The sequence below is a fragment of the Euleptes europaea genome, chromosome 3 (genome assembly GCF_029931775.1).
Source record: "Euleptes europaea isolate rEulEur1 chromosome 3, rEulEur1.hap1, whole genome shotgun sequence".
Lineage (NCBI taxonomy): Eukaryota > Metazoa > Chordata > Lepidosauria > Squamata > Sphaerodactylidae > Euleptes > Euleptes europaea.
Window position 1 is genome coordinate 31,834,534 of NC_079314.1, and position 72,089 is coordinate 31,906,622.

Consider the following 72,089-nt stretch of genomic DNA (forward strand, 5'->3'; position numbering starts at 1 on the left):
CTCTGCCTCAACACCCCCTTTCCCCCCTGACATCTTGTAATCTCTCCCCAGAAGATTCCCAGTTTGATACCTGAAGAAATGAGCTATGACTCTCAAAAGCCCATAGGGACATTAATGTTGTCGGTCTTTAAGGTTCCTCTGGATTTCTGTTTTATTTTGCTAGAACAGACAAATATAGCTATGCCACTGAAACTGCCTCATTGGTTGCCCCTAAATTACAAAAGTCCCCCTCTTTAAAGAAACACTGAAGTTTTATCCTGAGGAGCTTAAGGCTATACTGCAAGAGAGCCAGTGTAGTATAGTGGTTAAGAGTGTCAGACTAGTATCTGGGAAACCCGGATTCAAATCCCCACTCGTGCCATGGAAGCTCACTGGGTGACCTGGGGCCAGACCCACTCTCTCAGTCTAACCTACCTCACAGGGTTGTTGTGAGGAAAAAAATGGAGGTGAGGAGAAGGATGTAGGCAGCTTTGGGCCCCCAATGGGGAGAAAGGCGGGGCACAAATCAATTAAATAAGAGCTTCATACTAGTTGATGTAGTTTCTGGATATGTTTTTTTTACACAGAGCCAGTATGGCAGAAGAGGTAAGCTACGTTTTTCAAACTGATAAAACTGGACATAATTCACAGTGGGTAGCCGTGTTAGTCTGTCTGCAGTAGTAGAAAAGATCAAGAGTCCAGTAGCACCTTAAAGACTAACAAAAATATTTTCTGGCAGGGTATGAGTTTTCGTGAGCCACAGCTCACTTCTTCAGATACTTCAGATTCTTCAGGTATCTGAAGAAGTGAGCTGTGGCTCACGAAAGCTCATACCCTGCCAGAAAATATTTTTGTTAGTCTTTAAGGTGCTGCTGGACTCTTGCTCTTTTCTAAAACTGGAAAAAGAAGGCTCTGTGCTGTATAGTATGAAGAAGACGAAAACAGCACAAATTTCCAATGCAATTAAATATATTAAGTGCAAAAAGGTGTATAGTGAAAGCACATACAACAAACAATACACAAAACACAAAGGATCGAAGAGATAAGGTAAGTACTAAATGTTGTTGCTTATCAATGACTTGACAATTTCTTTTACAGAGTTCAAACTTCCAAGTAAGTGCAATTATCCAAACGTTTTGAGGACATATGAACTACTAGAACAGCTGGAAAAGGATGTCCTTACATTGATTCATCATTAAGCCTGTGGGCAGTTGGAATTGCACCTATTATGGTCATATATTTGTATAGAATTCTTATTGAGAAACTGATCAGCTGATGAAGCCTTGGCGAAACGTGAATAATGATCTAGACAACATGTCCATCTTCATCTTTTCCAGCTGTTCTAGTAGTTCATATGTCCTCAAAACCTTTGGACAATTGCACTTACTTGGAAGTTTGAACTCTGTAAAAGAAATTGTCAAGTCATTGATAAGCAACAACATTTAGTACTTACCTTATCTCTTTGATCCTTTGTATTTTGTGTATTGTTTGTTGTATGTGTTTTCCCTGTACACATTTTTGCACTTAATATATTTAATTGCATTGGAAATTTGTGCTGTTTTCGCCGTCTTTTCTAAAACTGGACATAGTGTTACTATAGCGACTGATATTTTAACCTGTTAGAACTAGTCCTGAATGTTGTGATAACAGAAAATAAACTTCACATTTTTTAAAGCGTCAAAGATCCAGCTCTACTTAGATTTCCCATTTAACCACAATTCTTAACCCAAGTTCAAAGCTGACTGGCAAACCCTGGTTAAACAGGCAGCTGGCTAATATCAAACCACCGCTAACTGGGTAACACCACAACACACACAGGGCAAATCAAAGTCACATCTTTTTAAATCCACTGGCCTCAGTGGGCTTAGAAAGGTGCAACTCTGATTAGGATCGCACTGTTAACTACTCTAAGAGAGGGCAATTAGCTGAAGGACAGTACACAGTCTTGGTTAGTTTGCTAATTTCTTAGCTGCAATTCCGTCTCCACCAGTCTGCTGTGCTCATTCCGCACTTTCCCAAGCCCAATTATTGCTACCCGTAAATACAGTAACTGTAACCATACCCCTGCAAGACTTTCTTTTGCTGGTTGAGAACTCCCACGTTCTTCTGCATCGCTGATCTCTTTACCATTTACCACTGTCTCTTTCCTGACCTCACTGCGCTTGATATTTGTAACAGCACTGCTGTGACCTCCACTCTGCATCTTTTGGGACATGTTTTCTTCACATGTGCCATCCATGGGGCCTCCGGCACCTGAAACTTCATCCCTTTCGACCTTAAACCAGCAACTATCATTATTTTCCTCCCCAGGCACGGGCCTGGTTTTGTTTAGGGCATCCACAGTCACTTGTTCTTGGATCACTACTTCAGCAGATGACGGCGTAGAATACTGATTCCTTCTTTCTTCTTCAAGTATCTTAAATGTGTTTTTTCTAGGAAACTTATCTTTCAAATCTAACTTGAGAGCGTTCCCTGGAAGCGATGAAACAAGGTAAGGCTCCGACTCGCTGACAAGAGACAGCATAGATGAACAAGCAGAGTTAGTTTTGGGAATCTGCAGACTTTCTCCAGGAGATACAGGTATGTTTATTCTGCCGGACGGACTAGTACTATCAGTAGAGGTTTCTAATGAATATTTAGGTACAAGCGTATCTGTTCTGAGGGACGATTCTTTCCCCTGTGTTTGTTTAATAATTTCTCCATGCTTCATGCACTTTTCAGTGGGTTCAAAAGATACATCGTTCTGTGTCTCAGGAGTCAGTACAGAATCTTCCCATAAACTCTCTGCTCCTTCTTCATTCCCTTGAACATGACAAAAGCCTGCAGAAGAATCTTCAAGGTTTGATTTTATTAAAGAAAACTTGGCAAAAATATTATCACACAGAATGGAGCTATCTGGAAAACCGGCTTCTCTTTCTGCTTCGTTAACGTCATGATCGGTATTTGTTTCATTACTTACTACTTTTGCAGAACTGTTCTGTTCCAAGCCACTTTCCATCTTGTTGACTTCTTTGTTTTCTGGCAGAGTAGCAGGATTTGGGGGCTTCCTTTGTGTTTTAATGCTGTGTCTACTCAACAAGTCATACAAGCCAGCTTTCAGTGCTTTAAAACTAACAGTCTTCTTGGCCTTTCTTATTTGCTGGGGCAATGCCTTTGTCTTGGGGGGTATTAAACAACATTTGTGGCTTCCTTTGAATTCACAGTCAATATTTTTGAAAAGCACATTACAAGGTTGTACTCTGCTCTGTATTGTTACTTTTGTTTTACTACTACATGATTTGGCAGACTCTTCAGAGGGGCTATTAGCCAGCGTGGTCTCTCCCTCAAAATGCGCTTCATCCATTTCCTTTTCTCTGCCACCAAGATTGCAGGAGAAATCCTCTTCAGATGCTAGGCGTTCCTTCTAAGGTGGTCTTCACCTTCATTTGGATGGCTTTATTGGTCACACTGTTGTTTCCCTAAAATGCGGGTACCGGTGCATGTCCTTGTTGGTTTGTTTACAGCCTTTGCATTCTGTGATAGGTTATGACAGCTGCGGTATGAAAAAAGAAAGAGTTTTTAATTTTGCCTGGGCGCTCCAGGATGAGTAACAATAGGCGCTTTCACACATGCCAATATTGCCCTTTCAATCCACTTTCAATCTGCTTTAACGATCGTTTGCAAGTGGATTTTGAGATTTCAAACAGTAAAATCCAGCTGCAAAGTGGATTGAAAGTGGATTGAAAGTGGATTATTTGGCATGTGTGAAAGCGCCCAATGAAAGACAAGGCGTTGCCCAACTTCCCGCCCACCACCTTTAACATCTTTCCCTCTCATCCTATCAGCCAGCTCTGAACACATGACTGAGGATCAAACGGCACAGGACGGCAGATCTCAACCTTTAACATGGGTGTGCCCCAACCACGTATAAAAGCAAAAAGTGGGGGATGCAACTGAAAGCGTGAAAGGAGAACACGATGCCAAACTTTCCCCTGCCCACTACAGCCCCTCACCGCTCCATCTTTTCCCGCCTAGCTCACTTGCAGCATCAGGCAAAAGGCCCCATGACTGTCGAGGGTGTGACTCTGCAGAGAAAAATGGTGGGTTGGGGCAAGGTTCAACATACTCTTTTGCATGACTAGAAGAAATCCACACTTAAAGACGTAGGCCCGCCACCTCCTTAAATATGGGGCAGTTTTATTCAAATTTGATTCTCATTCTCCCCTGCAGTCTCAGGCTGATCAACATTTAAGTAGAAGAATAATCAAATACAATACAATGAATTAATATAATCCCATTTGCATATCCCCAACGATCAAACAACTGCCAGCCAAGCCCCAAAAAAGTCCTTGTGAACACTCTGAAGAAATGCTCAGGTAAACCTCCAAGAGAAGCGAGAACAAACAGGAGTCTTGTGATGCCTTAAAGATGAAAAGATTTACCGGTACTGTGGTTTAAGCTTTCGTGATCTAGAATCCATTTCACCATGAAGTGAATCCTCAGTAGGCAGAACACACATACACATAGATCACACACGCTTACAGTCTTCTTAGCTTTGCTAACATTCATAGTGCATTAGAAATGCCTGATCTGGGAAATGCAAATACATTTTTGGAAGAATTATACTTCTAACAACAGTGAAGTACAGAGACTTAGTCACTGGCAACAGGGTCTTGTGGGATATTATAATGTCCTGCCACTAGTTTCTGAATACTGGCTTTTCTGTCAAGGTTGTGCCCTCCTGCAAACTCGCTGACCTGTTTGTTATATTTGCCATGCTAGCAAACAGTGTATTACGAGTGGGGCCATGGCTCAGTGCTAGAGCACCTGGAGAAAATTGCAATTTCAATACCCAGGATATTCAGGAGGAGCGGGAGGAGGACAGTTGGTTTTTATATGCCGACTTTCTCTGCCACTTAAGGGAGACTCAAACCGGCTTACAATCACCTTCCCTTCCCCTCCCCACAACAGACACCCTGTGAGGTAGGTGAGGCTGAGAGAGCTTGAAGAGAGTTGTGACTAGCCCAAGGTCACCCTTCTGGCTTCGTGTGTAGGAGTGGGGAAACAAATCCAGTTAACCAGATTAGCCTCCGCTGCTCATGTGGAGGAGTGGGGAATCAAACCTGGTTCTCCAGATCAGAGTCCACCACTCCAAACCACTGCTCTTAACCCTACACCATGCTGGACCAGGTACTAAATGAAGTGAAAGGCCCTACCTGAGACCCTGGAGATTCAGAGTAGATAAGACTGACCTCGACAGACCTGTATTCTTTTTTTTTTTTAATAATAATTTTATTGGTTTTTATAATACAAATTTCCATGATAATAAACAACAATAAAGGTAATATGAAATTCAGAATTCTAACTCAATGTTGTTATTGTTTCTTAAATTCATAACAAAAAAAACAATTAAAGGAAAATTTATGACTTCCCCTTCACCTCTGTCCGCCTCTTAATAAAGTATTCATCCCATCGTAATTGGTCTGATCTTAACTATTCATAAACTCATTTAACTTTCATAAAACATCTTCTATTAATATAAATGATTATAACTCTTAATATTAATTGTGTCCTCTAGATCAGATTAATAAGTATTCTTCCATTTTCCCCAGTTTTAATTCATATTCACAATATTTCATCCAATCCTCCCATTCCCCTAAAAATCGAACATTGTCTTTTTCGTTTAAAATGGCTGTAAGTTTTGCCATTTCCACCAATTCAAACATTTTCCCAATCCAGTCTTTTTTCCCGGGAGTTTCTGCCCCTTTCCATTTTGCTGCATAAAGCAGTCTCGCAGCTGTTGTAGCATAGATCAAAAAAGTTCTTTGTGTTAGCAAATCGTCAGGTATCATACTTAATAGCATCATTTCTGGTGTTTTGGGTATATTTTTTTGTACTATTAGTCTCAATTCATTGTAGATCATATCCCAAAAATCTTTAGCTTTATCACAGGTCCACCACATATGGTAAAAGGAACCAATTTCCTTGTTACATTTCCAACATTTAGGGGATGTCACTTTATATATCTTTGCAATCTTCTTAGGTGTTAAATGCCATCTATACATCATTTTATAAATGTTTTATCGAATTGATTGCGCATTTATTCCTTTCAAATCTTTTGACCATAGTCTTTCCCATTTGTTTAAAGCGATATCATGTCCCATATTTTGAGCCCAGTCAATCATAGTTGGTTTAATTGTCTCCTGCTCACATTATATTGTTAAAAGTAGATTATACATTTTAGAAATTAATTTCAGATTGTTCTCTAGTAACATCTTGTGAAAAGGGGACTTTTCTTTAGAAAATCCATTTTTCATATCTTGTACAAAAACTGATTTGATCTGACAATATTGCAACCATTGTAAATCCTCTTTAAGAAATTGAAATTCCTTTAATGAACATTTTTTCCCCTCCCAGTTAATTAATTCCTGGTAAATTATAAATTTATCCGGTCTAAGTGGGCGTAGTGTTAACATTTCTTGCGGTGAAATCCACATCGGTGTTACTGGTTCCAGAATATGTTTATATCTCATCCAAATACGAAGTAGAGAGGACCTGATTATATGATTCCTAAATGATGCTTGTATCTTAATTTTGTCATACCACAAATAGCCATGCCATCCACTAATATTGTTGAAGCTTTCAAGCTCTAACAGACGTGTATTTGATAAAGTTATCCAGTCTTTTAGCCATGTTAAGGCTACCGCTTCAGCGTAAAGTTGAAAATTAGGTAATGCTAAACCTCCTCTAACTTTGAGGTCCACCAAGTATTTATAAGCAATCCTCGGTTTTTTCCCTTGCCAGATGAAGTTTAAAATCGACAGACCTGTACTCTGACAGCTTCATGTGTTCATGCCATGAAGAGAAAACACAGATTTTACCTATCATCTTCCTACATATGCAGAAACATTCACACTGGCAATGGAGCATCCACACCAGAGTTTTGCGCACTTTCCTCTGCAAGCCACTATTTTCTCTCCATTTTTCCCTCTTTCTACCACCAGAAGGCTTAAAAAAACCTGGTAATTGTTACTGTACAAACGTTTCGGGCCACCGCCCCCTTGGCCCCACAAACTCAACCCCAGTGCCCCCTATCCTATAAAAAGCATTATTCAAGGGGTTTGCATGACTCACTAAAGAAGATAATACCAATAAAATTTCAAAACAGTAACAATTAATTGCACGGCTATTCAAAATCAAATTAAAACTTTTTAGTTGAAATTTATTCAACATAACTGATGAACTTGATCCAGTGATACCAGCTCTTCAAGTCTGGGGGGAAATTCTGATCGTTTCCACCAAACTTGTGGTGCCATAGCTTTATTGTAAATTAGTGAACAACAGTTGAAGGGGCCCACTTCTAGCGCCCCCCTGCTGCCCCCTTGCCTCTAAGTGCCCCCCTAGGTAATCCCACCGCCCCCCAGGGGGTGGTACTGGCCTCTCTGGGAACCACTGTACTATAGCATAGTAATCTTACAACAATCTACAGCCACAACTTTCCATCTTTCATTAAAAAAAACAACTATAGCCCTTTTTGTTGAGGTGATTTAAAGGGAAAAAATGAAAGCTGGGAATCCAGAGGAACTAGTAGATTGTGGCAAGAGAGATTGTTATAAAGTTGTAGCACCACAGTGATCTAATAAAACCCTCTAGTCTAGTGGCATTGGGGGGGATGACACTAATGTGAACAGGCGCTTTAAGAATGTGCACTTTGCCCCAGCATGAAAACATACTTTGATTGCAATCTTTAAAAAATTCAAACCAGATTTAGGAAGGATGGAAGTAAAACAAATGAAACTCTGAGAGACAATTGGAGGGTATCTGACGAGGTGGGCTTTCCCCCAAGAAAGAATCTGCCATCATAAATCTATTGGTCTTATAAGATGCTGTCAGATTCCTGTAAATTTATGCTGCAACAGATTAATATGGTGCAACTCTGGAATTTGCTTCAGCAGAAGAGTTCAAACAAACACAAAACAACTAATAGGAATGTCCCTCTACGACCTTGACGTTCAGTGTTTTTGCCTTCCTCCACAGCGTGGGTCTTGGCAGCGTTGCTGGGATTATCTGCTATGAAGTCACCTTTTCTGCAGTGCACCTGCTATCTGCTTGTGACAGACACACGGATTATCTGAAATGATCTAAGATCTGAATGGTGGACGAGTCATTGGGAAAGAGATAGATGACCTTTTCCATAATTATGGAAATTATTGTTAGCATGGTTCTTGGAAATCAGAATGCAACACAGGGTAGGAAGGATATGAGGGGGCGGGGGGTTGGATTTCATTGCCAGGAGCAATCAAAAGTATTATCCGGATAGCATATATCCTTGTTAGATTACAGAGGATTTGAAAACTGGCAGACAAAGGGATTCACAACTAGGATATGTCTTGAAACCTGCATTATGAAAGTGTGAAAAGTATCTAGCAATTAATCCTGAAAAACTTGAGCCAACATGGGTCAGAAGTATCTGATTACAGCCTGAGTATATGTTGATTGCCTTTTGCATCTGAAGCAATTGGTGGACCAGACACAGTATCCGTCTCCTACAAATCCCAAAGGTGTTCAGAAAAGCCAGCATGCATAGTGCAACTTTTCACCTGGGTTTTGCACCTGGTTAAAGACCACTGTTGTTTTGGCAACATCCAGAACACCCAGGGCCATTTCCCATAACACCATCACTATGTGTGCAGTCTGAGCCTTCAAGCCAGTCTTCTCTACTATTACATTTCTCATTTTCCCCTACTGTTTTGACCCCTGGGATTATCCAACTGTCATTTTATTCTTCAATATAGCTGTTCTCTAAAATGCCATCAAGATACGTACAGCACACAAGGAATTCTTCACTCAAGGTACTGCTGCTTCCCTGATATCTATTTTTAAGAACTTCTTATGCCTTGTCAATCATAACTGTCTTTTTTTCTCCAGATATCTTTGGGCATTCTATTTTTGCAGGAATTATATAAGGGTAGACAACTGGGGAGGGCAACGGCAAACCACCCCATAAACTAATGTCTGCCTAGTAAACGTTGTGATGTGAATCTCATCCTGTGGGTCAGTAATGACCCTTTACCTTTATGTAAGTTCAGGTGCATTCATATCTTCACCTGCTATTCCGAGTTAGTGCCAAGTGACATTATCTTTCTGGCAAATATAACCATCAGGCTTATTTCTCTCACTATCTTTCTAACTCAGAGCGTGCCCCTGCTCAGAGGTTGTCCGGTCTCATACATAAAGAACTGGTTTTAAATTGAAAGGGAAGACATTACAGTAACTACCGTAGCATAACCCGCGCAGCAAAGTGAGCTGTGTTCCGGATCCTCAGGCTGTGTTCCCCTCTTCCTAAACGTTATTTCTCTCTACCTACCCCTTATTTGCACCGGACTCTTTTCTCATTTTTGTCCTATTTTCCACAAATCCTTCCCAAAGCCCACAGCACACAAAAAGGTTAAGCAAGGATCACAGAATGAAATCTCCAGGCAGCCCCTGAAAAGCGTTCAAGGCACTCTGCCTATCTGCAGCCGGACAAGGGACTCGCTTCTGTACGTGCACATACTGGATTCAATACTTGGTACCCATTCCATGCACATATTCTACTTGTGCCTCAGCACAGAGACCCCTCATGAACACTTGAAGCTGCCTTATACTGAATCAGACCCTTGGTCCATCAAGGTCAGTACTGTCGACTCAGACCGGCAGCAGCTCTCCAGGGTCTCAGGCAGAGGTCTTTCACATCACCTACTTGCCCTTTAACTAGAGATGCTGGGGATCGAACCTGGGACCCTCTGCATGCCAAGCAGATGCTCTACCACTGAGCTATAGCCCCTCCCCATCTTTAGCATGACCTGGGGATGAGAAATTCCTGGAGATTTGGGGGGTGGAGCCTGGAAGGACAGGGTTTGGGGAAAGCAGAGAGCTCAGTTGGGTACGTGATGCCATACAGTCCATCCTCTGAGCTGACATTTTCTCCAGAGTAACTGATCTCTGTAGTCTTGAGATCAGATGTAAATTTTGGGAGATCTCCAGGCCCCGCCTGCAGGTTGACAACTTGAAAAAGTGCATTCTGGCTCCACAAGCATATAGAATGCGAGCTATATCTTTATTTCCTGGCTCAGTACAGACGATATTTATTTCTTAACTGTGCTTTTTTGAAAGTGCCCGTACTCATATATAAGGTTGCATCGATTTCCACCAATTTTTTTTCCCATCGGGACTTGGGAAAGCACCCAAAAAGGTGCAAGTAGCGGTGAGAAACGCTACAGGAAAAAACCCCTCTAGTGTAGAAAATCCCTAAAGGTTTGAGAAAGGGGGTTTCAGCAGAAAATACAGCATGTAAAATTACGAAAGGACTAGAGGAAATAAAAGTGATTAAATTCAATGAATTGGAACATAAATTTTTTACAAAATGGTACAAAACACCAGCGCAATTAGCGAACATGTTTCCAGGACTAAGTTCCATGTGTTGGCATTGGTTAGTGACTTTTGGACACAAATATTAGAAATTATAAGGAGAATATGTAAAGTATCCTTAACCATAGATTTTAAGCTAATGTTAATGAGCACAACAGGGAACTCGGGCGTAAATAAGAGGGATCAGGCCATACTCAAGGCTATGCTATTAGCAAGCAAAGCAGTAATAGCTCTGGGTTGGAAGGATAAAAATAAATGGACTATAGAAATCTGGCACAACTATCTGAATTTATACAGTCGGATATCGTCGAGATGATGCGCCAGGCGACTTCATGGGAAGACAAAAGCAGGGAAACCGCAAGTAGATGGAAGACCTACTTAGAGTGGATATCAGTGGAAGGAAGAAAAGACATTCGGTGGAAGATCCAGACTTTGTGCTCGTGGCTGGGGACAAGAGACTAAAAATTACAAGAAGGAGTGGGGCTAGGGAGGGGGATGGGAGGGATGGGAAGGAATGAGAAAAGTATGTTATACAAACATTGTATGTAGAATAAGAAATATATAATTGAAATTTGGCCTGACCTGGATGGCCCAGGCTAGCCTGATCTCGTCAGATCTCAGAAGCTAAGCAGGGTCAGCCCTGGTTAGTACTTGGATGGGAGACCACCAAGGAAGACCAGGGTTGCTGTGCAGAGGAAGGCACTGGCAAACCACCTGTTAGTCCTTTGCCATGAAAACCCAAAAATGGGTCGCCATAAGTCGGCTGCGACTTGACGGCACTTTACACACACACACACACACAATTGAAATTTGTATAAAAAGAAACAATAAAAAAAAGAGAGAAAGGGGGTTTGAGAGGGAGGGCACCTTGGCCATCTTCTGGGCATGGAGTAGGGGGGTCACTGGGGGTGTGGGGGGGGAAGGTAGTTGCGAATTTCCTGCATTGTGCAGGGGGGCTGGACTAGATGACCCTGGTGGTCCCTTCCCATCTTCTGTTCTATGGTTCTATCACCCTAAGCCTTCCTTGCGCCTTGCCTTCCGGGAGGTTCCTTCCCTCTGGAAAGGCCCGCCTCGGGGCCACGCTACCACGGAGCGGGGGTGGGTCCACGGAGCCCTCTGCTCGACGAAACGGTGGCTTTCGCCCCTCGCCCAGGCCCCCTTTGCATGGGAGGTGGGGAGAAGGGCCGCCGCCCACCTCCGCCCAAGGGTTCCCGCACGTGCCTCTCCCCCACGCGCCGGCTAGAGGCCCCCGCGCGCGCCACCGCGGGGGGCGGGGCTTATCGAACCGTTTGACCGTTGGGCGGACGAAGTGCGGGCGGGCCGCCCGGTAGGGGAGTTGCTCTGCTCTTCAGGCTGCGGGTTCCTGAGCGTGGGCAAAGCGCCTCCCCGCCCTCTACGACGGGGAGAAAGCTGCCTTTCCAAAACATAAGGACAACTTATCCCTGGTCAGGTCGGAGGCCTCCCCCCCCCCTCACAAAAGAAGTTAAGAACTATTCCTTTTAATAGCTTTACATGCCACCTTCCAATGAATCGATCAACCTTTATTAAAAACAGCCATAGACCAGCACAGCTCTTCACAATTTAGCATTAAAACCCTTAGTGTTACGCTCTACCCACAGGTTAATACAAATAGTAAAAAAGTTGTTTGGACTCTGAAAACTGTATAAACCCCCCATTAAAATTATTGACACCTTTTTGCCAAATTATTATATAGAATCATAGAGTTGGAAGGGACCCCCAGGGTCATCCAATCCAACCCCCTGCACGATGCAGGAAATTCACAACTACCTCCCCCCACACCCCCAGTGACCAGAAGATGCCCAATATGCCCTCCCTCTCATCATCTGCTTAAGGTCATAGAATCAGCATTGCTGACAGATGGCCATCTAGCCTCTGCTTCAAAACCTCCAGGGAAGGAGAGCTTACCACCTCCTGAGGAAGCCTGTTCCACTGAGGAACTGCTATAACCCTATGCCATCTTTCTGCCAAAAAGTTTCCTGAGCTGGCTAACAGCACACAAAAATGTACATTAACCACAGGTGTGTGTTTTTAAAAAGTTGTTTCAAGCCCTGCTAAAAAAGCTGGAAGTCTTGGAATAGAAATTGTAAATGTGCACCTACATTTACAAACTTCTGGGTGGGGCCTGGAGCGCTGTCAGAATTATAACGGGCCACCAGATATCAATTCCCCCGGCCGAAAGGGCAGGTCTGGAGGATGAACGCTACCACTTCCCATCCCTGCCGAGCCCCCTCCCCAAACCTCCAAGAATTCCTCTAGCCAGAGTTGGGAACCACTGTTAACACCAATAAGCATTAAACAAGACTAGGGTTGCCAGGTCACTCTTCCCCACCGGGTAGGGTTGCCAACCTCTAGCTGGAGATCTCCTGCTATTACAACTGATCTCCAGACAATAGAGATCAGTTTACCTGGAGAAAATGGCCGCTTTGGCAATTGGACTCTATGGCATTGAAGTCCCTCCCCTCCCCCAACCCCGCCCTTCTCAGGCTCCACCCCAAAAATCTCCAGGTATTTCCCAACCCAGAGCTGGCAACCCTACCACCGGGAGATTTTGGGGGCAGAGTCTGAGGAAGGCGGGTTTGGGGAGGTGACGGACTTCAATGCCATAGAGTCCAATTGCCAAAGAGGCCATTTTCTCCAGGTGAATTCCAGGTGATCGGCTGGAGATCAGTTGTAATAGCAGGAGGTCTCCAGCTATTAGCTGGAGGTTGGAAACCTGAAATAAGACCCACCCCAATCAATTGCCCTAGAACAGGCGCTGTCCCACAGTCACTCAACTCAACGACCTGGAAAATAAATATCTTTAATTTATAAGTACTAGAAGCAAAAATCACAGCTGGGATACAGAATGGCCTTGCTCAACAGGAAGGGCCATGAGGATTCTGTAACATAGTTAGGGCACCTGAAGCATGGATTACACTGCAGGGCTTGCCTCATTTTTGCCACTGGAACTGCTGGCAGTGGAAACAGGAGCTGGCATCGAACTCTGCATTCTCAAAAGCGTGCAGGACCCAGATGAGGCCGTCAGGCCAAAGTAATTGCCCACCCCTAGTCTGGTGGCAACTCCACAAAGCCTTGGCAATTGTGCTCCTCCTGCTGGGTTCTAGAAAAGACTGGCACCTTCCCTCAAGCCTCCATTTCCATCCCAACTTTGAAAACCTTTGCTTCGATCAAAACTTGACTTGCTTGGTGCAGTAAATGACGGTTGCAAGGGTGACATACCTTTAAGGGGAGGAAAGTCCACACAATTTAAACTGCTGGGTGGGAATGTGTGCTGAGTGCAGCTATAAATGCTGCAAGGTACTTGTAAAGTTCAAAAAACATTCTTCCCATCACAGCTGAGGAGGGCGTAACTCAACTGCCACTGCCCAGAGGGGCAGATAAAGGCCTCTGGTTCCTTCCAAGCAACTGTATTTCATCACCTTTAATGTCCGGCTCCCTCAACAGTTCCTGGGAACAGACTGATTGAAACTGATTTATAATTTGTATTACATCAGAACACACATCCAAAGTCTCTGTAAACAAGTTTTCAAAAAGCAGTCATTTACATACCTTGAATATTCAACATTGACCTGTTTGTGACTGCTGAAGATGCATGCACACAGAGGAATGTGGAGGCACATGAAATGGGATTCTTCCAGAAGATCCTAGGCATGCCATCTGCCACAGAGTATTATAGATGTGTCCTCCTCTGTCCCGCCATAATGACTGCACTGATCTGAGGCAGGGGGGCAGCTTAACCCTAAATCATGAAGCGTGGGGTCGTTAGAGCACTGCTCACCTAAGAGATTGAAATGCTTGGACATGTGCCGGCTTGCAGACAGGGCAGGCACCAAATCACTCCACCCTTAGCTGCATTCACACATTCTGGTCTTTTGCCACCCGTTCTTTTGTGCAAATATGCAACTCCTGTACTTTCACAATTGGATTTCCAAGTCCCAAATACCATTGTGCCTTGAAGTGCCATCCGTACGTTGCGCAGGGGGGTGGGAACAGGATACAGATGTCTCTGCTTCTTGTAATAAGCACAAGACACTAGTGCATCTGATTGTTCATCCAGATGAGCAATGCCCTCAGTCCAAGAACAGCAGGCGTCACTACCCCTGGTGCAAACAATACCCTGTAACTACCAGTCTGCATGGGAGGTAGCATCTCAAGCTTCTTCCATGCTTCCTGTTTGCAGATTAGCTGTTGGTATTCTAAGGACACAAAAGAGCAGCCATGATCAATTAGGAAGGGGGTACGGCTACACACCAACCAAATCATTAGGCATCCATGACAGGTTCTTGTGCCCTGAACATTCACTGCTTGGCCTTGATCCCCCCCCCCAAACACACACACACATTGCTACATTAACAAATATCAGTAACAGCTTTCAAAGAGAGCCAGCCAGGCGACTCTAATCTGGAGAACCGGGTTCAATTCCCCACTCCTGCACATGAAGCCTGCTGGGTGACCTTGGGCCAGTCACAGTTCTCTCAGAACTCTCTCAGCCCACGCAGAGGCAGGCAAAACACCTCTGAATGTCTCTTGCCTTGAAAGCCCCAAGGGGTTGCCATAAGTCAGCTTTGACTTGAGGGCAAGAACTAAAAAAATAGCTTTCACAGATGTATTCAGTACCTATAACGCTCTGCAAAACTGCCTCCCACACTCCACTCTACAAAAGGTGAATACAGTAGACCCTCACCATTCACATGGGATGTTTGCAGGATCAACTCAAAGGGTGAAATCGGCAAATGCTGGGGGGCCAGGTTCAGCTGGCCCGATAGCAACACAGCCAATTTCCCCATAGCATTCAATGTCATGATAATGACGATGGCGTTAGGTGGGAATAAAAACAGGCTGGAGACATCATGTGATCAGACCACAAATATGTGAAATTGCAAATTAGAAATGGTGAAGATCTGCTGTACCACCTTGTTATTATGTGGACACACCACCAAATCACCTTTTGGGGAGTGGGGCTTGCCATTATCTTGAACATATGAAGCTGCCTTATACTGAATCAGACCCTTGGTCCATCAAAGTCAGTATTGCCTACTCAGACTGGCAGCGGCTCCCCAGGGTCTCAGGCAGAGGTCTTTCACATCACCTGCTTGCCTAGTCCCTTTAACTGGAGATGCTGGGGATTGAACCTGGGACCTTCTGCATGTCAAGCAGAGGCTCTACCAGAGCCACAGCTCAGTTCCAGCTCTTCACATCCTAACAAACCTAACCTCCTGAAACTCCACAGCCCATCATATAGCCCATTTGCAGCATCCCACCAATTCAAGGCCACGTGCATAGTAATTCCCTTTTATCCCCCACCAGTGACCTCAGCTGCAGTCTCACAGTATACAAGGGCTTCACTGTGGGACTAAGCTCCAAGCACGGGTTGCTGTTTTTTCTTCCCTTGCTCCTGCATTGGAGCAAAAGGCTGGTGGTGACTGAGAACAGCGTTGCTCATTCTGAAATCTGAAACTCATCCTGGATTGTCTCTTTGGGCAACTGCCACACGCGTGGATCCCGGATTAAAATGTGTCACATATGGCATGAACTAGCAACGTGGCTCGGCGGTCCCTGCAGTTCCTTCAGCAGCAGATTCAGGCATGCGGAATTCTTGGCTTCCGTTTGAAGAGGGCTTTACAAAAGCACTCAGCGTGTGACTGAGCAAACCCCACATGGTTCCTAGATGCTTCGTGGTGGTGAAGAAACTATGCCTTTTGCTGGAAAACGTTTCCAACGAGACATCCAACGAGCACACCTCATTCAGCAGAGTCCAGACGTGGAAATCAAATCTCATACTTGTTGGTGTGTTTTTGATTCCTGAAAAGATCAAAATATGAACAGGACAGAGAAGGCTTCTGGTCTGCTCAGTAAAGCCATTCACATATCTCTGCCCTTATACAAACCACCACAGCATGTGGTTGTAACAAATTCACTGAGAAGCAGGGAGGAGACTTTATACAGGTAGAAACTTTATTGCACCGTGTTCGAAGTGCTGAACCAGAAATTGTGCCTGTTGAGCCTAACAATGAAGCTCGGACATTTCTACTCTATGACAGAACATGCACCCTTGTGCATTTATAAACAGCCCTGCTTTCTCAGTTCTGTTAAGGTTGCAATAAAAGCCGATATACCATAATACAAAGTAAAACTGAAGGGGAAGAAATAAACTTATACATAAGTGACTTTAAAAAATGTTCTGTTATATTTGGGGATTTTTTTTCATTCAGCTGCAACAGATTTAGCCATTGTTAAGTCTTGTCAGGCAACAGAAAAATGGCACATTCTAAATTCTGTAAAAATGAAAATCTACTTGCAAGAATAAGTTGTACCTTTCTTTGTACACTGGGCAAGAACCAATCCTGTATCTTTAGTACCGGTATTTGCTATCCAGGGCCATATTTCCAGATAAGCATCTTTTTGCAGAACTGCCATCCCTGCCCCTAATTGTGTGTATAGCAACAATGCCACACTCCCCACGCCCACCCCAATACATATCATATTAGACAAAAAGAAGGAATTGTAGTTTTAGACTTAAATCTGTTATTCATCCAGAACTGGAATGGTCGGCACAATATCCATCAGCACTAATTGCAATGTAAGCATATATGGAAATGAAAGACTACGATCCATTTTCTAGTCTTGAAATGTTGGAGCTGTATTAGTCAAAAGTCAATTATATACCCTGTTGTCTTAGAGGGTGGCATGGTGTCATCCATAATGGAAAAGTTACCAGCCTTGTCTGTGCCTACTAAAAGAGCTGATGTTTGAAAGTAATCTTGATCCTTAATTTCAAAATGTAGACTTGGGAGAAGAGGGACTTGGGATTCTGGGAGAACCGGAAACGTAGGCCCACTGTAAAATTCAATTCTGGTCTAGATGGCCCACACGCACCGTCCTCTTGTGACTATCCTCCAACATGACACACACTAAAAACAGCATATGCGTATGAGGCCTTGGTGGTTGTGTAACAGCAAGTCTCCCTTAAGAACCTGGTGAGAAGGGCAGAACAAGGCCAACCAGTGGTTAACGGGAACCAAGATTGAGACCCGACCGGGGGGGATGCCCATACAGATGCCAAGTGGGCACCAGAGCCCTATCTGAAGTAGCCTTCGTTCGAGTTTGTTCCACTAAGAGACAATGGTCATCCAGACAGCAAGCACAGGGCCTGTAGGACAGAGATGCCCTTTTAACTATGTTGCTTACCTGGACACTGTAAAACATGGCTGCCTAGTGCTTTCTATACATATCTGCCAAGTTTCAAGTTAACTTCCAGACCAAGTCATTTGGAGCAGTGCATTAAGCAAATGGTGGGCAACATTTCAGCACTGAGGACCACATCTGCAGTCGCATAATCTGGATGCCTACACAATTGTAGGAACTAGAACTCTAGTTTTAAACAAGTATAAGAATCCTCAGAATTTGAGAGCACACCAAGGAGTCAAAGTGACGTTATCCTCGTCTCTGACGGCCAGGTGCTTACCTGTACACTGAACGATGTTTAAAAATATCATCCAGTTAAGATAAAAGGACTTCAACCCAGAATGTTGGGAAGCCTAACTACCATAAACATCCTGTCAGCTGCAAACTGGACGTACAAACTCCGCTATTACTACACGCATCCAATTGCGCTTAAGGCCGCTGACAGCTCACGTACAGCTACAAAGACACCACTTCAATTCTACCTGCCAGCACGAGGAAAGCAAACAACCATTAAAAATCCAAAACTAATCCCCATACCAGGACCTATCTGAGGGATGCTGTTTCATCCCAAGATTATGAGATACGCACAACCTTGATACTCTTGTTTTTCTTGAGACATAAAATTGATTTTATTAGGGGGGTTTTTTCCTCCAAAAAGTTAAAAATACAGAAGGTTCAAAGAACTCTTTCTCTTGGCAGATGATTAGACTGCGACATGAGAAGACAATCCTTCACTGAAATGTTTCGTTTCAATTTTATTTTTTTTATCACAATCATCATCATTAGGACAACAGCTGAGGAGCACCGACCCCACTGCCACGGCGAAGATGTCGTTCAATTCCAGAGTTACATTTTCAGGTTCCACAAGTCCGGAAGGACAGCCACGACGGCATCAAGACGACTTCACGGAGGGCCTCCCCTTCTACTGCACGATGCAGTGGCCGTTGGCATCTCTGAAGCGTAATCGCATCTTCGGCCGGTATTTCTCAAGGTAAAGCAGCTGTTTGGAATTGAAAGCTCCCCTCCTCTTCCTGAAACAGAAACGCAGCCAAGGTTTTAGATCTTATGGCGCAGTTAGGATTTAATGGTTTTAGCCCCTTCCCCGCCCCCCGCCCCCCGTGTCAATGTTCTGGGAGCTTCAGTGATCATTGTCCAGTGCCCTGTATCTATAGACATATACAACACTCAAATCCAAGCCACATTTCTGCACCATGAAGGTTTTACCATCTTCACAAGAACACAAAAGCAGAACCTTTTTTGTTCGGGGCCGCTGCTCGTCTCCAAGAGAATGATAACTCAGTAGAGAGAAAAGCCAGGGCCTAGATCTGCATCCTTTGAACCAGTCCCCCACCTCCATCAATCTTTGCAGCCTCAAAAGACTGACACAGACTGGCAAACAAGCAGCTTATTGCCCTGCCCTTCTGGAAGTGATGCTAATGCATAACAAATGTTTAAATGTGACTAATTTTGTCCACAATTAATACAATACAATTGAAAGCATTTTCAATTTCTATTCAAACACACTTGTTTACTACAAAATTTGTGCTTTCCTTTTTCATCTTTTATTTTTTCTTACTTCTCAGATGGCAAACTGAGGGCCAGGATAGTTGTAGTGGTTAGAGCACCAGACTAGGATTTGAGAGACCCAAGTTCAAATCCCTGCTCTGCCATGGAAGCTTGCTGGGTGGCCTTTGGTCAGTCACACACTCAGCCTAACCGACCTTAGAGGGTTGTCATGAGGATAAAATAGAGGAGAGGAGAATGATGTAAGCTGCTTTAGGCTCCCACTGGAGAGACAGGTGGAGCGTGCGCGCATGCGTTTGTGTGTGTGTGAAGTGACGTCAAGTCACAGCTGACTTATGGCAAACCCTTGGGGTTTTCAAGGCAAGAGACATCCAAAGGTGGTTTGCCATTGCCTGCCTCTGTGTGGGCTGAGAGAGTTCTGAGAGAACTGTGACTGGCCCAAGGTCACCCAGCAGGCTTCATGTGCAGGAGTGGGGAATCGAACTCAGTTCTCCAGATTAGAGATTAGGTGAAGTATAAATGAAGTAAGTAAAATGTTTGTGGCCAATCTGTCAACGTGCAGGACACACAGATGGGAGAGTCAAAGTTCAAATCCCTGCTTTATGATGAAGCTCACTAGGTAACCTGGGAGAACAGTCACACTCTGGAGACTGGGTGCGCCAACCTGTGTTCCTTTGAGGGAAGGCAGGATTTTAAGTGTATATGTAAATAATATTATGGAGGCTAAAGCATGTGGAGAAAAGTATCTAGAGAAATTAAAATAAAAGCACATTGTAGCCTACCTCTTCTGTTAAAAAGCAGGACAACTGGGGGCTATCAGGAAAGGGTAGCCCAGCGTGTCTTGAATCATTTGGAAAGGCTGCTTTCTCCCAGCTGAGCCAGAGAGTGGAATAGCCCCAGAGCTCAACAGAAACAAGACACCACAGGGCGGCCACAGGTACTTTTGGTTCAGAAGGAATGCAGCAGCACTGACTCAAGAAATCTATTTCAGATACTCTGAGGCTGAATTGGATTTATACGATAAGTGTAGAGAATATGCAGATGAATAAATTGCTGTCAACTCAAATATTAATAGTACCTTTCCTTTTTGTCTATAAACTGTATGTTAGGTAGACTAGCCTGATCTCGTCAGATCTCAGAAGCTAAGCAGGGTCAGCCCCGGTTAGTATTTGGATGGGAGACCACCAAGGAATACCAGGGTTGCTGTGCAGAGGAAGGCACTGGCAAACCACCTCTGTTAGTCTCTTGCCATGAAAACCCCAAAAGGGGTCGCCATAAGTCGGCTGCGACTTGACGGCACTTTACACACACACATAAATATGTATTGTTTAGAAAGATTGGCTAACAGGCTTGATAAACAGTGTTAGTATACTAATATAATATAATATTGCGGCATAAGGTAGCTAGATTTTATGCAGGTTTGAGTATAAATGTATGTATTTCAGTTATGTTGAAGACTTAATCACTTTCAAGATCTATTGTTTAAGAGAAGATATTACAGAATGTCCTACCTCAGCTCCAGTGCAGAAGTTGGCGAGGATCTTGTTATAGATAAGGAGTAATGATTATGTATGGGGAGTGTATGTTTTATGTTTGTACGTATGTTTTATGTTGTTATAAAAAATCAATTAAAAAAGGAACAAGACACCACAGAGAGGCCACAGGTACTTTTGATTCAGAAGGAATGCAGCAGCTTCCCAATAAGGGAAAAAAAGGGGGGGGTTCTTCGCTTCTCTCTAGACTGGAGCATGCCTGCATGAGCGTCTGTCTCTCACAAGCAAGTTAGAAGCCGGGCCCGCCTTTTCACCCGAGGCATCCCTCACAGGCCCAGCAAGGCTGTGAGGAAAACAGCAGCAGCTACTCAAGACTCGGAGAATAGCTAAATTAAGAGAAGTCTAGAGAGAGAAGGGGCAGTGTGCGGGGTGGGGTGGCGGGGTGGACACCAGTCCCCTTCACTTACTGCCTGATAAACTGCACAGCATCCTCGTACTTCATTCCACATTCAATGAGAGCAAGGGCGACCAGAACTGGGGCTCTGGAAGAAAAAAGAAAAGTCAGCACTGGCTTAAATTTGAGTCGGTCGAACCCTCAAAATCACAGTTCCCACCACTGCAGATGTCAGCCCACTCTGGGTTCTTTCCCCTGCTGAGTGACACTGATGCTGCTAGCCCTGTGTGTGGCGCCAAACCAAAAGCCTTTCTGGGTGCCCAGCACAGAGCAGCATTACTGTGTTTTTTGCACAGGAAGGTCTCAGTTAAGTATAACAGAAGTGAGCCCACTGGCAGCCAATGAGCTTGTTAGCCATTTAACTGAGATACCAGGAAGGAGGAGGAGGAGGAGAGTTGGTTTTTATATGCCAACTTTCTCCGCCACTTAAGGAAGACTCAAACCGGCTTACAATCACCTTCCCTTCCCCACAACAGACACCCTGGGAGATAGGTGGGGCTGAGAGAGAGCTGTGACTAGCCCAAGGTCACCCAGCTGGCTTCGTGTGTAGGAGTGGGGAAACAAAACTGGTTCACCAGATTAGCCTCCTCCGCTCATGTGGAAGAGTGGGGAATCAAACCCAATTCTCCAGATCAGAGTCCACCGCTCCTAACTACCGCTCTTAGGCACTACACCATGCTGGATTTGAGGTTTGTGTATTGTATAGGCAGGTACACTTTTGACTCCCATTAAACTACCACTATTTAGTTGATTTGCAGATTTTGAAAGAAACATTAACTTGGGGGATTAAAATACTGATTATTGGGGAACCAAACCTGGTTCTCCAGGTCAGAGCCCACCACTCCAAACCACTGCTCTTAACCACTACACCCCACCCCACCTGGGAGTGTGCCTGGACAAGGAGGCAGAACCAGGCTCTGCCTCCCGTGTTGCGCACCTTAGCCCTTGGGAGGGTTTTACCCCTGCAGAGACTCATGATCCTGCTCCTCTCAACAGCTAGCCGTATCTGGCCTGCTCAACCTCTCCAACCAGCTTGTCAAGCCCCTGGGCTCTTCTTCCCCACGCACCTACTGCAAATTAATTAAGCCTTCCCTGATTTAATCACAAATTTTAACCAAGTAACTGTTTTAAATTTCCATCCGTTTTGAAGACGAAGGCACGCATAGGTGGTACGCACATGCCAACAGGCATCGTCTTGGCAAAGGTGTTCCCCTCTTCCGTGAGAGGAAGGATTTGTCTAAAATGCCACCTGTGTTCTTTTGTAAATATTTAGGTTTCTTATTTGAAAAAAACTTAGCAAGCCTGCAAGCAAACAAGGCAGCGACAGCCCCCCCGCACCAGGAAGTAGTATTCAGTGGTATACAATCTCTGAACATGGAGGTTCCATTTAGCCATCATACTGATAAAACCACTGACAGATCACTTCCTCATATACTTGCCTAATCTCATTTTATTACAGGTGAATGCAAAGCTTAAGTTTACACTTAAAAACTTTTGCCCAACATCCAAAGCTATTATGACAGCATCACATTAAATGTACCCTCTGAAATATCTAGAAACTAAACATTTAATTTAGTCAATCTTTTCTAGGAATACTTTTGACTTAACGATGCAGCCCATTTCTATTATTTGCTTCTCAGAAAAATTAACTTCTATTGGGGGAAAATGCTGTAAAGCTAATTTTTCCTTCCATATTTCTAATACAACCTTCTCTATAATGCAGTCCATTTCAAGCATCGAGCAAACGATCAGTTCTCATTTTCTTGCTGCTGCAACCTCTTCTCCCAATTCTAGATGACCCAACATTTAGCAGGTTCTAAATAAATGAGAGCTTAATTTCCTTGATTCCAGCCTAGTCTCTTCCAGTTAGCTCCGCTGGGATTGAAGCAGAGGTGGACAAAAGGAAGATCCCAATCTAAGACATCACCCAGGACTCAGACACCCTCCTTGCCCTGTGTCCTCTGGCTTAAACAGAAGCTTCAGGTCTGCGGGGGCCCAGAAGGATCCCACTCATGTGAGTGCTGCCCCCACCTCTATGGCAAGCCATCTTGTCAGCTGCAGCAGCCACTCCTCATTGGTAAGTAAGAAGGCTATCGCTATACTGTGTTGGTCGATATTATATGCCATTAAAGGTTTTGAATTTGAAAAAAGTAAGAAGGCTAACAAAGTCTTGTTTAAAAATGGTGAGGGGGGGAATCTCTCACCCTCGGTGGTGTTCACCTGTAAAAGGATAGCATTAAATGACCAAGTCTTCAGGTGGCTCATTTAGGAGATGATGCTAGAATCCCTGAGGTGTAGTAACTCAGATATAATTTGTGCTTCTGTAGGCCAGTATCCCAGCGAATTACATACACAGTGCCGCAGGTAGTTGCAACCGGCTCTGCCCTCTGGGAGAAGCCTTATTTTGCAACTGGTGAAGCAGCAGCAGCAGCGTTGGTTTTTATATGCCGACTTTCTCTACCACTTAAGGCAGAATCAAACCGGCTTGCAATCCCCTTCCCCTCCCCACAACAGACACCCTGTGAGGTAGGTGTGGCTGAGAGAGCTCTTGTGACTAGCCCAAGGCCACCCGGCTAGCTTCGTGTGTAGGAGTGGGGAAACCAACCCAGTTCACCAGATTAGCCTCTGCTGCTCATGTGGAGGAGTGGGGAATCAAACCTGGTTCTCCAGATCAGAGTCTACCGCTCCAAACCACCACTCTTAACCACTACACCACGTTGGCTCTCACCACGCTGGTGGTACCTGAAGCTTTGGATAAAGAGAAACAGAACTCTCAAATCTGAAGACAACCCACCCTTAGTCACAGCAATTACAATCCCAGTTGTTTCTATTACCTTGCCAGGCCTCCTGCTGTTTATGTAGGTGGTAGCAGTGGCCAGAGGTGCCTTTCACCAGTTGTGGCTCGTGAACCAGCGTGGCCTTTCCTGGGAAAAGATCTTGCCACTGTGGAGCATACCTTGGTAACATTAGACTACTGCAATGCACCATGCATGTAGTTGCCCTTGAGGAGTATTTGGAAGCTACAGTTGGTACAGGATGCTGCAGCCAGAATTATGAATGGAGGGGGTCATAGGGACCACATCTCTTCAATCTTGTCTCATCTACACTGGCTCTCCATTAGTTTCTGGGCCCATTTCAAGGCACTGGCATTGACCTTTAAAGCTTGGGACCAATATACCTTAAGGACCACCTCCTCCCATATGAACCTAAGTGACCACAGTGGGGGCTCGATAGGTGGCACTCCGAGAAAGGGCCTTCTCGTTTGTGGCACCAAAATTATGGAATTCCCTCCCGAGAGAACTGTCTGTCCCGCTCTCTTACTGTTTTCTGCCAGCAGGCAAAGACTTATTGGTTTCATCTGGCCTCCCTCACTAACCCTCCTCCCATGTATGCATTTTAATTGCTTTTAATTGTTTTTATATTATTTAAGAGCTTGTTTTAATATTTGATTGTTTGCCACCTTGGGGAGCCTAAGCTTGGTGGAAAGGTGGCATTAAAATGTTTCAATAAAATAAATAAATATTTGCCTCTGACATAACAGTGCCTTTAGTCCCCGTATCATCTCCTGTTTAATCTCCATAGTGTGGTGTCAAGTAAAAAAACCCAGTTTTCAGTTAAGCTGATACAAGATGACATTCTAAGCGCTTTTTTTCATCTGCCCTGAATCTACTACTGATCAACCTCAAGCTTTAGTATTCTTGCCCATGATACATCATAGACACACACTCATAATTGCAAAGAAAAATGACAAACAGGACTGGAGTGACAGCAGTAATTATAAGGACCATGAAAAAAGGTTCTTGAGAGGTAATAGTAATTGAATGCCTTGGTCCCAGCCTGGTGGAACTTTCTGTCTAATGAGACCCGGGCCCTGCGGGACTTAGCTCAGGGCCTGTAAGACAGGGATGTTCTGCCAGCCATATGGCTGAGGGCAGCAACAGTTACCGTATTGTCCGGCGTATAAGACGACTTTTTAACCCAGGAAAATCTTCTTAAAAGTCGGGGGTCATCTTATACGCCGGGTGTCGTCTTATAGGGCGGGTGCTGAAACCTCCGAGCCGGACTGGAGAATCTGCCTGGGGAGCCGCCTCCGCTCTGTCCATGTCCACTGGAGGAGGGAGGGGAGGCAAGCCCGGCGAGGGCGCTTGCTGCTCGGCTGGGAGTCGGAGCCAGGCACGCCGGGGCGCATGGAGGGAAGCGCTCGGCCGCGCTCCGCCGGCGGCGCAAGGCAGGCAGGCAGGCGGCTGGCTGGCCGGGGCGGCCGCTCTCCCCGCGTCCTTCTCCGCCTCCTGCCCACCCGCTCCGGCATCGCGACTGCAGCTGCGCCGCGCTCCAGCCCAGACTGAGGCTGGTTCAGGGCTGAGCGAATGCAGGCGGGCGGGCTGCGCGCTCCTCCTCCTCCTCGGCCCCCCCTGCCTCCCTGCCTCCCTCCCCGCCTGCAAGTTGGTGTGTCTGGCTCCGCTCTTGCAGCGCGGCCAAGAATGTGACCAACTCCCCAGGCGGGGCTCTTCCAGGAACAGGCGCCGCCTCCCCCCGGCCCGGCTCCCGGCCCTTGTGCAAAAGGCGAGCGAAGGGGGGCGGCAGGGGAGTGCGCGAGGGGGGGGCCTCGGCTGCAGAGGAGTATATCCCAAACTCTATATTTTAACTGGAAAAGCTGGGGGTCGTCTTATACGCCCAGTCGTCTTATACGCCGGACAATACGGTACATAGATCAGCTGGCCTCCCCTCTTTTTCCTTCTTCCCTCCATCCTTCTCAGTTGGGTCTTTCTCCTTCTTTTATTCCTTTTTCTCTTTCATCCCTTCCCTAACTTTCCTCTTCCCATTTCCCTATGTACTATTTGGGCCTGTGATCTGTCATAGGTTTGTTGTCCCCACTTGCTTGTTATCATCTTCAGACCATTCTCATCTATAAAAGACAGTCCACCTATATAAGGTGGCTATTTAGTATAAGGCACCATCTGTAAACTATAAACCGGGATTTTATAATATTAGACTGGAATTATGCTTTTAAGTGTATGTGATATATTGTATGTACTGACTGTTGGAAGCCATTGTGGGCCCAGCTTTGCTGGGAAAGGTGCGGGGTACAAACCAAATAAAATTTGAAAAATTTAAAAATAATGAACAAGAAGTCAGGGAAGGAGTATGGCAACTCCACAGTCTATTTTAAAACACTTCCTCCTTGCTAATAACACTACTAGTCACAGCTCTTAGAGCTCTCTCAGCCCCACCTACCTCACAGGGTGTCTGTTGTGGGGAGGGGAAGGGAAGGTGATTGTAAGCAGGTTTGATTCTTCCTTAAGTGTTAGAGAAAGTTGGCATGCAAAAACCAACTCTTCTTCTTCTTCTTCAACAGTCTGAATACCATTCCAGGGTACAGTGATGCAAGCTGCCCCAAAGTCCCCAATGGATTTGTTCATATTGCCTAAGATTAGTGGACAAACAAGGCTGTGCCTATCTTCAGGGCAGTGGCTTAGTCAGTCAAATACAAAGATTTGCCTATCTAGTGAATCAGCATCTATTATAATTAATAAATTTACCATTGATAAATGTTATATACTGAACTGCATAATGCATGTCAATATTCCATATACTTAAATATGCAATGTCATCTACCGACAGCTTGAGGGGTGCAGGAGGAAGGCCCCAAGATTACATTTTGCCCCGAGTCACCTCTGCAACCCTAGTAGCGTTAGACACATTTTTCAATTCCATGTTAATCAACACAGACCCATTTGCCACACAGGCTCCACACCAGGGGTCCCCAACCCTTTTGAGCTTACAGGCACCCCTGGAATTCTGACATAGCGTAGTCGGCACACCTACAAAATGGCAGCCACAGGAGGCGGAGCCAATCACAAAATGGCTGCCACAGCTTACTTTCAGTCACACAGTGAAGATCCTTTTGCTGCGGTGGCAGCTGCTATCAAAGCAAAACATTTTCCAAAATTTGCAAACCCATTCAAATCTCAAATGGTCAATCAGAAGCCTAGCTGGGAAAAGCCTCATCTCCCCCCCCCCCATTTTCTAAGAGCAGGTGGCAGGCACCAGGAAGTGTGTTAGAGAATGTCATAGCGCCCATGGGCACCACGCTCCACACTCACAGCACTGTTGTGGATGAGAATTCCCAAAACACATTTCAACATGTGCTGAAAGGGAAGGAAGTCTATCCTTTTTACCACTTTGTAATTAACCTTACTGAAAGAGGGTTGCTAAAAGAGGGTTCCCCAACATGTACTCATCAAGTGTCTTTGGAAAGTGGGTGGGGCCAGTTGGAGCTTTTTTCCAGAAAAGCTTAGGATTAACTGTGCAGATTTTAAAAAATGTTTTGGCAGCAGCTGCCACCAAAGCACAAGGATTTGCCCTGTGAGACAGAAGGTGTGTATATACAAGAAAGTATATTATTAAAACAGTACGTTCAATTAAAATGTCATCCTGTGAAGAACAGCTTCTGCCTGAAATGCTGAAGAATTACTATTAGAGTTATGCATAACATCACTCCCTGGCTCCACCTCCCAAGGCAGCCATTTTGTGATTGCACCTTCCGCTGCGTGTCAGAATTCTACAGGTGCCCACAGGCTCAAAAAGGCTAGGGACCCCTGCTTTAAAGGGATATTGTACTATGTTCAACACACATCCCAAGGTTCATACCCTATATACTCGTGTATAAGCTGACCCGCGTATAAGCCGAGGTGCCTAATTTCACCCCCAAAATGGGGAAAAATTAGGCACCCGCGTATAAGCCGAGGGTCGGCTTATACAACCCCCGGGTCGCCCTCCCGCCAAGCCTCCCGGGCCCTCCAGACCCACACCTGGGGGTGAGGGGGAAGAGCCCCTGAACCCCCTACTTACCGAAAGAGGCGGCGATCAGCTGGCGGTGGCGGCCCCCCCTCAGCGTGCAGGAGGCTGCGCAGGCCGCTCCTGGCCCGAGGGAAGCGTGCTGGAGGCAGCGGCGGCGCCCCCCCCCCCCCCGGCACGCAGGCCACTCGTGCAGGCTGCTCCTGGGCCAGGGAAGCGCGCTGGAGGCAGCGGCAGCAGCAAGTTCCCCCCCTCCCTCCACCTACCGTATTGACCCACGTATAAGCCGAGTTGGGATTTTTCAACCCTTTTGGGGGGCTGAAAAACTCAGCTTATACGCGAGTATATACGGTAATCAGCCTGAAGTTGGACCCAATTATTCACAACTCCCTTGCAAAGCTTACCAATATAGTAAGGGGGCAATACCTGATCCAGTATGAACGAATCGAAGTTACTAGGCTTTTCACAATTGAGTTTCAGTTTTAGAAACGATTTCCGTTAACACGCCTTTTAACTCTGGGGCCGACATACACAATTGACGATCAACTTTCTGGCAGACAGGCAAACGTGTCACTACACAGCTACACCACACAATCGTATCGGCATATCCAACGGAAACAAACTGGGCCACAAACCTGAAATTATTTCCTGAGCCACGAAGCTTACCTTCCCAGCCCTGCAACACAGTGTACAGCCACACAACAGCCAGGTTCCTCACGAAATTTGGTTTTCAACAGGTTGAGCCAGTCGTCCACAATCTCGCCAGGGGGCGGGGCTCCATCATCAAACGGCCAGTCCTATGGAGAGCAGGGAATATATTACTTCCCCATAATAATTCTATCTGTGAATCAGTTTAATAATATTACCACATACATACCTGGGGGAGGACACAAAAATAGGAAAAATATGCCCTCCGTTTTTCAGACACTTTGGAACGCCTGATGCTTTGAAGCGTACAATTTTTGTAGCCTGCACTTAATTGTGCAGTTTTAATATACTGTTTTAATGTTGATTTTATATGTATGTTATTTTAAACTGCCTTAAGTGATATTTATCACTCAATTGGCTGTTAAATTTTCAAATAAGCTCCATGAAATGTGAGCAGGTGAATTAAACCAATTAGGTGGGAGTGTGAAATTGCTGTTCTGATTTAGTGGAAGCCATACCTTCCAAACACTGGACCTGGAGGAAAAACTGAACATACTTTCAAAATACCATTACGAGTTTTTAATCGTTAGTTCATATCTTATTGGTGCAGTGTCTGGCAGGGTGGTTATATCTGAACTCCACAAAACTCTTCATGAAGCATAACGGCGAACCACAAACTCAGCTCAAGGTATATTAGAAACGTAATTATCTCTAATATGTTTCAGGCAGCAGCAAAACCCACGTTACCATGTATTCCTTAGTAACTGATAACTCACAACTCTTAATCACGTTGTTTTCCCCATGAAATAGAATGACTGTCTAGTCTTCCAGAGAGCTTCAAGACAAATACAGGGTTTAGTCCTGGTTCTTTCACATCCTAGACCAACACACTGCTACCTGTATCCCTTTGATTTACGTTCCAGGAGGCTGGTTTACTTCCTTATTCTGAGGTTCAAGTGGGGTAACTCCCATGTATAACTCTGAGCTCACTGGATCATAAGACAGGATACAACCGGGCATTATCAGTTTAGGGGGAAAAAAGCTCGGCATTTACAACACCAATTAAGTTTAAAACCGGGCTGAGCGTGTGAAAGGAATCCTGCGTGCTTTGTCAAATGGACAACAGTTTTCTCCTTATAAAGGCCAACATTTTAAGTTTAAAGATTTTTAGAAAGCAATGTAAAGCATTACTATTCAGACCGGCGTCTAGTGATTTTAGCATGGCCCACACTATTTAATTTTCATAAGAGAATGAAGCTATTTAAAATCTGGCAAGTAATGTTTTCATGTTTATGGAAACTGCCATCTCTGACAACATCAATGCTTTATTTTTATAGTTTTAATCCATTTAGAGCTCTGCTTAATTAGCCAGATTAGTAATCCAATTACATCAATGCCCTAGCTACCAGAACCTCATGAAAAAGTGAGATAATGGCAGATTCCTCCCTGAAACATGCCATTTTCCAAACCGTAGTTTCATGGTTGTCAGTACTGATCATTGTGAATGTGAGCTATGATTATGTGTGGAGAGATAATTGCACCCCATCTTCGTGATCCCACCTTAGAACTCCAACTGTGATCGGGAGTAACCAATAGCAATTGGCTTCATTCACTGATTTGTGCAGCAAGATCTCTATACAAAGCTTCCTTGCCATCAGCATTTGGCACACAGGATTGGATTATACTCCAACGGGCCGCGTTCTGGTGGTGGTTTAATTTTTTTATTGGCTGATTATGCCACAGAGGTGTTTTTATATTTTGATGTTGGTACTTACATACCTCTCTGTACTTGGATTTGTGGGACTGTGTCAAGACAGTGGAATATGCTTTAAGCAAACTGGAAACTGAAAAAGTTATTATCAGACCGAGTGAATCCTCCCTTGGATAGCACGGAGGCTGTTGCCAGTTCTAATTCCTAAACACGACTATAGCTGGAGGTCACCCTGCCAGTGTGACCTGCTTTCTTACATGCTAAGTTAACTATCTCAGTTTCTGCTGCTGTGACCTGGGCATGCTGGGTTGGGTTTCATTCCCCTCTTCTTTCTTCCACGTCCGTGACCTGGGCATGGCCTGCTCATTGCAAGGAAGGGGATAAGCATGGAAGTGACAGAACCTGTCACACTAAAGTAAATTCAGTGTGATATTATGGTTACATAGCATCTTAGGATCCAGGAAACCCAGGTTTGAATCCCTGCTCTGCCATGGAAGCTTGCTGGGTGACCTTGGGCCAGTCACATGCTCTCACCCTAACCTACCACCCAGGTAGGTTGTTGTGAGGATTAAATGGGAGAGGAGAAGGACATAAGCCACTTTGAATCCTCACGGGGGAGAAAAGCAGGGTATGAATGAAGTAAATAAAATGCAAATGCAGCCTCCAAGGTTATGAAAGCAGTGGGTGGGGCCAAGAGAGCATCTGTGGTTAGACTGGATGCAACAGCTATTGCTGATCTTCCACAAGATATTCCATTTGTTGATTCAGATAATGGAGGTTTGCTATATTGTACTATCCGAGTCAACTGCCCCTCTCAAACTTAAAATATCTTTCCGCCCCCCGCCCCTCTTTGCAATGTCAATGCATGTCACTGAGAGCCACAGTGGTACAATGGATACAGTGCTGGACCAGAATCTGGGAGACCTAGGTTCAAATCCCCACTCCGCCACAAAATGTACTGGATGTCTTGGGTCAGTCACCCCCTTTCAGCCCAACCTACCTCACAAGATTGCTGTGAAGATTAAGTTGAGAGCCATGTATGCTGCCCTAAGTGTCTTTGAGGGAAGATGGGACAACAACATACCAGATAGATAACCACAGAGGGGGGGGGGAAGCAAACCCTTGCCCCAAGGAACTTGCTGCCTAGAAGTTCACTAATGCAGTTCAATAATGAGCAACTGAGAAAGGGAAAGGGTGAGCGTAACATGAGCAACATAATCAAACATTGCATGTTTAAGATGCGTTCTGGTAGACAGGTTCAGCCAAAGAAAGCATGAAAAGGAAGGATTTGAAGGGAGAAAGCCACAGCACAGGAATTTTGAGCAGACATTCCAGGTAGAACAAAAGGATCTTGAATGTTCTTTTAAAGAGGAGAAAACTCAGGAGTGGCTGAGGGTGAAAGAAATCTGAGAAGCCAAAGTAACAGAAAAAGGCATGTCAGAAAACGAGGGAAAGCAGCATGGATCTTCCTTTGGGATGCCCAGCACAAGCCATCATGGGCTGAAAGAGAGCAGCAACAACACAGCTCTTCCGGCCAAGACGGCTCTCGCACAGGCCACGTTATCAGCACGAGGTTGTCATCCGTTGATCACAGTTTCCCAGAATAGACCTCGAGCCCCACAATAAGACGACCGGAACTCACGCTGCAAAGCCCTGTGTTTTTTCACAGGCTGACAGCTACACAAGTCTGCCGCTACGGCTTGCCAGAAACAGAGGCCAGCTCCCTGAGCCCTCCAAACCTCGGATGAAGGGAAGTACGAAAAACCCCACATCCAGAAACTGCTGCTTAAAACATTCCCGCTGGCATAGATTTAATGCGGTTCAGTCACCTGACCAGCTGGTGCTCTCTACTCTTTTCACAAGCCAGCCGGGGCAAAGGGGAGGGGCTGTGGCTCAGCGGTAGAGAGTCTGTTTGGCATGCAGAAGGTCCCAGGTTCAATTCCCAGCACCTCCAGTTAAAAGGGACTAGGCAAGTAGGTGATGTGAAAGACCTCTCTCTGCCTGAGACCCTGGAGAGCCGCTGCCAGTCTGAGTAGACAATACCGACTTTGATGGGCCAAGGGTCTGATTCAGTATAAGGCAGCTTCATGTGTGTTCATGTGAAGGAATTAGGGTAGCCTGAAAGACTAGCTCTGCAGCCAAACCACCCTGACAGCAGCAAGAAGACTAGAGGCTGCTGTCGCTGCTGTGATTGTGCTTGTGAGCTTGCTACTGCTCAGCACCCGCCAACAATTTATACAGCCTGGACCAATCCTGGTTCCTGAAGCTGTCAATGCACGAGAGTCCTGTTGATGTTGCTGGGCAAAAGAAGAAAATTCAACCTTGTCTTTCCTACATATTGCATCAAGCAAGGCAGGCAATTCAGGGAGAGCTATTTTTAAGAGCGGCCACACGAACCTGCGATGATGTAACAGTTGGCGTGAACTCTGATGCCTATATTATCCTGCCCCACCCCTGGCTTTCTCCTGCCTTTAATCTCTTTATTGCACATGCTTGTTTACCAACACTGCCAGTCCAAACAGGCTATGTCCAGTTTTGCTACCTTGCTTTACCCTCTACCAGGGCAGAAGGAGAGAGACAACCGTCTCCCCCCACCCACCCACACCTCTACTGGCAAAGTTAATTTGTGTGCATGAAAAGATTTTAATGCGACAATGGATACCTTTTGTTTTCCAACGCTCACAGGATTTCCCCTGTCTTAATATTTAACCTACGTAAGGGAAGGATAAGGCTATGGTTTGGAGAGTGTCCCACTGTGCTGCTCCTGTAGTCAGGACTCTGACATAGTGGGAAGTTTCATTGAATACGCGAAGCTGCCTTATACCAAATCAGACCCTTGGTCCATCAAAGTCAGTATTGTCTACTCAGACGGGCAGCAGCTCTCCAGGGTCTCAGGCAGGGGTCTTTCACATCACCTACCTGCCTGGTCCCTTTAACTGGCGATACCGGGGATTTAACCTGGGACCTTCTGCATGCCAAGCAGATGCTCTACCATTGAGGCACGACCCCTCTGAGTGGCAAAAGCAAAATAGGGAGTCTTTTTTTTTTTTTTTGCAGAAAAGCCAGTTTAGGGGGGGCGGTTCAGCCTGTCAAGCCGTTACAAGTGATCAGTTTCTAGCAACCACACCAAATGCATCCCCTCCTATGAACCATTCACTTGTCCAACTCACTGGTTAACTGGCCTGCCAGTCATCCAAGAACTTAAAAAGATGGGTAGGAAAGGTGGTGAGAGGCCCGTGGTGGCCTCTCCAGAGTCCACTAGAGGCTTGTCCCAGAAAATTTAATGCCAGCCATTGCTCCCTCTGCTAATGCAAGCAAAGCAAGTCTGGATCGACGGCTGTCCAAGGACACGTTCACATGAGAAGCTGCTTAAAACCAAACCTGAGTTTTAATTCCAGTAATTGATCCCGCTGAGAGAGGAGATAGCGACCCTTCAAAATGAGAGCTTAAGCGGTTGCTCTTGCGAATATTACCAAACAGCCTGTTCCAGGACTATTCAAACGACTTCTTCCTTTAGAGGTCAAATCAGGGGACACCACCACACATCGCTGAACATCTGGACTGGCGCAAGCCATTCTGGTGCCTGAGGCAGAAGAGCCAGCTGCCACAGCAGCATCCCCCCCCCCCGCTCAAGCTCTGGAATTAACTTAGTTTTGCTCTAGCCATGACACAGCTCAGCTCTGCTGAATTCCACTCACCTGTGTGACCAGCAGCTGACCTTGGGAAGTCATCCCAGGGGCAACCTGCACATGCCCTTCTTGCCTACCACTGACCTGCTGCCCCCTCAACAAAATCACCTCCCCTCTCATTGAAGATGAGAAGACTGAGAGGGGATATGATAACCATCTTCAAGTACTTGAAGGGCTGTCATAGAGGATGGGGCTGAATTATTTTCTATTGTCCCAGAAGGTCGGACTAGAACCAACGGGTTGAAATTAAATCAGAAGAGTTTCCGGCTAGACATTAGGAAGAATTTTCTAACAGTAAGAGCGGTTCCTCAGTGGAACAGGCTTCCTCGAAAGGTGGTAAACTCTCCTTCCCTGGAGGTTTTTAAGAAGAGGTTAGATGGCCATCTGTCAGCAATGCTGATTCTATAACCTTAGGCAGATGATGAGAGGGAAGACATCTTGGCCATCTTCTGGGCATGTAGTGGGGGTCACTGGGGGGAGGAGGTAGTTGTGAATTTCCTGCATTGTGCAGGGGGTTGGACTAGATGACCTGGTGGTCCTTTCCAACTCTATGATTCTATGATCACTCCCTGAGGTAGCAGGGACTGGCACTTAGGGTGGCCTTGCCTTGTTCTTTCTGGCCAGGAAAAGTGGCTGCTATTCCCCAGCAGCTATGCATGCGTACACACTCTCGTGGAAATACACTAACTAACCTGGCTTTAAAGAGCTACTTGGCAGGGTGAGCAAAGAGGATGGTGGTTGGGTAAATCCTCATCTGATTATCTCAACACATGCAAAATCCCATCTTAAAAAACGCCCCATCTTTGGTCCCTCACGCCTCTCCAGGGGTTCAGCCACAACTTTATTTATTACAGCCAAAGGCCAGCGTAAAATATAAAATATACAACTTATGATAAAATTGTACAGCTCCCACTTACAGCATCTCGTCCGTACTAATTAATCTGATGGCTTGCCCATAAGGTCTTTGTTCTTCATAAATCCCTTCCGTTTCCAGCAAACATAAGACCAAAATTTTGCTATGTAATATAAAATATAAGTCACCCTATCTTCCAGTAGATATTCTACCAAGAAGGCCTCAGAGGTGTAAGAGTGTACAAATCGAGATAGGAGGGGAATAATTAAATGATTTCTGGCATCATCATAATGTTCACAATGGAGCAAAATATGTGCTAGCGTCTCCACCGTTATGGAACAATAACATTTGCGTGTCTCTCTTGAGCAATGAAGAAACCTTCCTGAAAGTACTGCAGATGGAAGGGCATCAAATCGGGCCCTAGAAAAGGCCCATCTTAATGTTGGGGAAGTAACTGAGGTTAGATAAGGGGCATTCAGCCACAACTTGCATTCCACATTCTCTTTAACTTCAACATTCTGCTGGCTACAAGCTGTTCAATAACCTAGAATTAGAGTCAATCCTGCACAGGTGCTTCATCAGTCCACAGCTTCAGATCAGCCCCCAAGGTGCCATGTCATTATGAAGCAACAACACCAATCAGAGAAAAACACAAACGTATTCTGTCCTTCATGGTATTTCCTGCTCAGAGCCTGAAAAGGTACTCACTAGAACTTGGATTCCTTCTTTTTCAACGGGTGCTTTATCATAGGTAGCATCACAGACCCGCACCAAGGTTGTCACTCCATATTTCTTCAATTCCTTTGAAAACAAATAAAAGGAAAAATTAAAAATATAGGTATATATCCCACCTTCCAACTCAGAAAGGGTCCTCAAAGCACAGCTCACAAGACAAGATACAGCAAGCGTAAGTTAAACAGAAGCACAGTATACAACCCATAATTAAATATGGATGGGAGCACTGATTAAACCAGCAATGAGTACTACAACAAACCAAGCAGCTTCCTGAGAGTATAACACAATGTCTAGAAGAAAGTGCCCCACACATGCCTCTTGGAAAGTTATTCCACAACTGGGAATGCCGCTCCCGAGAGGGTTATGTCCCCAAACTTTTAGAAAACGAGGGCATTCGGTGTAGGGCCTCAGAACATTACATCAGAGAACAGGCAGTCGCCTATGGGAGCAGGCAAGACCTGAGATTTCACTTTACCCATAACTGATGGCCAGCGGCCTGCAGGACAGCCTGCTGTAGCAGCAAGTTAAAGGACTGCCCCTTTCTAAAAACCAACTGGTGCTCATGCTTCTGCTGTCCAGGAACAGCAGTGAGCAGAGAATGCCGAAGGGCTGGACAGTAAAAGGGAAGACTGCCAAAAAAGATGAATGACAGGCACAGAATGGCATAGCTACATGCTTCGGGTGGGCGCTACTCACTGCCATGGGAGGAAAACCTTGGTATTTTGCCTTGGGTGCCAAAAGTAACATACTTTTTTTTTAATATAAATTTTATTGGTTTTTATAATAGAAATTTTCCATAACAATCAAGAACATATAAATATTACACAGAAAAAGAAAAAACAAGGGAAATTTCTCAGACTTCCCCACCACCTCTATCCGCCTCTTAATAAAGTATTGTTATCCCAACGTGGTATGTTCTGATCTTAATTATTCTTAAACCCATTTAAAATTCATTTAACTTTCATATAACATACTCTGTTAATATAAATGGTTATAGCTCTTAATATTAAAAGTGTCATCTAGATCAGATTGAAAAATATGCTTGCATTTTTCCCAGTTTTAACTCATGTTCACAATATTTCATCCAAGCCTCCCATTCCCCCATAAATTGAGCATTGTCTTTTTGGTTTAAAGTAGCTGTAAGTTTTGCCATTTCCACCAGTTCAAACATTTTCATAATCCAGTCTTTTTTCCCAGGAATATCTGCCCCTTTCCATTTTGCTGCATAAAGCAGTCTTGCTGCTGTTGTAGCATAAATCAAGAAATTTCTTTGCATTGACAAGTCATCAGGTATCATACTTAATAGCATCATTTCTGGTGTTTTGGGTATATTTTTTTGTAGTATCAGTCTTAGTTCATTGTAAATCATATCCCAAAAATCTTTAGCTTTGTCACAGGTCCACCACATATGGTAAAAGGAACCAACTTCCTTATTACATTTCCAACATTTAGGGAACGTCATTTTGTAAATCCTTGCAATTTTCTTGGGTGTTAAATGCCATCTATACATCATTTTGTAGATGTTTTCTCGAACTGACTGGGCATTTATTCCTTTCAGGTCTTTTGACCATAGTCTTTCCCATTTATTTAAAGCAATATCATGTCCCACATTTTGAGCCCAATCAATCATTGTTGGTTTAATTGTCTCCTGCCCACAGTATATTGTTAAAAGAAGATTATACATTTTAGATCTCAGTTTAGTATCATTGTCTAGTAACAACTTATGAAAAGGCGATTTCTCTTTAGAAAATCCATTTTTCAAGTCTTCTGTAAAAACTGATTTAATCTGACAATATTGAAGCCATTGTAAATCTTCTTTAAGTAACTGAAAGTCTTTTAGTGAGCATTTTTTCCCTTCCCAGTTGATTAAATCCTGGTAGATAATAAATTTATCCGGTCTAAGTGGGCATAATGTCAACATTTCTTGGGGTGATATCCACGTCGGTGTTGCTGGTTCAAAAATATGTTTATATCTCATCCAAGTACGAAGTAGAGCGGACCTGATTATATGATTACGAAATGATGCATGTATCTTAATTTTATCGTACCATAGATAGCCATGCCATCCACTTATGTTGTTGAAACCTTCAAGATCTAAGAGACGTACATTAGATAAGTTCATCCAGTCTTTTAGCCATATTAAGGCTGCTGCTTCAGCGTAAAGCTGAAAATTAGGTAACGCTAAACCTCCTCTAGTTTTAAGATCCACCAAATATTTATAAGCAATCCTCGGTTTTTTCCCTCGCCAGATGAAATTTAATATATCTTTTCTCCAGGTGTCAAAGTATTTGACATGTGATATTATAGGTAAATTTTGGAATAAGAAGAGTATCCTTGATAAAATGTTCATTTGGACTGTTGATATACGTCCCAATAGTGATAGATTTTTATTTGACCAAATGATCATATCAGTTTTTATTTTACTCCATAATTTAAAATAATTGTTGTTTATCAATTCTTTATTCTTCGCAGAGATCCAGATTTCCAAATATTTGACTTTGTTAACTTTCTCCCAACCTGCATATGAAATAAATTTCTGTTGTTGTGTTTCTGGTAAATTCTTGAATATCGTCTTTGTCTTTTCTTGATTAACTTTAAATCCCGATACTTTTCCAAAGTCGTCCAGGGTCTCCAATAATATCTTCATTGATTGTGTTGGGTTTTCTAAAATTAACAAGAGGTCATCCGCGAATGCTCTCAATTTGAATTCATGTTTTTTGATTTTCAATCCGCGAATGCTCTCCATATTCCTTAACTTACAACATAGTGTTTCCAGCACCAACAAAAATAGTAACGGAGATAGAGGACAACCTTGTCTAGTTCCTTTCTTAATTGAACAGTTATCAGACATTGATTCATTAACCAAAATTTTTGCCTGTTGGGATGTATATATGGCCGATATACCTCTCAAGAAAAAGTAACATACTTTATTCTAATAGTGTTATCTGGTTTGTCCTTAAATCTGCCTTGTTTTTGTTGGTAAGGCTTATGGTATGCATTGCTGTATTTTTATAATGCTGGTCAAATGACCGTAATAAATGAAGTGATAGGGTTGAACATTATTCTGGGGGGGGGGGGGATGGGAGCAAAGCAGCCATAACAGCAAGACAGGGATAAATTCACCCTCCCTAGCTGGTTTGTATGCAGAATATAGGCTTTAGGGCAAAACCACCAGGAACTGTTCCCATGCAGGCAACAGTATGATTGGTGGACAGGCCCACATATCAGAAAAGAGAACCATAACGCAGATACCTATCACCATTTCATTTTCATTAACTTTACTGCCACCCTTGATGCCATGTACTGACCTTATTCTAAAACATTTTTACTCTGAAACGGCTACCCTTGAGGATAAGGAAATATTCAAACCTTTCCAGCCATGAAGATCTGAACCTTCTCTTTAACAAGACTGAAGCTGGGATTCTGTGGGCCTTGGGAGCTACAGAAATCCTCTCCCTGGCCTCGTATGCCATCTTTAACATGCTTTCCAAGCACTTGCATGCTAGGACCTGTACAGCACACCAAAGACATATTGGGGGGGAGGCAGGGAACGAGTGATGACTGACTAGAAACAGGTGAATCCAAACAATAACGGTTTGGGTTTTGTTTATAGGTGAGAACCTTCACACCGGTCCCAAAGAAAGAGTTTCCGTCTAGACACTAGGAAGAATTTTCTAACAGAGTGGTTCCTCAGTGGAACAGGCTTCCTCAGGAGGTGGTAAGCTCTCCTTCCCTGGAGGTTTTTAAGCAGGGGCTAGATGGCCATCTGTCAGCAATGCTGATTCTATGACCTTAAGCAGATGATAAAAGGGAGGGCACTTTGGCCATCTTCTGGGTATGGAATAGAGGTCACTTGGGGGCGTGGGGGGAGGTAATTGTAAATTTCCTGCATTGTGCAGGGGATTGGACTAGGTGACCCTGGTGGTTCCTTCCAACTCTATGATTCTATGAAAGGGCAATGCTCAAGCTACTGCAAGGTCCATTGAAGGGCTTATGTTGTTTTCAATGACAAAGGGAACTTTGACTCTTGAAAGCTTACACCCTAGAAATTATATTGGCCTTTAAGATGCTACTCGACTCGAATCTTGCTCTTCTATTGCAGTCCAGCATGGCTACCCACCTTAAGTTGCCTTCACTGTTATCTGTAACTATGTGGCAGAAGCCCCATTCAATAGGTTTAATTGTGCAGTACACACACACACCATAAGACAAGGCAGTATGCCAGCATATCCTCTCCTGCTGGGCATGCCTGCTGCAATGGTTTGAAAAACTTAGTTTAGTAAGTACCAATAAAAAAAAAGGAAAGAAAGTTACTTTTGTGGCTCCGAATTAGTTTTAATAAGACCTCTCAAAATTACACTGATTTTTCTAGTGTATTACAGTGTGGTTTCTCAATATTACTTCCAAAGCCATGTTCCTGGGGAAGAAAATGGACTGATGAGAGCATGAAGTAGCATAAAGGAAACCACGTTAAGAATTCATCTAAATGTGCCTTCCCCTTTAAGGCCAAATATTGAGTATCCCAAGAATGGTTCAGACAGGCAATGCAGAGCAGCAAAGTTAGAACCACCACCCTGCCGCCGCCTCCTTTAAAAAGGAAGCACATGACTGCCTGGCAGAAACAGCCCTGAGACATTTCTGGTTTAAAGGACAGCCTTGTTCTCTAGCTTCCTAGTAATGTACTATAAGTAGTTTACTACTGGGGGTAAGCAAACATTATCCCCAGATGGGTGGCAGAACTTGGAAAGTTCTCTGTACTTTCCCCTCCAGTAGGATTATCAGCTTAATTTTAAGATCTCTTGATTTACTTTAAACATACATACTGCCAACCAAGGCTGTTCTACATATTTATGGCCTGACCCTGGAGAATTCCAGGATGGGTAGTCCAGTCCAAATTAACAAATCATTTCTGGAACTGGCAGCTAGACAGAAAATCCCTCAATGACCAGAAGTTTCACCAATAAGCAGCAGCTCTATCTGGAGCAGAGGACAAGTCATAAGATCAACAAAAGGAGAGGAGGGAATGTAAGCAGGGCTTTCGGTTCAGCAACAGCCTTTTGGTAGTCAACCAACACAGAGATTGAAAATCTAGCTCCATTAATTTCAATGTTGAAAAGGAATGAGTTGTTTTATCATCATGGAACAGTTAAGTAACTACCCCAGTTTTTCTGAACACCAGCAGTTCCACTTAAGAGAAGTTAAAATTCTTACCCTGAAATATGTGCTTGATCTGCAAACATATACTTAAAAGTCTGAAATGTATACGATGCCAGAAACAGAGTTACCGTATATACTCGCGTATAAGCCGAGTTTTTCAGCCCCAAAAATGGGCTGAAAAAGCCGGCCTCGGCTTATACGCGGGTCAATACGGGGGGGAGGAGGGAGGAGGGAGGGGGGAAACTTACCGCCGCCGCCGCCGGGCCCGTGCCGCTTCCTGCCGCCGGGAGCGGCCTGGGGAAGCCTCCTGCAGCCGCAGGAAGGCTGCCCCGGCCCCCCCGGCCCCCGCCGCCATTTTTCCCGGGCGGGAGGGGCCTTGGGCAGCCATCCTGCGGCTGCAGGAGGCTGCCCAAGGCCCGCCCTGCCCCCGTCGCCATTTGTTTCGGGCGGGAGGGGCCTTGGGCAGCCTCCTGCAGCCGCAGGATGGCTGCCCAAGGCCCCCCCTGCCCCCGCCGCCATTTTTCCCGGGCGGGAGGGGCCTTGGGCAGCCTCCTGCAGCCGCAGGATAGCTGCCCCGGCCCTTCCCACCCCCATTTTTCCCGGGCGGGAGGGGCCTTGGGCAGCCTCCTGCAGCCGCAGGATAGCTGCCCGGCCCTTCCCACCCCCGCCGCCATTTTTCCCGGGCGGGAGGGGCCTTGGGCAGCCATCCTGCGGCTGCAGGAGGCTGCCCAAGGCCCCCCCCGCCCCCGCCGCCATTTTTTTCGGACGGGAGGGGCCTTGGGCAGCCTCCTGCAGCCGCAGGATGGCTGCCCAAAGCCCCCCCTGCCCCCGCTGCCATTTTTCCCGGGCGGGAGGGGCCTTGGGCAGCCTCCTGCAGCCGCAGGATGGCTGCCCCGGCCCTTCCCGCCCCCCGCCGCCATTTTTCCCGGGCGGGAGGGGCCTGGGGCAGCTTCCTGCAGCCGCAGGAAGGCTGCTCCGGGTCCCCCTGGGCCTCGCCGCCGCTTCCTCCCGCCGGGAGCGGCCTGGGGCAGCCTCCTGCAGCCGTAGGAAGGCTGCCCAGGCCCCCCCGGGCCGCGCCGCCGCCGGACCCTCGCCGCTGGAGAGCCCTGTCAGGTAAGCCTGCGGGGGGGGGAGGGGTTATAAGCCGACCCTCGGTTTATACACGGGTGCCTAATTTTTCCCCATTTTTGGGGAGAAATTAGGCACCTCGGCTTATACGCGGGTCGGCTTATACATGGGTATATACGGTACTGTTCCTTAGAGTAGTATTCCAAATATGCTTGTCCTTGAAGCTGGAAGAGGTGGAATACATGGCCAGCCTTTCAAGGGAACACACTAGGGCAGTGATGATCAGGGGCTCTGGAGCCACACGTCACTTGTGGCTCTTTTGACAACTTCTCTCCAATGTGGCACCTGCCCTATATTGCAGGAAAGTGGGCAAGGCCACTGCCCAGTAGGGCTTGGAGCTGGTAGATAGTTTCCACCTTGAACTACTGGAGTGACTGGAAGATAGGTAAGCTGCAAGCCTCCTCAAAGTGTGGGCCTTGTGCCAGAGATGGAGGCCCATCCTCTCCAACACCACCACTCTGCAGCCTCCACGCTCTCAACCAAGCACCTGGACCGCTGTCGGGAAGACAGCAAGCTGGCTGAGAAGTGAATAAAGCCAACACGCAGCAGCCACATAGAAAAATAGCAAGCTGGCCACAGTGGGGCAGAGGATATTTTCCCCCCTTTTCTCCACAGCAAGTTTGCTCTCCTCTGGGCACTGTGGGAATCTCACTTTCTCACCTAAGCTACTGTGCCTGATGTTGAGAGACTGAGAAGGCCAAAAGGCCCTTTCCCTCACTCCAGATTAACAAGGGCTAGCTAAGGTCTTGCAGTATTGGGGAGGAAGAACTCTACCTTCTCAGAGTTACTATAGTAATTTGAAAGGTTAAAGGTAGTCTCCTGTGCAAGCACCAGGTCATTACTGACCCACGGGATGATGTTACATCACGTTTACTACTAGGCAGACTATGTTTACCGGGTGGTTTGCCATTGCCTTTCCCAGTCATCTACACTTTACCCCCAGCAAGCTGGGTAACTCAATTTTACCGACCTCAGAAGGACAGAAGGTTGAGTCAACCTTGAGACATCTACCTGAAACCGACTTCCATTGGGATCGAACTCAGGTCATGAGCAGAGCTTTGACTGCAGTGTTGCAGCTTACCACTCTGCACCACAGGGCTCTATTAATTTTTTTAAAAATTAAAGGTTAGTTTTATATTTAATATTAACAGCTGTATCGTATATTACTCTATGCACGTCTTTGGTGGGGTGGTTGTATACACAGAAGTCACGTGGTTCTTTTGGTGGAGAAAAATAACAGGTAGGCCAAGAAAATGCATGGGGATTTAAAACACTGCAAGATTTACATCAGGTTCCTTAGGGCACCCTCTGTTCACCAGGTCTGCTGGTCCTCTTCATGGCACTGCACGAAATGACAACTTGCACTACAACACACCCATGCGCAGAGATGGGGAAAGATTAACAGTGTTGTACAAACTGCCATTCCTGCTGCTTTATCTTTTTCTTTGCCCTCAAGCAATCTCCAGGGCTCCTGACAACACAATCTGACAGTAATTGAACTAGGGAAAGCTGAAGCTTTAGGGTGTTCCAGACATTACTGTCTTCTTACCTCTGTGAATTTGTTGAGGGTTGCGTTGGTTGGGTTGTGGGTAATCAGGAAGCGCATACTCTCATAAGTAATCTCCACTGGAGCAGGACGGTTCATAGTGGCAAAAAAAAGTGTGTGTTGAGGCAAAAAAAAAGTTCAAACCTTGCAACGTTTCACAGCAGAAAACATTTAAAAAAAATCACTAAAGTGTCCAGAATTGATCAGAGCTTTCCTTGTTTACTTTGTTCTTCAAGAGAATTCTTCACTTCAAGAAAAGCAGGTTTTGCTTTAGCATCAGCTGGAACTCACAACTTCACCCTCAAACACCACAGGTGGCGTTCCTCCAGACTCTGCAGTCTCCTACTACATGCAAAAAAGCAGCCTTTACTACATTTAGGCACTGGTGAGGCACAAAGAAAATGCTAGGGTAGGTCTTTTCTCCACTTGGGCTCGGCCAGGTTTCTCTTTCCTAGAGACACTAAGAGGAAGAGGTTTCCAATGTGCAGAAGATATCCCCATATATTTGAGGCTTATATGTTCCAGTGTCTGGAATCTTCAAGGCAAAGCTGGATTATGGCACGTAGGACCCGGCCCCCAGTTCACTTGTCAGCCAGGGTGCTGTGCTGGGCCCGGCAGAAATCTGCCCTGATGCTCAGAATCGCCATAAATGTGTGGCGTGGATTCCAAAGGAAAACCTAAGAAGGGGGAGAAAAAAATCCATGTTTTAGAGGGGACATGCATCAGAATACCTACACGGCATTACAATATCAAAGAGCAAACCTGCTTCTGAAACTGTTTTTGGATATACTTAATTGCACCTGCTAATGCGGTAGGACAGCATTCCTGCGACAGAAACTCACTGTAACTCACCAAGGCCGGTTCTCATATTACCACCTGTTTGATTGTGGATTTTTCAGTAGTCGAAATCTTCAAGGTTCTAGTTCAGGGATGGGGAACCTCAGGCCCGGGGGCCAAATCCGGCCCGCAAGATCATTTTCCCTGGCCCTCGAGCCAATTTCGGGAGCTTCCCCCAATCGCGTGTGTTCATGTGTGTGTGTGGGAAGCCTCCCTCCTCCCTTTCCTTCCTTCTCTGCATAGCCTCTCCTAGGGTTCATAGAAGGGATCACCAGGGTCATCTAGACCAACCCCCTGCACAATGCAGGAAATTAACAACTACCTCCCCCCACATCCCCAGTGACCCCAACCCTCCCCCCCCCGCCATGCAGGATCCCACAATCAAAGCACTCCCGACAGATGGCCATCCAGCCTCTGCTTAAAGTCCTCCAAAGACAGGGACTCCACCACCCTTCAGGTGGTGGCTGGAGACCTGGCAATCCTAGCTTTCCTTCCCTCCCTCCTCTGCATAGCCTCTCCTAGAGTTGCCAACCTCCAGGTGGTCGAGAACCAAATAAAGTACCAAACAACAACTGGAACGCAAACATAAATTTAGTGCAAGTGAGATATCAGTGCAGAAAGTGAAACAATAACAAACATCACAATACAATCCTAGAATACATTGCTCCCAAAGGAGTCTTCAATGAGAACATCTAAGACTCTTTGCAAAGGTCCCAAGGACTTCATATGAGAAGCAAAAAGCAGAACAGGTCGGGTCGTGGTCGAAACGCAGTCCGGATTAACTTGACGTTTTCACCACCGCAAAGGCAGCTTCGTCAGCAACTCTGCTCGGTATCAGGAGACAAAGCTCCTAGATAGAACTCCTATGTAATACAATAAATACTATAAATATTATAAATATTTAAAATTAATACAGAATACAATAATTAAAATACAACAAGGTCTGCCTGACATACCTTAATGTAAAAAGTATATCAAAACTCTGCGGAGAGTAGGATAATTCCACAGCGCTCACTGAGCTGCTCAATTCAAAGTCGGATACTATGTTTGCATTCCAGTTGTTGTTTGGTACTTTATTTGGTTCTCGATCCCCGTATAAGTACCTAGTGCCCCTTTTTTCAACCTCCAGGTGGTGGCTGGAGACCTGGCAACCCTAGCCTTTTTCCCCCACCCCCGCCAGGAGATCTATACCTGGTATCGCCCCTGAATGTTATAAATGGGCAAATGGCCCTTGGCAGGAAAAAGGTTCCCCACCCATTCTAGTTTTATTCCCCCCCCCCCATATGCAGATTCAGGAGTAGCTTCTGCCCAAACTGATCACAGTTGGCCTTAGGCTTTGCAAGTTTCCCCACTCCTCCACACGAACGGTGGAGGCTAATCTGGTGAACTGGATTTGTTTCCCCACTCCTACACGTGAAGCCAGCTGGGTGACCTTGGGCTAGTCACACTCTCTCAGCCCCACCTACCTCCCAGGGTGTCTGTTGTGGGGAGGGGAAGGTGATTGTAAGCCGGTTTGATTCTCCCTTAAGTGGCAGAGAAAGTCAGCATATAAAATCAACTCCTCTTCTTCTTTATTAGCAAATGTCACCCATGGAAATCTGTTACCTTTAATAAGACACTTGGGGAAAGTTCAGTACACTGGATTTCATTCAGTGCTACATTTGCCTTGACCACACAGACAAAGTCTTGCCAGAATGAAGCAAGAGGCAGAGCTGCCCAAACTCACATTTTCATAAGGCAAAGTGTTCCATGACGCACAGCATTTAACAAATACCAGGAAATTGTAACCTGCCTCACTTCAGTGTTGATTTTTTACCAAGGTTATGACGTACACCTGCCAAGACAATGCACTGAGAAAAGGACTGCGCCTCGGTAGCCTAGCTACACGCTGAAGTTAAACATTCAAGTGGTGTCCTGCTCCACGTCATTTCTGAATGGTTTGTGTAGATGCGTTGCCCGCAAGCAGAAGGCTAAACAGCAGCCTGGAAAGGGCATCCCAGCCTCGGTGATGGATTTTTGTGATTTACAAGATGGCATGTGGAAATTCTCTGAGCCACAAAGGTTGATGGGAAGGCAGAAGCATCTGCAGTAATCTAAAAGCAGCCTAACACCGTGCTCCTGTCACAAGCATACAGTCACACGGCTCTCATTTTCCCCACCAACCCTTAGAAGGCTCTTTAAAGCAGCTGATTGCATAAAGGTATTGAAGGTTAACGCCCTGACCTGGATGGCCCAGGCTAGCCTGATCTTGTCAGATCTCAGAAGCTAAGCAGGGTCAGCCCTGGTTAGTATTTGGATGGGAGACCACCAAGGAAGTCCAGGGTTGCTGTGCAGAGGAAGGCACTGGCAAACCACCTCTGTTAGTCTCTTGCCATGAAAACCCCAAAAGGGGTCGCCATAAGTCGGCTGCGACTTGAAGGCACTTTACACACACACATTGAAGGTTAACAGACACCCCTGCTGGAGTGTCTGAAGTGATTGGTAGTAGGTTTTGTGGTAGCAAAAATCAGAAAATTGGTAATGGCCTTTTTTTGGGGGGGGGGGGGGGAGATGGTTCCTTCTGTTAAAGAAAGTCTGTCAAAGCCTGTAACAGAGCAGATCTTTAAAACCTAGACCGTGGCCATTATATTTGTTCAACACCAAGTCAAACCACCTGCAACTCTTGCTTCTCAGGGCATGTCAACATTTTAATTACGCTGACCAAGCGGGGAAAACTGGGATACATTCAGAAGAAGAGTTGGTTTTTATATGCCAACTTTCTCTACCACTTAAGGGAGACTCAAACTGGCTTACAATCACCTTCTCTTCCCCTCCCCACAACAGACACCCTGTGAGGTAGGTGAGGCTGAGAGAGCCCGAAGAGAGTTGTGACTAGCCCAAGGTCACCCAGCTGGCTTCGTGTGTAGGAGTGAGGAAACCAATCTGATTCACCAGATTAGCCTCCGCCGCTTATGTGGAGTGGGGAATCAAACCCACTTCTCCAGATCAGAGTCCACCGCACCAAACCACCACTCTTAACCACTACACCACGCTGGCTCTCACTTAACATAACACTAGGCAGAGCCTGAGTGACTGAAACTCAAATGCACAAGTAAACTGGGGGAAATTAACTAGATTCAATTCTGAATTCTTCCCCACCGTCCTCTAGTCTGACTCCTTTGCACATATAAGTGCCTGCAGAACGTCTACACTTCCATTGTTTCAAGTGGTTCACATTGTTTCTGTAACACTGGATTCAACCATTTGACACACACCTGAAGAGTCCCCCATGTCACAAACGCTTAGAAGTGAAGCTGAGAGAACCACACCTAAAACCATCACTTGCCCAGTAGGCTACAAAGGGCCAAGGTAAATGCAGCCCTACCCTGCCCACTACATGCAGGGAGACTGTGCTAAGACAGTGGTGCATATTCTGAGGAATATTTAGAGGGGAAAGCTAGATACTGAAGAAAAGCCTAAAAGCAGCTGAGCGGCAGAAAAGGAAAGCTACCTGGCCTATCTTCTTACACTTGCAGCCCAAACAAACCTCAAGGAAATAAACAAGGATTCACCTCCAGGGTGTAGTTGTTAAGGAAGCTAAGCAAGACTGAAGATCAGCATGTGAAACCCCAATACTCTGCCACAAAAGCTTCACAAAAACCACTATCTAGTGCAGGTTCCTCTTGTTCTTGACTGCTACTCCCACATTCTCAGCTTATCAGGCCAGCTTTGAGAGTAAGCAGATCTCACAAGGCGATTCAGCCAAAAGGAAACTTCTCAATCTAGAATTTCTCAAATTACTTCTCATTCCTGCCAGGCATACAGAAACTGCACATTGCAATTTTTTCAGGAAAGCCCAGAAGTACCACAACAGGTGAGACAGAGAACCAAGAATATCTCGTCCTATCAACTCAATGATCATCAGCTTAAACTTACCATCTGAAAACAGGATGCTGACTCATCTCGCTCACAAGAATGCAAAGGCTTTCAGAATGAAATCCCTTAATCATGTTTTAGGACACAGCCAAGCAGTTATGGGTTAATTCTGACTATTAAACCAGTAGGTTTTGCTTATGTTGAAAACATCAATAAGCATAACTTTTGTTGATGTGTAATGTAATTTACTGTTTAATAATATGGTGAAACCCACTAGAAGAGATCAGGACCATCCTTAATATAATAATGCACCAAAGAAGCCTGAAAAAATTAATGTAAACCCGTAAAATCTGCCCAGCTAAATAGTCAACCGATTAAACTGATGCCTCATAGGGACATGTTGTGATTTGTCTCACTGTCACAAGGACTCAGAGAAAGGTACACCAGCTCTTACAGTTGCGTTCCTACACACTGTGCTCTGCTTGCGCTCACACGACTGTTGAGTTTTAGCAAGGTATGTTCTAACTTACACAAGTTCTTCGCTCTGCGAAAACACTCGTGTCAGTGGAACCCACCAGGCACACAGGTGTCAGCAGAACGAAAGATATGCAACCCACAGCATGCATACGATGCCTGGGTGCTCACTTTGCATACATTCTGAGCAACATACACCAACAGTACAAGTATGGTGCGTATACTGTACTTGTGGTGGTGAAGTTGTGAAGTAGGGAGAAAGAGAAGCGGTCCTCTAACGGGGTGGCTAACTGGAAGAGGAGATAGAACAGGGTGAATGTACGGCCACTTTTAATAATTTCTCTAAGTTGAGCCACTTCCTTTCCTGTTGAACAGATCAACTGCCCTCACTACTGGCCTCACTCTGTCAGACCACCAAGGTTCCTACCAAGCAGATCCTGTCTTTCCTCTATTAGTCTAGCAGCCTTGTTTTGGGAAAAACTCCTCCAAGGCAGCTGGAAAGAAGTGGGATGAAAACGGAACCTTGACAGTTACCATGGCAGTTCCTTCTGCTCTGTTGATGGACAGCATCTTGATTGACGGGTGATTCCCACCAGTTGCTTGGGGAGGCAAGAACTAAACTTACTTCCCGTCTACTGGTTGGGATCACTACCTCTCATTTTCATACTTTCCCAGTGAAGAGATAGTACTAAGAATCATGAACACAGAACAGCAGCTAGAATTGTAGAAGTGCTGAAAAACAGGTAAGGAACAAGTGTTAGAGGATAACAAGGAAAGGAGATGGGATATCTTTCTCTTCTTCTGTTCGGGAATCCAAAACTGAAGGTGGGATGAGGCCTCCGTACCACCTTATCCTTATGGAAATTACACAGGCCCTTCCTGACAGATACAGCCCCTAGATTCGATACCCTGTACGCCTACGTGATCTCTGTGAGGAACAAAGTCTTCAATCTCAAAAACTTAATGGAGACCTCTCGTAGAGGTTCGAAGGGGGGCTTGATAAGAGCCGAAAGGACCAAATGGAGTCGCCATATTGGAAATCTGTGTAACACCAGCAGATTGGACTGTGTAACACTTCTGAGGAAGGCCTTTATGTGTGCATGCCTGGCAATCAAAATTCCTTCTAACTCTGGAACAGCCCTGGCTACAGCAAAGACCTGTCTATGTAGATGCCCTGAGAGACTGATCAGCACTGTCTTGCAGGAAGGCGAGAAACTGTGCAATGTTGAAATTCAGTGGATTTATCCCCTTGCGCCTACACTATCGCACAAAGGCCTTGTTACGGGATCAAACGAAGCCACCCTGAATCTGGGTGTCACAGAAGACCTTGCTGTAGCAGATTGCGCTGGGTTGAAAGGTGCCACGCATACTGGATGGAAAGTTCCATGAGGGTTGGAAACCATGGCTGGAGCAGCCAGTTCAGGGCTATGAAAATGACCATGGCTCTCTCCTGTCGAAGTTTCCTGAGGGCCTTCAGAATGATGGGCAGTGGGGGAAAGGCAAATTGCAGCTCCTGAGGCCATGGTGACAATAGAACATCCACCCTTTCTGCTCCTGGCTGGCGGAATCTCAAAAAGAATCTCGGAAGAAGGTAGTTTGTTGCCAAACCACAAAGATCTACCAACAGGGTTCCGAATTTCTTGGTTATCAGTTGAAAGATCTCCTGTTTTAGAGACCATTCTCCCTCATTGATGGACTGTAGACTTAACCAGTCCGCCTGGATGTTGAGTACATCTTGAACGTGTTTTGCTAGAATAGACAGGATACTGTTGGCCTCCCAAAGAAGTTGGGATGATCTGGACCCATCTTACTTATTTAGGTGGGGCTTTGCTGAGATGTTGACCATACGAATCAGAACATTCTTGCCCTTGACAATTGATGTGAAGAAAAGGCTTCTTGATCACTCTCAGCTCTAGGATGTTGATACTTAGAGCACTCTCTTAGCAGGACCAAGTCCCCTACGCTGGAACATCATCAAGTGTCATTCCCAAACCTCTTAGACTTGCTTCTGTGAATATCTGTACGGGAGTCTCTGGGTTGTAAACTCGGCCCCAGCCAGGTTGACCAACCTCGTCCACCATTTCAGACTGTGCTATTTGTTCAGAGAGGAGGAGGAGGATATCCCTCCTTGCAGGATGTCCTGTTGGTGAGGTCTGAGGTCCCACTTAAGTGGATAAGAGTGGAAACGGAACCAGGAAATGACTCCAAGGAAAAATATCATCAGGCCTAGCAGCCAGGCGAGGATCATCACTGACGAGGTTCTACCCTTCATCACCTGCTTGGCCAGGAGTGTGATTTTGAAAATTTTGTTCGCGGGAAGGGATATGGTGTTTATTCTGGAGTCGATGACCACTCCTAGATGTTGAAATTTTTGGGACAGAAGAAGATGACTTTTCCCTTCGTTTATCAGGAAGCCATGAGGATCTGGATGATTTCCGCTGTGTGTAAAAGGTAAAGGTCCCCTGTGCAAGCACCGGGTCATTCCTGACCCATGGGGTGACGTCACATCCTGACATTTCCAAGGCAGACTTTGTTTGCGGGGTGGTTTGCCAGTGCCTTCCCCAGTCATCTTCCCTTTACCCCCAGCAAGCTGGGTACTCATTTCGCCGACCTCGGAAGGATGGAAGGCTGAGTCAACCTGAAACCAACTTCCGTTGGGATCGAACTCAGGTCGTGAGCAGAGCTTTTGACTGCAGTACTGCAGCTTAACACTCTGTGCCACGGGGCTCCTCTGTGAGAGCAGCCGCTTATTCTCTCAACGGGGATCAGACCAGGATGTCATCTAGGTACAAAAATACCGGTATACCCTCTTCCTCGCCAGTGCCACCAGGATGGCTAGACTCTTTGAAAATAATCTGGGGGCTGAGGCCAGCCTGAAGGGGAGGGCCCTGAATTGGTAGTAGCGATGTCGGTAAGCGAAGCACAGGTACTTACAATGTCCAAGGAAAATGGGTACATGCAGATACACCTCCATCAAGACTATCAAAGTCATGAAGGTGCCTGGTCGAAGAACTTCGATGATAGGCCATAGCGTCTCCATCCGGAAATGCTGTTACTTCGTGTGCGTGTTGATGAACTTTAAATCTAGTGTCGCCCTTCAGTTGCTGTTCTTTTTTGGCACTGTGAAAAACACAAACTCCAATATGTTGCTCACCTAGAAGCACTGACTAGATGGCCTGTATTTGAAAGAGATGTTGAATTGCTAGCAGGGTTCTGTGATGTTTTTCTTTCCTGTGGGATCTGGGTGACAGGAGGAAGTAGTCGATAGGCAGACGGGTAAACTCTATGCGGTATCTTGTTTGAATAATTTCCTGGACCCAAAAGTCCGGATGGGACCTCATCCACTGCACCTGGTACCGCTGGAGTCTGCCCCCCACCATTGGTGTCCTGGCATCACTGCTTTCCCTGTCTATTGATCCTATCTGCCTTGCCCACTCGAAGTGGCAGAGACTGCTCTGTTCTGTTGAATCTATTAAATCTGTGGAAGCCGCCCCTGCCTTGGGACCAGAAAGCCCTTCTTCAGTCTTGTCTAGGTCTGGGCAGTGAATGCAAGGAAAGAAAAGGAAGGAAAGGAGGACGAGCCTCTAGAAGATGTTTAGGCATGGCCCTTTTATTTGCTTTTGTATCTATTAAGAGTCTCTCGAGCTTGTCTCCAAAAAGTCTACCTCCCTGGAAAGGATAAGCCATAAGGATAGATTTGGAGTGTTGGTCCACCTGCCAAGCTTGTAGCCAAAGGCACCGCCTAGTGGCGGAGGTAACTGACATGGACCTAGCAACAAAGGTCACAGAATCCACCATGCCATTGGCTAAAAAAGTTACTGCCATGAGCGCACGGATAGCCCCTTCCAACGCCCTTTTATTGTTTTCAGGAATAAGTTGTATCAGCTTTCTGGGCCTGATGATGGATGCTCTAGAAATCAAACCTGAGGTGGCAGATGCCTGAATGTTGAGAGCTGCAGCCCTGTGCACCTTTTCCAGCACAAATTCCACCCTCCTGTCCAGTGGGTCCCTAATGGATCCCATACCATTCTTGGACAGGAGGTAGAGGACTGCAACATGGCCACTGGGACATCAAGTAATGGCAGTTGTAAGATATCCATGGCATGGGGAGCTAAGGAATAGAGCCTCTTGGTGTAGGCTGGGAATTGCCTATTTGCTAGAGCCACTTCCCACTCAGCTTTTACTAGACCCTCAAAATCTTCAAGGAAAGGAAAGGTCTAATTGGATGATTGGGTTCTGGGAGAGAACTTGTTTCCCTTAGGTCTGCTTTTGGTAATAGATTCCTCAGATTGATCAGGGTCTTCTACCAGGTCGAGGGCAAAAATAGCTTTGGGCAATAAAGACTGATAGCCTTCCCCAGAAAAAGGCCACTTTTGCTGATCATCAAGCACCTGGTCCTTCTCACCTAAAGAGAACTCTCGCTCTTCCTTGCCTTCCTCCTCAGAGACCTGAAGGGAAACTGATCTATGGGAGCTGGGGCCAGCCTCGTACAGGAGTGCTTTTCTCGCTGCCTTGGTTGGCCATCTGCCTCTGAGATCCCCATATCTGGAGCCCCAACCCCCATCACCCTGACCCTCCTGTGGGGAAGTGTCCTTGGAGGGAGACATTACTAAAAAAAGCCACGGATCCCCATGAAGATGGAGAGATAGACGGGCTCTGTACGAACTGCAGCTCTTCCCTGTGTGTCTTCCTAACAAATTCCATAATAGTGCTGGAAGAGGTTAGCCCAGCAGTGACACTTTCTGAAGGTAGGAGGTGGTTTACATCACCCCTCCGTTCTGATTGCTCTCTGGTCTCCGAGGAGCAAGCCATGGCAGCAGACTCGGCAGAGAGTGAAGCAGAACCTGAAAGGGTTGCTGCGGTACACATGGCATTTTCCATAAGCTTTCTGCCTGCCGAGTCACACTTTTTCTTCTTGGGAGCGCTCGCCCCTGGCCTCTTCTGCGTGAACATGTCTGTGGCCACTAGAGGGGTCTTTGGCTCCACCTTGCATACAAACAAGGAGCTCTGGCACCAGATCTCCCTCAGAAATGAAGCCCTCAGCTTCAGCTCATTCTTGATCTGCCATTTTGAATTCTGTCGAGGAACTAATGAAAGGAGGGGGTAAGAAGATTGATAAGGAGAGTTCTGGAGGCTGAGGGTCAGGAGATAAGGTAGAGTAATGAAAGAAGAATGAGGAGAAAAATAGGAGGGATCTCAAACATTTCCTACTAGTAAGGAATTGGCTAGCTGCAGAAAGCCCTCTCTATGCTTGCACTCCCCAGAGAGGCAGGAAGGAACTGAGAGGTGGGTGATCCCGCCCACTAGACAGGAAGTAAGTTTAGTTCCTGCCTCCGCAAGCAACTGGTGGGAATCACCCGTCAATCAAGATGCCTTCTTCCTCAGAGTGAGAACCTGGAGTGGATTATTTTTTGCATAGGGATTTCCCTAGGTTCAATCCTAGCATTGAATGCTGGACTGAACCTTTACAGTGTAGACCTGGCTGTGAGGGGCAGTCAAAGGATTGAGAGCTTTTCCCAGAAGTGGAGTGGAAAAACTCTTGTGAGAAGCTACTAAGAAGAGAAATGAGTAAACCAAGAGTTGATGTCTGTGGCTTAAGGCAAAGGTTCTCCAGTTACATGTTATGCTGAGAAGGGAGGGGGAGATAGTGCTTCATTTTTACGGAGTGGTATTGTAGATTAGGCATGTGGGACAATCATGCCACATACCCTCCCAGTGTATGAGTGAGGACTCTGTAGCTGAACAGTACTTCACCAGTAAGAAAATGGACTTTCCAAATGCTCAGAGGCATCTCCACACATATTCCAATACTTGCCCCAATACTGAAAGCAGACACCAGGGCTTATCCCTGTTGAACCCAAGCAAAGTGAGGCCCTCAGCAAGGCCTCATTTTCTCTGTGACGGTGATGTAACAAAACAAGTGCAAGCCCTTTTTCACTTCTGATAAGGGGAAAGTACGGCTTCAAAGAAGCGATGAACTAGCACCCAGTGAAAAAAACAGGGCTAAAGAAATATATTCCACACAGCCTTGGAAGAGGAGGTCTGCAGCAGAGGCACTGATGAGAGGGGTGGGCAGAGGAACACACATGGAGAGTTTACTGACCTCGGTTTATCAGTCAAAACATTGGCTGCTGGGCCACTAATCTCTGAGATATTTCATTCTCTGTAGTCTGTAAGGCTGAGCAAGCGAGCTGACCTGGATCATCATGGTGGCAACCTAGCAGATATGCAGAAATTTTGTTGTTGATGCTGAAGGAACTGCTAGTTCAGTGATAGTGGAAAACTTCATCCAACTTTCTATTTAATCTCCTACCAAGAAACAGACTGAAAGATATTCTGTTGCCTTTAAAAGCCCTCCAAGGAACTTGAATTTAAGAATGCTGCTGTAGCTGGTCCAAGACCGTAAGAAAGACTGCAGCAGCTGCAGCGTCCTGAGATTGCAAGACACACATAGTTTGGAAAAGGTTATTGGGATCACCTTCCCGCATAGTGCTGCCGAGCGGCACGGCACAAAGCAAAAGCTGCTAATTTGTCAGCTAGTCGGAGAAGATCATGCCCTAGTGTGTGAGACCAACACCTTGCAGTTTAGCTTATCTGAACTCATTTTACTCCTTGCTCAATTCAACACTCAGCTATTTTTCACACTGTTAGAGAATGAATTTCTGCAAAAAGTTATGATCAGGAATTTTTCATCATGCTCAGGGACAGGATTTTAACTTTCTCAGAGGACATCCAAAAGCTAATTTTTTGTAAGAAAAGCAAAACTTCCACAACTAATTTTGAAAGGAACAACCAGGGTTCAAACCCAGGATGAGACAGCCCTCAACTATGATCAAATAAGACAATATATATTTCAGTGTTGGGCATGATTTTGAACAGCCATCAGCTTCTCATCAGTTTCATGCTACCAGTTTGCATGGATAAAGGAATCTACTCTTTGTGCACACACAAAGATAGGCAGGCCTGCTACTTTAACAGGCAGTTGCCCAAAGACACTCAACGCTGCCCATTTCCCCCTCCACAGTTCTGAATTCGGGGGCCCGAAAAGACTGATCATCATCATTTTCTTCCTTTTTATGTGTACATTTCTAGTTGCCTGTTATTTAAACCTCAACATGTGATCCTTCTTGGAAGTGTGTACAATTTAGCAAAACCATTAGAACTCTCTTTAGTGATCCTGTTTGTTCTCCAAGTTCACATCTGCTTGGAATCCCTAGGCACCAGTATAGAGTTTCTAGGAGCTGGGCCAAACTGGTGCCAAGGACTGACCTGGGCAAAGCTGTCACAAACCATACAAGAAACCCCATGGAAGAATCGTGTTCCTGTACAGGTAAATCTCAACGGCCAGCCACCTAGGACAAACTGCTCACTCCCTGCTGGTACAGTACCGCTTTCGTCAAGCAAAGTAGCTGCCAATTTTACAAGCTGGAGAGAAGGATGTGCATTATTTGAGAAATCCCTCACAGAATAGCGGCTAGAGTTCTGGGCTTGGATCTTCAAGACCCAGGGTTCAAGCCTAAACTCGTCATTCAGCTCATTCGGCAACATAGGAGAAGTCACCATCTCTCGGCCTAACTTGCTACACGGGTATATTGTGAAAGTGGGCAAGGAAGCAGAATGTATACTGCTCTGCCATCCTTGGAGGAAGGGTGGGATAAGAACATGACCAAGCTCCCAGAGGCTCAGTGAGTCACATCAGATCTCTTATCTGCCCAGCCACTGCACCCTCTCCTCTCCAACTTTTTCACGTGGCATTCTTGCTGCAATCCTACCCAGCTTTGATTCCTTTCCATGATCATTAACAGCTACACACCCACCTTCACTTTTCACACTATACTAAGCGCACTCCGCTGCTCAAGACTTGTTAGCTAAATCACTCTCGGCCTCCACTACAATTGAAATAATATAGTGAGGAACAAGGCAGACATATCTTGATTGAATGGGTAGGCTTGTGAAAGGGAGGAGCCACGGGTCAGCGGTAGAGCATCTGCTTTGTATGTAGAAGGTCCCATGTTCAATCCCCAGCATCTCTGGTTGCAAAGATCAGGTAGTAGGTTATTTGAAAGACCTCTGTTTAAGATGGAGAGCCATAGCCAATCTGAGCAAACAATATGGACCTTGGTAAACTGATGGGTCAACGCCAGAGAAGGCAAGCATCATGTGTTCAAGGGTTTAATATAGTAATTCTCTGGCCAACTCTGAATAAAACTGCAAGCAGTCTGGGGTTTCTTAGAATTACTCCTCTCTGAATTCACTCATGCATAGGGTACAGATAAGCATGCTGTCACTTTTTGGGAGTGGCTCCAGATGCGAGAGAAGAATTTCAGTTGTATTTTTATCTAGGCATGTTTACAAGGAATTCTCACAGATAAGGGTAGAAAAATGGGACAGACGCACAGCAGAACTACAGTACTGCCCTTTGAGGGAGCCACCTGTTGACAAAGCTACAGTCCAGTATTTTTTACTGAAAACTGGAATTTTCCTTTTTAAGGGAGGGCACTTGTTAAGAAGAAGCAATGGAAAGTTCTAAGCACAAACATTTTGAAGAATGTGAATGAGGAACAAGGCAAGTGGCACAAAGTAAGACAACCCTGCAGAACTTAAATAAACGACAGGCAATGAATTTTCAAAAGCAAATTAGTTTAAACCAATATAAGGAAGTACTGCAAGACTCCCATCTAACAATTACTTTATCCTGTATTCCTAATCCTTGCTACTAACTGCCCTGGGGGGTGGGGGGTGGAGAGAAAATACAGAGCCTTTTTTCTAAATACCACCACTCCGTTCACCACCTAGGCAGATGTCAGCATCTACCAACCCCAACAACCCACCCACAAGCTTATGTGACCTATGTCAACAACCACTCTGTTTACCCAGTGACTAATTATTTGATGTCCCTCCAAGGTTATACGGACAATTAAGTTAGCACAATCTTTTTAGACAGCTAGTTTACTGCGAGGAATTCCAACTACGTCAGACACACTAAGTAATTATAATACAATTATTTTTATAGATTGAGGCATTTATTATATTTCCACACTGGACCAGACTATGGTTCATTTAGCTCAGCATTGTGATCAAAACAGGCAAGCCAGATATCACAGCCCAGCCAATACTATTTCTATTAGTGCATCTGCCTGTAAGAGATTCCCTCTCTGGGGCACAGCTTGGCTATCATGACCAATCTATCAAATCTATTTTAAAGGCATTTTTCCCTATCAGTCATCACGACTTTCTTTGTCAATAATAACCAGAACGGTGTGATATTCCAGATATGGGCATGCCACCATCTTAATGCCATTATTTCCATAATTTCCATTATTGGCATTTACAAACCAACGTCTTCAGCCCAACCACTTGCCTATGAAAAAAGAAAGGGGGAACTGTATGAATGATCTTCCTTTCTTTTAAGACTTGTACAGCCTGATCCTATCTTATGTTATCTTGAAAATTACATCTCATGTAGTTCAGAAGGGCACACTCCCAATAAGGCATGTATAGTGGAGACTGAAGAGGACGTTTTAGTGCCCAAAACAGGCACATTATTGCTTAATAATTAATGAAACAGATGGACTATGTGCCTAGAACAAATACATTTAAAAAAAATGTCTTTGTGAACTAGCACTGTAATTGTATTTATTTTATAAGACGGACTATTTGCAAGAGGAAGAAACCACTTTAGAAAAACCAGAACATCTAAAAAAAGAAGTCCAGGCCTTGCTCACAGAATACTGCACTGCAAAAAAAAGGGGAAACGACAATTAACCTGCATTGATTTTGTTTTAAAAAATCTGTATTAGAAGCAGCAATATGACCCTGTCTTCTCTCTTTCCCTCTGAGGCCCCTCAACAGTTAACCAGCACAACATTCCACAGCAGGGCAAAGTACAAAAAACAGGGACACCAGATAATATTAAGAATCCAGCTTAACAAGAACTTTTGAATCAGAGTAGAGACTTTAAATTAATACCACCCACAAAGTGTAATCAGCCTATTTAGCCCTATGTAGAAGAGCTGCTGCTTAAACCCCAGCATGCTAAAAAGAGGCATCTGAAGAAGTGGGCTCTGGCCCACAAAGAGCTTATGCTGGAATAAAATGCTACTGGTCTTATAAAGTGCCAGTCTCCTGCTTACTTTCACCACAATGAAAGCCATTCATGAGCATCTTACTCCCCGTGTAGTCTTCCAGCTCCCACCACCACCATCAGCTCTTCCCATCAGGGGCTAACCAAAGATAACATTTCTGCACCTTGAGTCAGATAGGGAGGTGCCTCTTTTTCCTTACTACTGCAGTTCTGAGTCACAACCTGCCCTGCTCATTCAACAAGAGGAGTGGGTGTGCTCCTCCTTTTCAGTTCACACAAGAACTCCTGAAAGTGCCACCTGGTACTCTCAGGGACACTCTGATAACTGCCCCACATGGGTGGGGGGAGGCAGAAGCAATTTGTGACTAAACACATGAAGGAAACATGGAAGGCACTGGAAGGTTCCCAATAAGTGAACCATGTAGTCTCATAAACCCCTGCAAAAAAATTGGCACAGTGCGTGCACACACCCTTACCTGGAACCATGCATATGCTTCCTTACAGCATGACCCTACTGTATCCGCACCTCCATCTCTAGGCCTGAGCCTTCAATGCAACTTCACCTTTAAAATCTATTTCTCTGCCTGGCAACCTCTGCCTTTATTTCTCTCCAAGCACTGCCCCACCTTACCTGCCTGATCCTCTCTTCCTAAGCTTCTTAATGACCTACCCTGATCTGCACCATGCACCTCTAACCTCTTATTCTCATGGACTGACTGACCCTAGCTTACATCACCACTTCCTGCTGTATACACTCTTCATTCTTCATGCTCTGACATTAAAGTCCACACTCAACGGCAGCTTTGCCTACACAGCCCTTGAGCAAAGCCTCACTTTACTTTTGACCACTAAACTAGTCTCCAAAGCTGTAGGTATCTCTAGCCACAATGGGAGTTACCGCACTTTGTATTCCCAGCGATGTATTAAGAGTTTGAAAATGTTATAAAAAACATCGCTTTGAAAGGGTTTTTGGATACCACGGCTTATAAATGGTTGGAAGACGTCTTCACAGCTAAAGGGGCCAAACAAAGTGCGAACAGTATTTTTTATAACGTTTTCAAACTCTTAATACATCGCTGGAAATACAAGTGCGGTAACCCCCAATGTTTCTGCTCCAAGACAGATGTTTGTTTTTTACTTCATTTACACCCTGCCTTTCTCCCCAATGGGGCCTCAAAGCAGATCCCTCTTTACAACAACCCTATGAGGTAGATTGGCCTCAGGTCACCCGGCAAGCTTCCACAGCAGAGTAGGGATTCAAATCTGGCTCTCCCAGATCATACCCCAACACTCTAAAAACTATGCAACAGTCACTCTGGATTCTCATCTGCTTCACTCCAACACCTTTCTAGTAGCCTGTTTCTTTGGACCACACACCTCAGCTGAAAACTACTTCATGCTAGGAGTGACCACTGCTTACCGGTACCCTTCACACACAAACACAATAACATGAGCAGAAAGAGGAATGTTCCAGTTGCTTCTTGCAACTGTACTCTCTCAGCCTGTCCTCTGTGTTTCCTAGGCCTGCAGCTTTCATCACCTCACTTCCTGGTGGCACACCCTAGAAGCCCCCCCCCCAGCTCATTAAATCTTCTTTAAATGCTTATTATACTTTCCACCACAACCAATTATCAAGCATTTGCACGCAACATCAGCCTTTCTTCATCAGGCCTGTCAATTTTGCTGGACAATCAAAAACAACCCCCCCAAAAGCCTACCCCATAAACATAGGTGAACTATTTTAGGAGTAACAGATCAATACTGGAAATCTATCCACTATGATATTTTCATAATTTGTAGCTTATTCTTAGAGCACTTTGCTATTTGCACTGTACATTCCCAGAACCACTTATACTACCTGCTATCTTATGTCCTGGCCCCTTGGCGCATGGCATTCCCCCCTTATTGCAACTATTCCCACCACCAGGGCCCTTCCTTCCCAGGTTTAGCAGCTGGGGCTTGAATCAATTATCCCAAAGCTTCCAACCATATTAAAGCCACACACACACATTTGTTCCCCCCCCCCACTCAAACTCTGTAACCAAAGCAAATTGAAGAATATCCCCAATAACAAATTTCACCTCTGAACCAAGCCAAGTTCTATCGGCAGTTTAACCTCTTCCACTACCACCCCACTCACCATCACAAGATAGGATACTTAGGGGGCATTTCGAGGGCAACCTAACTCAAGTTTAGATGCTCTCTCTCACACACACACCCAATGTTACCCATGATCAATGGAAAGGACCTTCCTTCTCATTTCTTCCCCCTACCCCCCAGCAAGAATTGCCATTCCACACGCACTCCTTCACAACTTGAGTCTCAAGAACACCCCAACCCCCTACAAGCATAAAAATAAGTCCAGGTGGGAAGCCATACTCCTCTGTAGCAGTCAAACAGGGACACAGGAGCACCTTAAACACTAACAAAATGCATTTCTGCCTAACCTTGCATAAGTCACAGCCCGTTTGCAGCCTCCGACGGTGTGACGCACAACAGCTTACATTCGAACACCTTTCGTCAATCTTTAAGGTGCTTTTGAACTCCTGCTTTATTTTTCACACACACACCCCAACAGCCAGACCCATACTTCAGCTTAGCTCTCTCCAAATACATACCTCTCCTGGGACCAGACCACTTGGCAACTTCCCCTTCGAAACCCCAGTCGTCGTCCCCCCCGCCGAAAATCAACAGCGCAACCTTAACGATTTTCTTCCCATCTACCCCAATATTTTAATTTTTTTTAAAAATCAGTTCGGCCTCTTTTGCCCCCCCCCCCAACTGTTAGAACACAACCCTTCCCCACCACCGGCTTAACACACACCCCCTCAGAAAAAACGCTTCCGAAGGCCCCACAAGTGGCAGCCCTCCCCCCCCCCATCCAACCAGGGCCTGGCCGGCCCACTCACCCACCGAGAGCATTGAATGTCCAGGCGCGGAGCGGGCCGGGCACCTCCCACACGGCCAAGGCGGGGAGGACCCCTCTGCCTGCGTCAAGGCGCGGAAGTGGGCCAGAGCCGCGGAAGAAGAAGAGGAGGAAGAGGAGGAGGAGCAGGAAAAACGCGCACTGGCGAAGACGACGACGACGAGGTCGCGTAGCAGCCCCCAAACCGGACCTGACCGGCCGACGACGCGACGTGACGCACGCGCGGAAGGGCGAGAAAAGACAGGCCGCCCCCCACCAACCACAAGGCCCGCCGGGAAAACGGCCCCGCCCGCGCCCCTGCCTCGCGCAGGCGCGCGCAGCCCGCCCCACCCTCTGCGCGTCGTCCAATGGTACGGCCCGGCCCGCCCTTCCCTCCCCCCCGCGGGTGGCGGTGGTACGACCCCCCTCGCCGACGCTAACCCCTATCAATTTTGCCCCTCCCCAAAGGAATGAGGCAAGAGTCCGGTAGCACCTTAAAGACTAACAAAAATATTTTCTGGTAGGGTATGAGCTTTCGTGAGCCACAGCTCACTTCTTCAGTTACAGCTAGAATGTGAATGGGTATGTGCTACCTCCTTATTATCCATTAATTGTTCAAAAGCATGCCAAATGAAAACTTTTACCTTTCAATAAAAGGTTGTTTGTATCATTGAAAGCTCTGTTATTGTGTTATACCCTACCAGAAAATATTTTTGTTAGTCTTTAAGGTGCTACTGGACTCTTGCCCTTTTCTGCTACTGCAGACAGACTAACACGGCCGCCCACTGTGAATTACCCAAAGGAATGGTTCGTGCCCCGCTCCACCCCCTAGAATGGCAGCGGGAGGGCACCTTGGCCATCTTCTGGGCATGGTCGCTGGGGGCGTGGGAGGTAGTTTGGAATTTCCTGCATTGAGCACGGGGTTGGGCTAGATGACCCCGGTGGTCCCTTCCAACTCTTATGATTCCATGAAGATAATTCACAGTGGGTCGCCGTGTTAGTCTGTCTGCAGTAGTAGAAAAGGGCAAGAGTCCAGTAGCACCTTAAAGACTAATTAGTTTTTAAGGTGCTACTGGACTCTTGCCCTTTTCTGCTACTATGATTCCATGGTAAGGGCAAGCTTTTCCCAGGTTCAGCGAAGGCGATGGTATTTCCCGCTCCACGGTGCAGACAGACAAACCCCCCCCCCACGTAACGGTGGTACACTCCGGTTATTCTGGGAATCAGTTCAAAGCAATGCAATCGAGTTCTGAGAAACTTGCGTTCGAGGGATGGGTTGAAGATAATTTTTAAGAAGGGAAATCCTGAATTATTTCCAGTCTCGCGACACTTGAAAGATCTCACGGACGTATATTGTGCCATAAACTTGTATTTATTTATTTTTTGGCCCAGAGAGTCCATTTTAGAAGATGCAGGGAATGCTACTTCAGTGGACAAGAGGGCGGTCATCTTAGGAGGCCCGTAGGTAGCAAAACCCCTCCCTCCAAGGACAGTATTGGCACGCACCAAAAAAAGGCATCCGTTATTTCACTTTTGCAGGTGCCCGTTTGCACAGTTACTATACTTTAAGTAATCCCAGGTGGGTGTTAGTCTGTAGCAGCAAAACAGAACAAATCCAGTGGCGCCTTAAAAGCTAGCAAAAGGTAAGCCGGTCAAAGCTTTCGTGGGTGAGAGGACCCCTCTGCCTGCGTCAAGGCTCGGAAGTGGACCAGGGCCGCAGAGGAGGAGGAGGAAAAACGCATCATCACATGCATTGGAGAGCTCAGACTCACAAAAGCTCGTGCTGGAATACACTTGGTTAGTCTTTATGATGCCCCCCGGGCTCCTCTTTTATCACTTTAGAAATGGCAGTTACCATAATGCCAGTGCCAGCTCCTTAAATCACTCAAACGTTTATCCAATGCTCCTTCGGCAAAATAAATTCAAAACGCAGGTTTCAGAGGTTTCTAAAAAAAAAAAAACTGTTCCTCCTTACAGCTTTATGCTATTCAGAGTCGTTCTATTTTACTAGTTCATCAACAGTTGGGAGCGGTCCACACTAATTCTAGGCAGATTGTGGACTCTTTTGTCTAGATCTGGTTTCCGTCCTTGCTCCGCAATGTAATACCTGGACAGAAATCTCTCTTGCCAATTGAATGTAAGACAATTTACACCAACCACACTCTCCAGCCTTTCCTCCGAGGAAACCACCTCCCGAGGAAGCCTGTTCCACTGAGGAACCGCTCTAGCTGTAAGAAAATTCTTCCTAATGTCTAGACGGAAACTCTTTTAAGTGTTCCCTGAGATTGGGCGATTTTTAAATTATGGCCGTGCAACTCGCTGTTCCGTTTAAATGAAACTTTAAGAAACGTTAACAGCTTTAATAGTGTTTGCAGCGGCAAGAAAAGTTGAAAAGAAAACCTCAGATGGGCACGTGGTGGTCCTCCCTGCACCCGTACAGCACGCGCAGCTTTGACAGACTGCAACCACAGAGGAGAAATTTGGTTGCTGAGTTTTAACTTGAAAGCCTTTCAGGGGGAGAAAGAAAATGTGGTTTGCCACAAAGAAGGAGAAAACCAGAATGCTGGCCCTTTACCCATTTGTGATTAAGAACCTTGACCCATTGTGGTTTTCAAACCTTTGTTTTCAAGCTTACTCTACAATGTCTTTGCATGGAAACTGCCTCACAGTAGGTCTCTTACCATATACCAAAAGCTGACTCACCCATGAGGGAAGTGCCAAGGAAATAGGATGATTATGGGCAGGAAGACACCCCAATTATTATCCCTAAGCCAACACATCTTCTTTTCCATACAGCGTAAGTGAATAGCTTAAGATCACCCTAAGTCACAGATAGCTAACATGGTGTCCTTATCTTCTTCCTTTCCCCACAGCCACAAATATTGACTTCATGATCCAGTGGCAGGTAAATTTAAAGCTGACGTCAGTAGCAAATGACGGGCAGCCTGCCTGTGTCAATATGAAGAATACAGGTTTTCTTCCCAGTTAGAAAAAAAGAACCCCCACCACCACACAGCTGGTAGGGAAGAGAGTGCCTAGGATGGGAAACCAAACATATTGCCAGTTTTCATCAACATTTTCTCAATGCATGTATCACTGGGCTTTACACTTGAGCTGTGCTAAGCTGAAATGCTTTCAGTCGTTTTCCACTCATGATTCTTTCCACAAAAATTAGTACGTGGAAAATATTTCATCCAGTCTTACAGTTGTGGGCTGAGGTCTCCTCTACAGCATGTGCAACCAGAAGCATGAACTAGACAACTATCAAAGGCTCGATAAAGGGATTGTGTTTTACCATTACAGTCCTAAAGGTCCAGGGTACTTAAAGGAGCACTTCCTCCTGCAGTGTCCAACCCACCAGTAAAGATCCTCTTCCCAAACCCTGCTGTCTTTTCTTTCACACAGGCCAAAATATGTCAATTTACCCTGGCGATTAATTTAGAAGTTCTTTCTTGCTAAAATTGTTTTTATGGTTGAGGATCGTTTTATGGATATCATTTTAGGCTGCTGAATGTTTTTATGCCTCTGACTTATTTTGTGGTGTGCTTTAATAGTGATAATTCTAGTGCTGTTGTTTATTATTTTATCATACTCTTTTTAATATTTTCGGCAGGTTTCTGTGAGATATAAATAAAATAATAAATAATTGAATATTTCCACAATAATCAATGAGTGGGATTTATCTTTCTCCCAGCTGCTACCAGAATTATTGAACATTTATTCACTCCTGTAGGAAAATGCACATAGAATCATGGAGTTGGAAGGGGCCATACAGACTATCTAGTCCAACCCCCTGTTCAATGCAGGATCAGCCTAGAGCATCCCTGACAAACATGTGTCCAGACGCTGCTTGAATATCAGAGAGGGGGAGCTCACCACCTCCCTAGGTAGCTGATTCCACTGCTGAACTACTTGCACTGTAAAAAAAATTCTTAACATCCAGCTGGTAACTTTCCGCCTGTAATTTATACCCATAATTGCAAGTACTATCCTCTGCTGCCAATAGGAACAGCTCCCTGTCCTCCTCTAAGTGACAGCCCTTCAAATACTTAAAGAGAGCCTTCATGTCCCCCCTCAACCTCCTCTTCTCCAAACTCAACGTTCCCAAGTCCCTTAGCCTTGCCTCATAGGGCTTAGACTCTAGGCACCTGATCATCCTTGTCGCTCTCCTCTGCACTCACTCCATTCTGTCCACATCCTTTTTGAAGTGAGCCCTCCGAAACGGCATACAGTACACCAAGTGCAGCCTGACCAATGCAGTGTACAGCAGGACTATGGAATCTTGCGATTTGGACATTATGCCCCTGTTGGTGCACCCCAAGACCACATTAGCCTTTTTTGCCACTGCATCACACTGACTGCTCATATTCAGCTTACAGTCTACCCATACCCCTAGATCTTGTTAACACACACTGCTGCCCAGAAGTGTATCCCCCATTCTGTATGTGTGCTTCTTATTTTTGTTACCCAGATGTAGAACTCTGCACTTGTCCTTGTTGAATTGTATCTTGTTCACAACTGCCCATTTTTCCAGTGCATTCAGATCTCGTTGAATTCTACCCTTATTTTCCAGGGTGTCTGCTACTCCTCCCAATTTGGTGTCATCTGCAAATTTAATGAGTAGTCCCCTCCACCACCTCATCCAGATCATTTATAAAAATATTGAAAAGTACCATGCCCAGAACCAAGCCCTGTGGCATCCCACTGGACACCTCCCTACAATCAGATGAAATGCCACTGACAACTACTCTTTGGGTGCAGTTTTCTAATCAGGTGTGGAAGCATAAGGAGGGAATATTGATCATATCTGTACCCCAGCCTTTCCGGAAGGAGCTTAGGGTGGTGCACACGGAGTCATCTTCACAACAATCCTGCAAGGACTACTTGCATTTCATTTCAGACCTGAGGAGAAAGTTAAAATCTAGCTTTTCTCTGTTTCGCCACTAGAGAGCAGCAGACAAACAGCATTTGGCTCTGAAGGAAAAGACAAATCAGAGACTGAACAGAGGAGGGACTATTGAGTGAGGCACCCAGCCTTTCTAAAGATGAACAAAGTTGTAAGTGTACATTTTTCATGTGTTTTTTCTTTTTCAGTCATATTATCCATAACACAGTTTGTAAGGATCTACTGCACTGAGGCTAAAATTGGTTTGTTAATGGAGGAGTCACATGAACACCTCAAAATCCCTATGATGAGACAATGAAAAATGATAAAAAGATATAGTGCTGGAAAATGGAAGCCCCCCCCCCCAGGTTGGATGGCATTCAGCTACTTGGGAAAAGCTGAGGACAAGTACAAGTAGTGTTATTCTTAATAACGCAACTGGACTAAAGCCAAACAACATTCATTTCTTGACATGAATGGATGCAAAAGGAAAGTGCAAAACTGTTCAACGCATATAATAAAAATATGGAACATGAGAAGTATGAGTCAAGGTAAGCTCAAAATTGTAAAACGAGAAACTGAATATTTAAACATAATCAGTGTAAAGAAAAAGAGAATAACAAAAATAGGGAAGAACAAGAGATCTGTTCCACAAGGTACAAGAAAGGAAAGGGTAATTTAATGCACAATTAGGTATGCTGAAAGATCGACATGGGATTACATTAAATGAACAGGACAAAATAAAGAAAAGATGGGAACGATACACTGCAGAACTATACAACAGATATGAAAGGATCACAGATTGCTTCTAAAAATAATCTTTTGAAGTAGAACCTACAGTTTTAGATAGTGAAATGAAAGTTGCACTGAGAGAAATTGGGAGAAACAAATCACCAGGAGTAGATGGGATATCAATAGAGCTATTCCAAGCCTCAGAAACAGTCATTCAAAATCTTAACACGAATATGGCAACAAATTTGGAAAACAAAACAATGGCCCATGAACTGGAAACGGTCAATTTACATTCCAATTCTGAAAAAGGAGACATCAAAGACTGCAGCAACTATTGGACCATTGCATTAATTTCTCACACAAATAAAGTGATACTCAAAATCTTACAACAAAGACTGTTACCATATATGGCATGAGAAATGCCAGATATTCAAGCTGAAAAGGAAGAGGCAGTAGAGATCATACTTCAAATTTATGTTTGTTTCTGGAGCATAAGAGAAGTTCAGATGAAAATCAGCTTGCGTTTCACAGATTATAGCAAAGCTTTTGACTGTGTGGATCATTAAAAGCTGTGGTTGGTTTTAAAAGAAATGGGTGTGCCACAGCATCTGATTGTTTTGATGTGCAACCTGTACTTCAGACAAGAGGCGTTAGAACAGAATACGGAGAAACAGACTAGTTTCCAATTGGCAAAGGTGTCAGATAGTGATGTATTTTATCTCCCTATCTCTTCAATCTATATGCAGAACATATCATAAGGAAAACTGGATTAGATTTAAATTAAGGTGGAGTAAAAATTGGGAGGAGAAACATTAACAATTTGAGATATGCCAATGATACAACATTACTGCTAGAAAATAGTGAAGACTTGAAATGATTACTGCTTAAGGTTAAAGCAGAAAGTGCCAAAGCAGGATTACAGAGCTGAACATCAAGACAAAGTAATGATTACTGGGGAATTACACAACTTTAAGGTTGACAATGAAGAAGTTGAAATCATTCAAGATTTTCTATTCCTTGGCTCCATCATCAACCAAAAGAACAAGAAATCAGTAGTAGATTGAGACTGGGAAGGACAGCCATGAAGGATATGTTGCTGGCAACCAAGATCAAGTTAATTCATGCCATAATATTCCCCAATACTATATATTGGTGTGAAAGTTGGGCAATGAAGAAAGCTGACAGGAAGAAAGATGATTCATTTGAAATGTGTTGGGTGAGAGTTTTAAGGATACCATGGACTACCCAAAAGACAAATAAGATCAAATCAAGCCTGAACTCTCCCTGGAAGTTAAAATGACTAAAAAGACAAGACTCACTGGAAATCGCAATAATGCTGGGAAAAAGTTGAAGGCCAGCAGGAAAAGAGGAAGACCCAACATGAGATGGATTGACTCAGTGAAAGAAGCCAAAGCCCTCTGCAAGACCTGAGCAAAGTTGTTAACAAGAGGACACGGTGCAGGACATTAATTCATAGGGTCGCCATAAGTCGGAAGCGACTTGATGACACTTAACACACATGAAACTGCCTTATACTGACCCAGGCCCTGGGTCCATCAAGATCAGTATTGTCTACTCAAATTGGCAGCAGCTCTCTATGGTCTTAGAGAGAGGTCTTTCACATCACCTACTTCCTGATCCTTTTAAATGGAGATGATGGGGAACTGAACCGAGGACCGTCCATATCTCCTGCCCACAATCTGTCACTTTATTTTTATTTACACTTTAAAAAAAAATCATGTCTCTTTTCTCTCTCAGTTCATTCCCAAAGCAGCTTTTTACATCCTTCTCCCCTCTTCCCACTTATCTTCACAACAACCCCCTTGTGTAGGTTATCCGGGCTGTGTAACCGTGGTCTTGGTATTTTCTTTCCTGACGTTTCGCCAGCAGCTGTGGCAGGCATCTTCAGAGGAGTAACACTGAAGGACAGTGTCTCTCAGTGTCAAGTGTGTGCTTCAGTGTTACTCCTCTGAAGATGCCTGCCACAGCTGCTGGCGAAACGTCAGGAAAGAAAATACCAAGACCACGGTTACACAGCCCGGATAACCTACAAGAACCAATGAACTCTGACCGTGAAAGCCTTCGACAATATTTTGAACCCCCTTGTGATTTACGTCAGGCTGAGGGATTATGACAGGCCCAGGGTTACCAGGCAAGCTTCCATGGCAAGAGAGCAGATTGAAACTCAGCCGCCTCATGTCCTAGTCTGACACTCTAACCACTATGCCATACGAACCCTCACATCACCTCCCCTTCACCCATCACCACACACTTGTTCGGGCTGAGCCAGAGGGCTTTGAATAGCAAAATAATGTAACTAACAAAGCTTTTCACAACATGGCATCTCCGTGCCAGGGAACCTGCTGAATGTCGGTCTGTGATCCACCTATTTGAGGCACAACACGGTAACTAATGTAGCTCAAGCAGAAGGAACATACTTCTGCATCTTTTAATGGGCTTTTATGCTTTTTTTCTGCAGTTTAGCTGCCTTGAGTCCAATGAAATAAAGCAGGACAGAAATGTTTTAAATAAATAAAATGCATGCACTCCACTTTCCCCAGAGGAGAGACGTTCCCAGGGTAGCACTTACTGATGTGCCGTATTTCTGTAGCATTGGCTTTATTTATACGCTCTGACGTGAATGGCCCAGGCTGGTCCGATCTTGTCATATCTTAAAAGCTAAGAAGGCCAGCCCTGGTTCGTACTTGGATGGGAGATCAACAAGGAAGTCCAGGGTTGCTATGCGGAGCCAGGCAATGGGAAATCACCTCTGTCATCTCTTGCCTTGAAAACCCGATGGGGGGGTCAGCAGAAGTCAGCTGCACCATAAGTCAGCACTTCCCACCACCACAAGCAGAGCATAGGTGAAGGCACTTCCAAGAGGGCAGCAGAATCCCAAAAAGACATCCTATCCCCCACCCCATCGTGTTTTAGCCAGCTCCCAGCAGTACCTTTCTGATTCACTGACACTTCCAGTGTCCAAAGCCCATCTATCTCTTCCCTTAATCTAGAAGTGGGGTTCATCTTTTCCAAGGCTTGATGGACACTTAACCAGAGCCCTTTCCTAACACCCATTTAGGATACCTCTACAATTGTTAAGATACATTTACCATTCTTTTTGGTCCTGGTGAATCGACTGAATTGCTGTAAAGAGGATCCAGCCCTGACCTGGATAACCCTGACTAGCCCAGCCTCATCACATCTCAGAAGCTTAATACTTGGATGGGAGACCACCAAGGGAAGTCTAGGGTTACTACACAGAGGCAGGCAATTGAAAACCCTATGGGAATCACTGTAAGTTCGCTACAACAAGAAAAAAATAGAGAGGAAGAACCAAGCCTGTAGCAATATTGTTGTATCAGATCAATGCGCATGGAAGTGAAACCAGGGTGTGTGTGTGTGGGGGGGGGAACAATATTCCTTCTTGACTGTGGAGGTGGGGGCCGAGTGGCTCTTTGTGGTGCCTCTGAAAGCTTGAGGAACATGATCTCTCCCAGCTGAAGAGGAAGCAGGGATGTGAATGCCTGTGAAGAAACAGCAGTTTTGAGTGCAGAGCAGAGAAGCCAAGCAGACACTACCGGGAGCTAATGGAATAGAATAGAATCATAGAGTTGGAAGGGACCACCAGGGTCATCTAGTCCAACCCCCTGCACAATGCAGGAAATTCACAACTACCTCCCACACACACACACCTAGTGACCCCTACTCCATGCCCAAAAGAAGGCCAAGATGCCCTCCCTCTCATCATCTGCCTAAGGTCATAGAATCAGCATTGCTGACAGATGGCCATCTAACCTCTTCTTAAAAACCTCCAGGGAAGGAAAGCTTACCACCTCCCGAGGAAGCCTGTTCCACTGAGGAACCACTCTAACTGTTAGAAAATTCTTCCTAATGTCTAGACGGAAACTCTTTTGATTTAATTTCAACTCGTTGGTTCTGGTCCGACCTTCGGGGGCAACAAAAAACAACTCGGCACCATCCTCTATATGACAGCCCTTCAAGTACTTGAAGATGGTTATATCCCCTCTCAGTCCTCTTCTCTTCAGGCTAAACATACCCAGTTCCTTCAATCTTTCCTCATAGGTCTCCAGACCCCTCACCATCCTCTGGACACTTTCCAGCTTGTCTACATCTTTCTTAAATTGCGGTGCCCAAAACTGAACACAGTACTCTAGGTGAGGTCTAACCAGAGCAAAGTAAGCGATACCATCACTCTGCGTGACCTGGGGGAGTATGCAGTCGGATCTCTTTTTACATAGATTTGAGGTGCGCTAGCACATCAACCTAAGGGAAGGTAGCATGGTGTAGCCGAATCGCATCAGATTTCAGAAGCTAAGCAAGACCAGTACTTGGATGGGAGACCACCAAGGAAGACTCTGCAGAGGAAGGCAATGGGAAGCCACCTCTGCTTCTCACTTGCCTTGAAAGCCTCTTGCTGGTATTGCCATAAGATGACTTGAAGCACTTTATGCATGCACATAGTGTATCTGCTGCCCTAGAGAAGTGCCTTTGTGCCCCTGCCTGTGCATATGTAAATAAAGCAAATACATTACAAAGCTCTAAGTTTCTGGCTCATGCCTTCCAAAGGGAATCATCCCGAGCAGCACAACCCCAGGAACTTCTCATAGCTCAGGGATGCGGAGAACTGAGCCTCACTACATAGTTGGTTTGGGATTTCAGTCCTATAGTTAAGGGTTGCCTGATATGGGTTGGGAAAAATCTGGAGATTTGGGGGGTGGAGCCTGGGGAGGGCGGAGTTGGGGAAGAGCCATAGACTCCACCCTCCAAAGCCGCCATTTTCTCCAGGGGAACTGATCTTGATCATCTGGAGATCAACTCTAATTAGGGTTGCCAGGTCCCGCTTTGCCACCAGCGGGAGGTTTTGGGGGCGGAGTCTGAAGGGGCGGGGTTTAAGGAGGGGAGGGACTTCAATGCCATAGGGTTACATAAGAAAGGCCCTGCTGGATCAGACCAAGGCCCATCAAGTCCAGCAATCTGTTCACACAG

General features: G+C 45.4%; 1 protein-coding gene across 1 annotated transcript; it reads right to left on the reverse strand.

Moving 5' to 3' along the window:
• Positions 1-18,175: 18,175 nt before the first annotated feature.
• Positions 18,176-43,663, reverse strand: PTP4A2 (protein tyrosine phosphatase 4A2). The gene is made up of 5 exons (XM_056846990.1): positions 43,314-43,663; positions 35,453-35,545; positions 28,510-28,640; positions 21,059-21,133; positions 18,176-18,605 (listed from the first exon to the last, which is right to left on the reverse strand). Exons 1-5 carry the CDS (start codon positions 43,407-43,409, stop codon positions 18,497-18,499), a joined length of 504 nt encoding a protein of 167 aa, XP_056702968.1. The 5' UTR covers positions 43,410-43,663; the 3' UTR covers positions 18,176-18,496.
• Positions 43,664-72,089: the final 28,426 nt, after the last annotated feature.

Excerpts from the sequence above, each read along its gene's own strand:
- PTP4A2 (XM_056846990.1), bottom strand. The coding sequence starts at position 43,409 with ATGAACCGTCCTGCTCCAGTGGAGATTACTTATGAGAGTATGCGCTTC. Across the intron at positions 35,546-43,313 it reads CCCTCAACAAATTCACAGAG|GAATTGAAGAAATATGGAGT; the intron begins GTAAGAAGACAG and ends TTGTTTTCAAAG. Across the intron at positions 28,641-35,452 it reads AAGAAGGAATCCAAGTTCTA|GACTGGCCGTTTGATGATGG; the intron begins GTGAGTACCTTT and ends TGCTCTCCATAG.